Source organism: Rhipicephalus sanguineus, chromosome 2 (genome assembly GCF_013339695.2).
Source record: "Rhipicephalus sanguineus isolate Rsan-2018 chromosome 2, BIME_Rsan_1.4, whole genome shotgun sequence".
NCBI lineage: Eukaryota > Metazoa > Arthropoda > Arachnida > Ixodida > Ixodidae > Rhipicephalus > Rhipicephalus sanguineus.
The window spans coordinates 88,013,038-88,085,126 of NC_051177.1; the positions used below are offsets into that span (position 1 = coordinate 88,013,038).

Genomic DNA, 72,089 nt, shown 5'->3' on the forward strand with positions numbered 1-72,089 from the left:
TTTGATATAGTGACTTCATAGATTGTATAACATGGCATAATGTATCTTCATTCTATAACACTTGTGTATAATTCATGCTGCGACATGTGCCTGAACTATACCGAAGGGAAGTTGGGCCCTCGTCAGGCGTATTGAAACACCTTTAGTCCAATTTCCTCGGTATGTAGTGTTCGCTGTATTGTACAAGCTCTTTTGAATTGAATTGAATGTCAGGGCTGGCAGCTGCTTCGTAAATAAGAGAAAGACGCTTGTCTCAAGTAATTTCATTTTCGTATCTGAGTGCTCGCAAATTTAGTTGTTTTAACCCAGCTGTCGCGATAGCAGCTCTGGTGACAGGTGCTATGACTACATCCTTCTAAAATTTCTCACAAGAGCATTTTTTTCTTTCCGCAACATATGTGTTTGGTTTAGGCTATAGAATCCCAGTGCACGAGCAGTAGGATTCTCAGGTATAGAATCCTCAGGTATAGAATCCCAGGTGCACGTGCAGCACGTGCCCAGAGGTTGTGTCGCATTGTATGAAAATCCCTGTGAGAGGCCGGGCCAGACCGTTTCATTTGCATGCACCAGGAAAGCGACTTAATGAGGGACACACATGTCTCTGAAGCGTCCAAACCACAGCGTCATGGTCCTAGAGAGCGCAGGACGAGGAAAGAAATAGTACAGCAAAGAATAACCGGTTCGCATCCCTTTCTTTCTCTCGTGCACGTGCCACCCTCAATCACCGGGTCTGAATGCATAGTACAAAGACTGCCAGCGTCTGGCTGCTGAAGAAACTCACGCGCCAGTCACGGTTCGCGTTGCGCTGTGCTCGCTTCTTCCTCATGTGCCATGACTCGGTCCACGCATGGGTTTCCGTTTTCTTATATTTAGTTGTTTGTTTATTTTGTGTCAGAGGAAGCAGTGCGAGAATGCAGCGCACCGCAAGCTTTGAAAAACGGGCAGGTTTTGTCCGCGTCCAAACCTGTGGCCGCGAAATTTACCGCGCAAAAGTAGCCACAATTCAGTCTTGTTGTGGTTGCGCGATGCATGTGCAGCTAATGCTGTTGGACACCTATGCAGAGCTATCCACGCGAACTGATTCTGCAGGGGTGAAGAATTTGTAATATTTAAAGGACGGGTGGAGTATTAGGCCTGATAAATTGGAGAAACACCTTGCAGCTCGCCTCAGGCTATTAAATGCGAAGCATTTCTTAGCGAACCTCAGGCACTTTGGGCGTTTCTATCTACGTATCTATCTATCTATCTATCTATCTATCTATCTATCTATCTATCTATCTATCTATCTATCTACCTAGCCGCCTACGTCTGGGCACTCTCCTGGTCGTCTCCATAACTTGTAATACACCAAAATTGGCATAGCAGGGGATCAGTGTATGGCGAACACGATTCGCTGGTCATGACGTGAATAACGCAAAATACCTGTCGCGTACGTCATGAAACCCTTTTTCTCAGCAACGTGTGGCACATACCTGCTTACCAGAGTTCATGTTATGCGGGTATGTGCCACAGGTGATACAAAGCCTCAACCGGCACAGTAACCGCGAACACACACATTGACACGCAAGGAAAGTGATAACAATAATAATAATTGTTGGGGATTTATGTCTCAAAACCACGATGTGATTATGTGAGACGCCGTAGCGAAGGGTTCCGCAATTTTGACCATCTGGTATTCTTTAACGTGCACCGAGATCGTACAGCACACGGGCATCTAGCATTTTGCTTCCATCGAAATGCGACCGCCGCGGCCGGAATCGAACCCGCGACCTTCACGTCAGCAGCCGAGCACCGTAACCGCTACACCACCGCGGCGGACGCGAGGAAAGTGAAGAAGCTGAAGACCAAACGCCCCTGGAAGGCGCTCAACTACTATGCACTCGTCGATTACGCAGAAATCAGAGTCAATGCTTCGTACAATAAATCTGAGCAGGGAACCAGGCCTCTCATCATTACCGGTCACTTCAACATGGATTTATCAAGACCCAACAACGCCTCTTTATATTGCGCGAAAGACGGCACGAATGTGGACAGGGCATCGAAAGACCTCGCTGCCACGTCCATGACAGGAGGCGTCATAGATCATTTCATCGTAAGAGGAATCCAGGATTTCCACCAGGTGCACTACACCTGGCACTTCACTACAGTTAGACCCCTCATAGCTGCGATCACGAACGAATCCGATAACAAGTCTGTTCCAGCCTCTGGAGCTCATTGATCACGGTGATGATGACCTTGCTCAATAACTGTCAAGACCCCTCCTACACATACGCACAGGTTTGTGAAACGTGCGTGCGTTCTCCGTCATTCATAACGGATTAGTATAAGCATAACAACTGTAACGCAACTGTAACAACTGCAACGTATGTGCAGTGCGCCTGCGCGTGCCACTCGGCTGCTTACCACATATCCAGGGAAACTTTCCTAAATAAAACTTAGTTGCGAGTAACGCCTGTCCTGTGCGTCTGTGTCTCTTCTTTGTCCTGTTCGGATTCGCTCTATCCAGCATTGAAGAATATAAGCACTACATATCAGCTTACCGCGTCTGGTGTTGGGAACACCCATGTTGCTGTTGGCATCGTTACGCAACTGTAAACAACTGGTTATATAATACATATGCGACTCTTCAACATATGAATTTATGTATACCACTTCCACATTTCTATAGCGTCATTTCGTAACGTTTCGCTCAATGTGAAAAAAAAACGCCAGAGTCACCATCCCGCGCATGCTTCGCATAACATCGATTCCCACGGTACGTGGGATCTGCCGAATTTTTTGCATTTAAATCAAAAACAGTAGTTGAATTGAATAATAGATTTACTGAATATTCTTGCTTCTGTGATGAGGGACAGCACCAAATGCTTCGCAAAATTTTAAGAGAAACTTAGTTAAATAGCAAAATGCACATGGCATGGCATATATTAAAGAAGTAATATTGAAATACACCTTTACGCCCATACGACGATGCAAACTATCTAAGAAGAGAGAGAGAAAGAGAAGCAAGGAGAGGAAGGAAGGCTGAGCAGACGTACGTACGGTTTGCTGTCCTGCACTCGAGGAAAGCATAAAGGGGCTAAAAGAGAAATAGAATGGGAGAGAGGTGTGTATATTTTAACATTCTACCATTAGTTGCTAAGCGATAAAAGAGCTGCTACTGCTATATGGACGGATTCTGGGCTGAAGGTAGTGCGTTCGGTCAGTCCAGTTGAACGACCGAGTCCAGAACATATAACAACCCACCTGCTGCATCTGCTAGACACCGGCTGGTGAATAAGAGGTCGCGGGTTCGATACTTGGCCGTGGTGACTGCATTTCGATGTGGATGGTAAGCCAACGCGCTTGTGTGCTTAGATAAACGTTCGCGTTCAATGATCTGAAATGTTCAAAGTTAATCCAGAGCCCCTCCATAACCGCATCCCGGAAAGCCTCAGTGTTGCATTCGGACGTGAGCCTTCACTAATCACTTATCAATAAGCGTGTGAATTTTTTATTATTCATTGTGAGCTCGTGCGGCAGTGCGTCACAACCCGTTTTGGATTATTGTGTCTCATCAAACGTATCATGCCTCCTCTCTCGGTAAGGGTTACTTTCTTCATGTTTTATTACAGCTATTTATTAATTCACGCTGAAATAAATTTTCTAATCAGCGCCTCATTAAATACTGTTGTAGTAACAGCTGGGTCACACTCTACTTGCATTTGAATGAACTTACATTTATATAACCCTTTCAGTAAATTTCAGCATTCGACATATAGCAGTTCACAAAAGTTTTATGTCATGCAAGTCCTTTGTTGGTAAAGTTTCAGTAGCCTTATAATTTTTCCGGTGGGTTTTAATAGCAGAGCTGTTTAAGCCGAACGTTAGTCCGTCCGTCGTGGACAATAAAAATCGCGGAGCGATGACGTCACCTCGCGTTGCCTAGCAACCCCTGGCGCATCTGTGCACAACTTCGAGCTCGCTTCGCTATCTCGCTATCTAGCCCTTGCGTGGCAAGGCCGGCTACTTGGCCCAAAAGAGCCGGGCGTAGCTTGCGCTAGTGGCTCAAGGCTAGAGACGCAGCAGAGCTCATCGGCACTTGTCTGGTCCTGGCCCGAAGCTGAGGACTACTGGCTACCACCCGGAAACGCTGCACCCGTCTCCGATGCGGGGGCATCTACCGAGACTGAAGGATGGCTTAGAATGATAGAGTGGGACTAGGCGAATCTGGGCATCGCCTCGCAACACTCGCCTCGCATCGCCTCGCAAACTTAGCAATGCCTAGCAAAACTTAGTAAAACTTAGAATATCCTCGCAACACTTAGCAAAACTTACTATAACCTCGCAAAACTTAGCAAAAACTTAGCAAAACCTCGAAAGGCCAGGACCAGCTAGGTGCCTGTCAGCTCCGCTGTGCCTCTAGCCTTGCGCCACTGGTGCAAGCAACGCCCAGTTTTTTTTTTTTTTTATTGCGAAGATCTTGATAGTGTTTCTATACACGCTGTATAATGGTACGCTGATTATAAGGCTGGCGTTAATGAATAATTAGTAACTTCTTAGGCATGGAAAAAGCTTTCGTCCTTGTTATTATTCGTGAACTTTTGTCATTGATTTACCTGAAATGAATAGGTATAAATTAAGTACTGCTCATTTCAGTTTATCAGTGATATAAGGTAAGTGGAGTAGTGCTGTGATAAAAGCTAGTATGCATATCGCCGCATTGGAAGCACTTTCACGGAAGAATATTAATTAACATGGCTAAGCGAAAGAAGCCATGCATTGGTCGGCGGTGTTACTTAATTCACTCGTCACTGTAAGCTTTACGAGAAAAGTTGGAAATAAAGGACAATGTCGAATATAAAGCATCCCATTAAGTTCGGTGTTATCTCGATACCGCAATGGGAAGATTTCCAGTTGCTTCTTAACCATCCATATCTTTCAACCAGATGGATCAAATACTTACTGTTTTTAAGCATCACAAATAAGAAAATGAAGACAATAATATTATCATCCCACGATATCAAAAGGTGTTGTTACCATGCAGTGTCACCATGCAAAAGAAAAGATTTTTTAAACCGACTTAAGCATGCCACTTTGTCAGTTGTTTTACTCGTCAAATCTTGGCGCGTTCAATAAATTAGCAATCGTTCAAACAACCGTTGTTTGACTTTCACTCGGATGGTGCAAAGGGTAGGAGCTAGCTATTCTGTTGCGTCTATAGAACCATAAAAGAAAACATTTGTCTACATCACTGTACAGTTAAATTACTTGTGCTTCGCATGATAACGCAATCATGATTTCCAAACAGCGCAATAGCAGTACAAATGAAACTTTTGAAGAAGAATCGGCTACTTACGGACTCGGGACAGCGGACGGCCGGATGTTCCTATCTAATCGCTTTGCGGGATAACGCGGGTCTCCAGTGAAATGAGGTGATGCCACTGTTCTGTATTAAAGCTAAACCTCATATAGTGGTTGGCTGTTGGTACGTTCCTGATGCCTTCATGTGCTAGAGTTCATAGAAGTGTTTCCCAAAAGAAATTTCTGTGAGCGCGTTGGCATCCGCCCTAGTCGAAAACCGGCTGGCAAATGAGCGCCAGCCTTTTGATGCCATTTGATTTGCGTCGTTGGAAGCGCAGCTTCTGAGACAAAAGACGCATTTCATATGACGAGGAAGTGAACGACAAAAGGCAATCTGGGGAATGCTGGCAGGCCATAATAATTAGTAGCGGTGAAGTCCGAGCGAAACGCCTGGCATTTATTCTATTTCGAGCGGCAAATGCTCGGGGAGTTCTGGCTTTCCGTCCGCTGCGCGCAGAAAACGGTAAACGAAAGGTTAACAAACCTCTTCTTCTGGGTAGGTCCAGGCGGTGATATGAAAGTTACAGCTCATACAGCTCATGTTCTAACCTACGGGATGTGTTATTAAAATACAGAGTTATAATTCCGGAACGAGGTCACATTAGAGGTGCGTCGACGTGACATTTTAGGCGTGATGTTAAAAAATTGACAAAAAACACGCACACGCACACAAAAAGAGCCGATCACGCAAGAATGGTGCAGTAGGACACAAGCACGCCTGCACAGAAAGAACTTTATGAGGGCGACACAGCGCACCTCACTTCCGCCTTGCTGCTAGGGGCGGAACAATTAGAGACCACGGCAGGGAAAAAAATATATTATCCTAGAGGGTGTGCATACCGGAAGCAGCTTCTACCGTGACATCTGTCTTGCCTGCTATGTGGTTTCTGCTTTTGTTGTTCCGCTGTGTCGTTTCTCGGGAACTTTAAAACGACTCAAGATTTCCATGTTCTAATTGTGTTAGTTTTTAGCAAATCAATCGTCTAACCATGCACTACATCAAATTCAGAAAGATGTGAACAAGAGAAGGATTTCAAGATAGACTAGAGAGCTAATTTCCGCTTTCCAGCCACGCAGGGGCGGTGTTTAAGCATTATAGAGTAACTAAACAGAAAATACAAAGAAATGCGCAGGATCTCTAACGTGTCTTTTGTTTTGGTTACAAAGACAAAAGCCCGGTATACAAAGACTTATTTTTGTGCTCTAAATGTATGTTTAAATGTTGATGACTTGTGTATTCTCAAACTGCGATTATGTCTGAATTTCAGGACCTCGGTGTGCAATAAGCGAAATAATTTTTCCTAATGCGTTCTCTGACTTTCATTGTCTATTACATCGTATGAACTCGCGAATAACAAGATATATTGAACTGTTCGGTTTCTTTTATTCTCGTGCATTGCAGGGCGAGGGACCCTAAGTTGGTAATTTCGATGCCATGAGGTTGCATAGTTCATTTGGCAGTTGCCTGCTTCAAAGCTCAAACATACAAGCCAAACCAAAGGCCCGCTTGCCGGCACAGTCATGCCAGCGTTTACGCCGTGCGCGTGCGCATACTGTGCGGGACAGTTCGCACGTCGGAACTCGGACGCTACCGCGAATGTTTGTTCCAGTCAGGTCTTGCTCGTTTCGCGGAGAAGCAGACGCGGCTACACGGAAGTAGTACGTCTGGCGCGACGTATGTTGCGTGCACGACCAAACTGGAGTGCGCACTCGCTCTTGTGTGCTCTTGTATGGCCATTCCGCATGGACAAAGCGGCTTTTTTTTTCCTGACCCAGCTCAACCAACAGAAGCAAATTCAGAATGAGCAGTTTTGATGTGCTATCAATAGCTCACTGACAGGCTAGGCACCAAGCCAAGGTGTCTTTGCCTGTCAGGTCAGGAGCGAGTGCGCGCTGGCGGGCTTCTCTTGAGCATGTCAAACCACACTTGCCCACCAGGCAATGCAGGGTGCAAGGCACGTCAACGTGAGCTTGCGCACGCTTGCAAGCGTACGCGTGGTTGTCGTGAGGGGCACACGCTGCAGTCGCAAACGGAAAGTGACGACTACGACAAGAACGTGATCGTGCAAAGGTGCAGAAATAAAAGCGTGAAGGAAAAAAATAAGCAACCGGGACAATCCAGGTACTGCATGAGGCAACAACAACAACAAAAAGAAGCGCTGGAAAGCCTCGGCGGCGCAGCTTTGAGCAGGGAGGCGGCATCACTGCGAAATAAGCAGAGAGTAAGGTAGCAGTGGCGGATGAAGCAGCCGGTCCGACGATGGATCCTGGCTACTGTTGCAATACGGGGTAGTTGGTAAGGCATCCTTGAATACCGCTGTAGACGTGTACGAATGCGTATGCAGTGAAGCGCATGAACATAGCCTTGTCACTGTGTTCATACACGTTCATTGGTCATTGTCTGTATGCATTGTTGCAGTATTATGCCTGGTGCTCGTGGGCCGATGGTTCAGCGACTAAAGCGTGTGTACTTCTCCATGAAATCCAGCGTAGCGCCAACCATGGCCTCTCTGCTGTCGGGGCACGTTCCTGGAGTTCAGTCGCGCACAGAGTGCATCCTACCACGTCTTCTAGCCGCTCGTCTCCTTCCGGAATGGCTCAGCATCAACGGGCATTCGACGCTCGCATCGCTGTAGCCCCTGCTCGTCTCTGACATTCCATACGGAACAATGGTGATGTGCAAACCTTGTTGCTTTATTGATGTGTTTTGGGGACTGTAACGCTTACTGATGTTTGGATTTATATTTGGAGGTGTTAATTATGCATACTCTGTCCGTATGGCGCAACGTACACTTCAACACATGACACGTGCCGTTCCAAGTCCGCCGCCTTGGTCTTGAGCGACACTGCCCCAACACTTCCATATCATGCTGACACATGAACACAGATGCTAGTGGGCATGGAGATGCAGCCGCAATTTCTGTGTTGTTGCATTTGGAATGCGGTACCGGCTAGTAAGCAATGTTATTTCCGAGAGTGTAGCGCGCATGTTTATACACATACGTCTTTCTTTGAAACATCCGCATACATGTTGCCCTGCAGTTTACCTCTTATGTCTCTGTGCTTGCAATACATGTTAAATGTAAGCTTGCAAAGTTCACTTTTCATTAATCTTTTTCCTTGTAAGTTTAGAAGGAACTATCAGCATTGTAACTTATCACAGCTCGAGGAGTGAATTGAACAATTGCCACCACTACTTTGCATTCTTGTAAGCTAGGATATACTCTTCCTGTGTCCTGAGCTGGAGCTCCCCTACTTGCGTCTTACTCTGCAACAGTGTCGGACGACAGTGTGCACAACGATGCTCTGAAATGGACTGCTTGTCACATAACACCTCAAAACACTAGTGCATACGAAACCATGTCATTCCATTAGAAGGCGTCGCCAGCGAACAATTCTCCTCCAACCATAGGCAGAAATCTCACCCTTCAGCTATAAACTAGGTTTCATCTCCTATATACTTGTTGAACAAATAGACCTATAACGCCCATATCTCACGTTTGTGTATGGAATACGTCGTCTCACTTGCGGTAAAAGCTGTGTAAAGTATCCTTTCTTGAACACTAATTTACAACGTTCTTTGAGAAAATGTACGCAATATGAAAGTGCACTCTAAGGGGGAAAAAGAGTCATTTGACTCTTCTTTAAGAGTTCTGGCTTGCCACGTATGTGACTCTCTTAAAGAGGCATGTCAGTTCTTTTTGTATATCATTATACTCTCTTCGGAGAATCGTGTGACCCACAGGAGAGTTAACGTGCCTCTTTAAAGAAAGTCATATACGTGACAATCAGGACTCGCCGAGAAAAGTCACACATACTTTTTCCTTTTCTTAGAGTGTGCGACGATATCACAAGGGCAAGGACACACACAGAGAGAAATCTGAATTTTTCAATTTTTGTTTTGCAGTCCTTTTTTACTTACGAAATAGCAAAGATAAAGTTTAACTACTTAATTAATGACAAGCAAATAAAAATGTTGCATGCTTCCTGGTTCACTAAATCCACACACCCAAACAATTTTCCTGCACATCATTTGAAGACGCAAAACCCACAACACGCGATTTCGTTTTTTTGCTTTCCGAGCACACAACTTGAAGGACACGATGCTAGCGCCTTCTGCCATTCTGGCAGAAACATAACCCTAAAATCACAAATTATAGCCGCTATAAATTAAGTCCAACATAGCCCTTTTATTTACAGGAACCACACGTTAATCTCTCTTGCCATTCTTTTCAGTAATCATTGCACCATTATCTTCAAAGGACTCTGGCGAAGGTTTCAAGTAAGAGCCTTTTTGAATGTAGGCCTTGATGTAGAAATTGACAAATAAACACAGCATAAGAAGTGTCTGCAGTCCTCCCGTGATTATGATGTACTTCGGAAATCCACAGTCGACGAAAAGCGGTATACAAATGTGGAAGAGAGCAATTACAAACTGTACGATTTGCATAGTTGTCAAGTACTTCTTCCACCACAGGTGCTTGCGAATCCTGGGACCCAGGGTAGCGAGGAAGTAGTAGAAATACATGACCACGTGTACAAACGCGTTCATGGCCAAGCCGAGGGCCGGCTGGCCTTCGGGTGCAAACAGGGCGTAATACCACACGTTCACCGTCACCATGGTGTGGTGAATTACGTGCAAGTGCGTAATCTGGCTGAACTTCTTTCGAAGTACGCAGAATACCGTGTCCAGGAGGTCAGCGTAGCGAACGGCGATGAAGAACCAGCCGTACTTGTAGTACTGTACGAGCTCCTCGTCGGTCTCGCCCGTGATCCCCTGGCACCAGAGGTTGTACCGGCCCCCGGGAAGGTAGGTCATCTTCAGGTGCAAGTACAGGAACACGGCAGCGACGACCACCATGAAGAGGTTGTAGAGGCGGACGACGTTTATGATGTCGAACGGCTTACGGTCTCTCATCCAACGTGGTCCGGCAACCTTGACGAAGTACAGGTAACAAACCACGAGGGGGAAAACGAAGAGCGGGTTCAACACCAGAGGGTAGTCTCGCGTCCTGGGGTCACCCATCTCAACGATGCTGTTTGCGAGAGTGATGGGGTTCAGTGTGAACACCATGGTCTTCGCTGACGTAGGTTGTACTTGAGTGCAAGGAAGCGTGGGCCTGTAAAAAATTTGAGTTCTTCAGTTATACAAAACAGCATATTCCGTAAGGGTAAGTTTCCGAGCCATTACGCGTGTTGAGTAAGTTGTCTTGTATTCATTAGTGCGGCATATAAAAGCGTCATGGGGTATAATGGCGGGACTTTTCTAATGACAATGCACGTTTTTAATTGTCGGAGCTTCTAGGGCGTTCAGGGACACTGCTCAGAATTACCACTGGTCATAAATGCTGTAAAAATAGTATTTTAAAGATTGCGGAGCTTCAGGTTGAGCAAATCCTGCATAAAAATTATTGTCATGAACACTGCCATGTAAAGAGCTTTGCTGTTACTATGCGCAAAGTCAATGGATGTTTCATGGAACTTCGAGCATCACTCATTAAATATGTAGTCTCTAATGGAGTAAATATTTATTGCATACGAGCACTTGAGTTCTGGTGAGTGTGAGTGACAAGGAAGCGTCTGAAAACAAAGGTTATATTTAATATTGTTCCTCTGATGGACAAAGGTAACTTAGCCAATAGATTTTAGTGCGATTCGGCCACGCTAACAAATACACCTTTGACATCTTCTGTGTAAACTGTATCATGACTGGTGCGGATATCAACTGGCATAACACTTCCATTGCTTACATTTATGAAAGGTACGCCCACGCCATGGGCAGCGCTGGACTATCTCTGATGATGCACGTGACTAGTTAGCAAAGCTTTCAGCGTAAGTAAAGTATAAGGAGCGTGTCTGAAACTAACCTAAGGGCTCTTTAACGTGCTCTCTGTGTGCTGAATGGTCACCAGGAACGCATGAGGGATTTAAAATATTGCTGATATGCAGTAATTCATGAAGTCTACGATATACAAGGGGCGCAAAGATCATAAATCAAGCGGGAAACATAAACTATATGTCTACAATTGTGCTGTCGATGCCTCGACAGCACAAGACGAATCGAGACGAATCTGTCGCGATATTAACGTTGGTCCTTCAACAGGTGCTCTCGAAGAATTCACCGATAACTTTGGTGTAAACCACTCAATATTGTTCTTTACATTAACCGGAGCTATTCGACTGGCTTTAACTTTCACAGAAATAATGTGAACTCGCTAAAGTGCGTTAACGGAATGCAAGTACGTTCTTAATTCTCAACCAGTGAAAGTTTTCTATGTTTTCTTGAGTCGTCTTCAGTAAATTATGTTAATAACAAGACAATTTAACTGCCGCATGCGGTGCTCGCGTTGTGTCTACAAATGAAGCCGCTAGTTTAGTCTATAAAGGTACAGTTCAAAAGGTCGTCAAGTGAGTACGTGGTCACCTGGTTAGTACTCTTCTGCACACCGCCAGCACTTGGAATGTAGGTCTGAGTAAACGTCCGCAAAATAACAAGATTAATTTCCTAAGATCTAAAACTCACCTACTCCGACGTCGTTCTGCTTGACAAATACTCACTCCGGTCGCGCTTGGGGCGAACTGCCTATGCTGGCTTGAGCTCATGCGAGATGTGAGTGACACTGCCTGGTTATGTCAGCAGCAGCAGCAGCAGCAGCAGCAGCCGCAGCGGCAGCGCACTCTTGAGGCAACTTCTCTCGCAGTATCTTTTTCATGGGTGGACTCATACCTAAATTAGGACTCGGCCCGCAGGTGAACGCTGTCGTGACGAAATGCATTCATTTGTGTCACCGCCGCCATAACGGCGAATAGAAGAGTCACTCATCTCAGAGCCGGTTAAACGAGTACTGAATGACAGAAGCTGCGTGATGGAAGGCATTAGGAAACGAAACGCGCGATCTTCCTTTGCTACCTCGAGGATTAAGGAGCTACAAAATAAAAACAAAGAAAGAAAAGAGACTTCCGCTTTCTTTCTGGGGCGGTATATACCGCAGACTCGGGTACACCCACGAGGGAGCGAGTTCTGAAGGCGTAGCAAAAAGATTGCTTCAGGAGCGAATTCTGGAGGACGAACGAGAGAGGTGAATGATCTCAAGAGTTGAGACCAGGAAGTGCTGCAGGAACGGCAAAGGCAAGATTGTCGGAGTCTTTGACAGAGCAGCAAACAAAAAATAGGTACAGGTACGATTAGGCTATCATTAGGAGCTCCATAGCATAGAGATACTGTGCCACAATTTTCTTATTTGTGAGGTTTCTGTAAACTCGATGCTCCCCCGATTGCGTAATCACACAGAGGCTGCGTTGCGTGCAAACGCTCGACCATAAGAGTCATCATGCCTTAAATGAAAGAAACATTAAAACTTTTTGTAGCTGGTGAGTTGACATTTTGTATAACGGTGGCAACTATTAGTCCGAGCGCGATGGTTCAAGGCACATCTCCTGGGAGCTGCAGCTTCAAACAGGAAGGGAATTCCAACCTGCTATTACCGGCGGTTTATGCACTGCTTTCTACGTAGGCGTGTATCGTCACATTTACGTTAATGTCTGGCGGTAACCTTACGTTAGGTCAAGTTTATTTATCTTCAACAGAGAAGGAAGGACTAGCTGCATAAAAGCTACTTCGTACAGACGTACAACAGCTTGATGGTGTCATCATCACAATATTCAGTTATCATTGATCACCTAGCTAATTAAAAAGGATTGTTGGGGTTGAAGATTGCTTGGTCGCTAGTCAAAGGAGGTTAATATAGCGTAAAAAGGTTTCCGGGCCATTTCCGTACGCGCGCGGAAGTCGAAGCAATCATTACACGGGGGCCGAGGCATGGAGTCTGCTTCGTGGTGACAGGAGGTACGTAATATGAATTACATCAACGATGTTGTTTTCCATCGATGCTCACGAGCAGTCTCTTTGCTGTATTGAAAGGAGTTGATATGTACAGGAAAGGAGAAACAATCAGTAGTGAATGCAATTTCTCATTTTTTATTTAATGTCCTTATTTACAGGATGACGGTGACATAGAAAGGGAGGTTAGTCTGTTTTGCTGTTTGTAGTAGTTGTGTGTCCGTTGTCAGTGACTTTCAATTCCGGCAGCACGGGTTTCGAGGAACTACTTTGATTCACGTACGCCTTAATGTAGAAGTTCACAAACATGCACAGCAATAAGAAAGTTTGCAGGTTGCCGATGATGACGATGGACCTAGGGAATCCACAGTCCACGAACAGAGGTATGGAGATGTGCACCATGACTATGACGAACTGCACAATCTGCATCGTGGTCAGGTACTTCTTCCACCACAGGTGCTTACGGACCTGCGGGCCCAGGGTGGCGAGGAAGTAGTAGAAGTACATGACGATGTGGACGAACACGTTTATGGCCAAACCTAGCGCCGGCTGTCCTTCGGGCGCGAACAAAGTGTAGAACCACACGTTCACCGTCACCAGGGTGTGATGGATGACGTGCAGGTGGGTTATCTGGTTGAACTTCTTGCGCAACACGCAGAACACGGTGTCCAGGAGATCGGCGTATCGCACGGCGACGAAGAACCAGCCGTACTTGTAGTAGCGTGTCAGCTCGTCATCCGTGTAGCCGGTGATACCTTGACACCACAGGCTGTAGCGGCCACCGGGAAGGTACGTGAGCTTGAGGTGCAGGAAAAGGAATATGGCGCTCACGGCGACCATGAATAGGTTGTACGCGCGCACCAGGTTGATGATGTCGAAGGGCTTCTTGTCCTTCATCCAGCGTGGACCGGCGATCTTGACGAAGTACAAATAGAAGATCACGAGCGGGAACACGAAGAGAGGGTTCACGACGAGTGGGTAATCTCTGGTCCTGGGATCGCCCATCTGTACGAGTTTGTTGGATAGCGCGAAAGGGTTCAGTGTGAACTCCATCTCGTCGCTGACGTGGACTGTCCTCGAGGATGATGAAGTGAAAAGCTGAAAAAAGTAGAAACGAAGAAATTCTAAGCATCGCAGTTGGCGTCATTGTCGCTTTGGGTTATTATGCACGATGTAGTGAATAAAACAAAACAACGAGGACGAAGATGAAAGAGAGAAGAGGTGGTAAAGGCAGGGAGCTTAACCAGAAGTAAAACTCCGGTGTGCTACACTACAATAGGTTGGAAGATAAAACACTAAAGAGACAGAGAAAGAGAGAAACGGAGAATGCTGACACACAATTACAGTAGAGGGAGTAGGCAGAGTTAAAATAAAGGAAATGTGAGGATGTAAACTAGATTTGAATCAACCGGTTTGCTACCCTACACTAGTGCAAGGGGGAAGGGGAAAAACGTCCCTACTGCAGTCTGCAGCTGATTTGCATGCCACTGGGCAATAACTGTTATCTGTTACAAGAACCAACGCCAATACATGCTACTGTCGCTCTTGCGGGTACATTGCCCTTAAAAACTCCAAAAGTAGATGACTTATTCTAATACTAGAAAAGTGCACGGCTAAAGTATTTCAATTGCAATAAAGAAAATGCAGTTGCAGAGATGTGTATTTTTATTCTTGCTATACAAGGCAGGAAAAAATGCCTTCTTTAAAAATTGTGTCAATTTTGGGACAAGCTGCTTAAAAGAAGAATCATGCCCTGGTGTGTAAATGGTCGCTAAAGTATTAAACTGCGCTGTTGTATGAGTAGATGGCACAGAAATAATGACAACCATGTGCTTGTATGAGAACCTTGCGGGTGGAAATAAAATGTTCTTTCTCGTATGCTTGTTATAATGATTTTACAAAACGCCCAAGAAAGTGTATTCCATTTGTTATATCACTGATAATCGCCGGTTACAACGCCTCCTAGTGATACGTAAACGTTTAAGACTGCTCTACGTACAGCAAGCCAGACAACTACAAACATTAAACCTTTCCTCGCGTTCACGCGGAAGGCAATGACGTCATATCCCATCGCCATCGATGGACACAATGTCTGCTACGCCAGGACGCACAGGTTTTAGGGGGTCATGATCGATCGAAATCTCTGCTGGAGTCCCCATGTGGCCACTCTAAAGAAGCGCCTAACGGCCATCGCACCACTTTTCAAGTTCCTCAGAGCAAAAACGTGGGGCACATCAGTGTACGCGATGTTGCAGTTATACAAAACGCTGTTTCTGGGGTACCTGCGGTATAGCTTGCCAGTTCTGACGAACGCTTGCAGAAGCAGTATACGCACAATCGAAAACGCCCAAGGCCAGGCACTTGGAGTTTGTCTTGAATTACCACGCTCCGCATCAACAGCCGCAACCGTCGCAATTGCCAAAGATCATCCGGCCACAGTGCACATTACATTGGAGGCGCTTAGAGCTCACATTAGGCACCTTGCTCGCGCCCCTGCCCACCACCTCGCTTCGCGTCCAGAAGATCGACCGAGTGCCTCCTTCTGTAAGAGATTATTGGCTCACCGAGAGTGCCCTCCAACAGCCTACATGCCTCAGGAACGGATTTTAACACCCCCTTGGCGCTTGGACCGACCAAAACTACGCTTGACAGTGCCGGGAATTCGCAAGAAGGAGGAGCTGTCGTCGCCAGCTTTGAAGCAGATGACTCTATCCATGCTGCACGAAGAATACAAAGATCATGTCAAACTTTACACGGATGGCTCGACAACTGTTGGAGGATCCGCAGGAACTGTGATCTACCCAGCAAGAGCCGAAAACATCCAGTTTCGAACGTCACACAAGACAACATCGACAGCCGTGGAGCTCGCGGCACTCCGCAGGATTGATCGAGAAGCACCACAAAAATGGAGCATTTTTACTGATTCGAAGCCAGCTCTGCAATGTCTTCGAACTGCTCCACGTCGTGGTGCTCAAGACCAATTGGTGCTGGAAGAAAGACAACTGTACCATCATATAATAGACGAAGGGCATGCTGTAACCTTTCAGTGGTTGCCAGGCCACTGCGGCATCATCGGTAACGAGCATGCCGACGATGCAGCTAAGAATGCTCACGAAAATGGCGTGATGGAACCTATCCCACTATCAAGAAGTGGCGCAGCAGCAAAGATTAATACGCTTGCGCATGATGTCGCAAGGTCCATGTGGAACCCGCCCGGTTTTCTCCACACCCGTCTTCACCGCCTGGATCCATGCCTACGGCTCACTATTCCACCTGGCCTATCCCGATCCGAGAAGATCCTTCTCTGCCGCATGTGGCTTGGGGTGTCTTTTACGAACGCCTTTACTTGCCGCATCGGAATGACAGACAGCGCTGTATGTGACCACTGCGGCACTGACGAAACCACTGAACATATTTTATGTCAGTGCCCTCAGTAAAGCTCTGAGAGACAGTCCCTCTCAGCAGTGTTTGCTCGCCTCGACGACCAGCCGCTTTCTGAGCAGTCAATCTTGGAATGTCGGAAAGATCGAGCTTCACGCCAGAAAGCAACGACGGCGCTGATGAAGTTTCTGGGAGGAGCGACCCGCCTCGTTGGACGATTGTGACACTCCTGTGTGTTTGTGTGTGTGTGTGTGTGTGTGTGTGTTTGTGTGTGTGTGTGTGTGTGTGTGTGTGTGTGTGCGCGCGTGCGTGTGTGTGTGTGCGCGCGTGTGTGTGTGTGTGTGTGTGTGTGCGCGCGCGCGTGCGCTTCCCTCCCTCCCTGTCCCATTCCTCTCTTACTTTTCTGTCTCCCCTTACCCCTTCCCCAGTGCAGGGTAGCCAACCAGATATGTTTTCTGGTTAACCTCCCTGCCTTTCCGCATTACACTTCTCTCTCTCTCTCTCGTTGCAGTTACATTTCCCGTGCATTGTGCGTTACGATGAAGGAATAAAAAAAACTATTTTCTGCTAACTACTTGTCCGTGTTTTCCCACCATTCCGTGGACAAAAAGGAAGTCCTTCAGCGGCGTCATTTTCAGGGGGCACTCATGCACTCAAAGTGCATATTACCCTTCTTATGCAAACAATGGCATCGTTGTGATAATCATGTATCGGCCAACAGAAACATGAATGAACACTGAATTCAGACTATCAGACGGATTTCTGAAACTCGTGTGCAATAAAATCGCCATAAAGGGTAAAAATATCTATTCACTGTCTTTTGAATGTGTCTTCCTAAACGGGCCTTAATAGTTCTAGACGTAAAAAGTGACAGGTTACAAGAGCTACACTTTGCTGATTTTTAGTCGAACTTACAGGAATGCATTTCTCGCTCAAGGCATTTTACAATATGTACCCTGAGAGGAAAGTCATTACCATGGCGGAAAATTCCGTAAACATTGTTATGGGGAGTATTTGTTACGGGGGAATATTGTTACGGGGTGTGGTTGGTTGTTTAACTGAGGCCTATGCTAACGATGACAATTTCCTATACAACAATACAACCACCAGCGTAGGAATAAACGCTACGTTCTTGCGTAATTTTTCCCGCAGCATCTGCTGATTTGGTGCGAATATATTTAAGTAAGCATGCTCTGATGACAGCGTAAGTTCTGCTTTTAGCCTTCGTAAGCTCCTGTGAGCAATAGACAGTTGTGAAGTTCATCTCACAGCTAGACCCATTCAAAAGCTGTGCGAAAGTCGAGAGTGCTCAGCATTAGTCGATGAGCCGTCAAGGTAGCTTAATGGCTAGCCTATAGTTTTGCCGTGGTCGAAATCGTGGGTTCGATGCCGCCCGTGGCAGCCGCATTTCGATGTGAGCACAACTTGTAGACCCGTGTGCTTCGTAAAAAGTGCCGGCTTGTCAAGATTAATCCTAAATCCGCCACTGTGCCATGCCTCATAATCAGATCAATATATTACCATTTTTTAATCATTGGTTTATTGCGAAAACTAGATATTTGATTCGAAAAAGCGTTGCCATTGAGACTCTCAATTACCGGCAATGAAACGAAGTGGAAACATATATGCCGACAGAGTTTTGAATATTTGCGTTTACTACGGCATAGTACGAATATTGGGGCCATGATATTACGCCTTGCAAGAGTAATCACCGTAAACCGTGGCGAAGCGATCGAACCATAGAAGCTGCACTCATTTCAGGTCGATTTAATAATTTTCCGATTCGCTTACTTCTATAACACTCCGCAAGCGAATGTAGCGATGAAAATTGGCAGCGACAAGCTAAATCACTTTTTTACTTTAAAGTTACGTGTTGCCGAAGGACTGACTGGTACTCGGGAAACTGATGTAACGGCATAAATATGCTTCAAGATTTAGTCTAAAACGGAATACGAAATGGCCATAAAACGGAATACAAAATTGAATTCACCTAAGCGTGGTTCTCTTACCTTGCTACAGGTGGCCCCGCCGTTCTTCGTTCTTCGGCTATACGGGTTCGAAAAAGCTTGAATGCTGACAAAATGCGGTCGAACGAGTGACTACCTCCCAGACTAGAACAGAGTAGAAAAGAAAAGAAAATGGCCCACACACGCGTCACATTTGGGCGGTGACGTTCTCTTGCACTTGAGGGCAAGACCACGCACCTTGGGGCGCGAGAACAATAAAATCGACGTGCGCTCAGCACTCGGCAACGTCACAACTACAAACAAGGTCACTGTTTTTGTTTCTCTTGCTTTTTGCCGTGATTACTAGCTCCATGCTTTTTGCGAGCAGGAAGTTCTCGTTGCCGCCAACACGCAATGCGCACGCAGCACTGCTCTGTGATCTTATCCTGAGCTTGTGAGCACAGGAGAGAGCACCACTCTTTTTTTTCTTGTCACTGTCTTTGTTTCCTTTTTCTTCTTTTGGTGGCGTCGTTGATTGCCGTAGGTAATTATGCTGAGACCTTCGCCCACGAAGAGGGATGAAAGGAGTGAGGCAAGAGCGTGTTATGCATTTTTAAGTGGCAGAGTTGCACCTTAGGAATCCATAAAAAGGTTAATAGTGTGTTACGCTTTAGCTTTTTTTTTTTACTATGTAGCATTGTGTGCTCACTTTCCCACACACTACTATTGACTTTTGTGCTATCTTTGATTTATTTCTCGCGAGAAGTTGCGCGAGAAGAAGAAAGGTGAAAAGTTGAAACATTCAAGGACCGCGAGAATATGAAGTAAGTGATAAGAGACATCAGAGGAAAACAAGAAGGTGTTTAAGTATGGAAGCCTAGCACATATTGGGCAACAATCTTGAGGATTGTACGGAGTGTTGTTTTCCAGCGGAGTCTAAATGTGGTTCCTTGTACATACAACTAGCTGCAGGTCACAGTTTCAACGACTAGAAGTGGAGATAAATAAATGAGCCTTCGATTTCATTGCATTGTACATTCAATGTGTAATGTGTAATCACAATAAGAAAGAGCATGCCTTTTTCTTTGCATCTTAAAATGCGTTATTTACAGCGCTTCCAGCGCTAGCATGGCTCTGACTAGGTGTACCTTATAAGTGCGGAGCACTTTAGGGGCCCGGGCTCTCGTATGCTGTCGTAAGCTAACGTCGCTTGGAGCAACGCCGGCAAAACCACGTATATATATAAAAAAAGATGAAGTAAGCGAGAACTAGAAAAAACGCCAGGCCTGCGCTGAAATCGCAGCACAGTCACAGCGTGTCATACATATCGTTTCAATCAGGGACCGCATGACGCGCTCGTGTGTGTCATGGCGGGCTGCGCACAGTACAAGCAACAACATCGCACGTATGTATACGGTTTTCTGCGCCGCACTTTGTACACGCGTACTTTGTACTCGCTTTTTGCTTTACCTTTGCTTGACACTTTCCTTTCCTCACACGCAGGGTGGAGGCAGAGAAAAGACAGTCTTAAGAGAGCGCATAATTTCTCGATCTGAAATGGAGCAGCCAGGGTGACGTTAAGGTGTCGTTCTCGCCTTAACATCATGCATTGGACGGAGAGAAAATGAATTCTCGTTTTGCCGAAACGGTCTTCCGGGCCGGGTCAAGACCCGGTTCGCCCTTAGGGGAAATGGTTCCTTAGTTCCAGGGATACTCTGGCTTGGTGCGCCCCCTTGGCCCGGCCAACTGATAGTTCAGATAGTCAGAAGGAACATTGACCTCCCATGCTTTGGTGGTCATATAAAGTTCCGCTGAGTTGAGGAGCTCATATTATGCTCCTACGGGGCGACCTTGTTTAGAGCAACGAGGATGGAGTCACTCTGTGCCGCTTACAAATTCTTACGTGCGAGGAATAATCTTGCACAGGCTCTACCCTGCGTAGTGCTCTTTCGCTCTTACTTTTTCTCTCTCTCTCTTTTCACTGATGTAGGGCTCTAGACCCCTGAACTCCAGAAAATAACAGTGACAGTCTCTAGATCGCCTTAAATATTTCATGTTATGCACCAGCGTAATAGTGTTTCAAATAACCTGTCTTGTTTTGTTTCTAATGTCCTGTGACGTCATGATGCAGAATGTGGTCACGCAGAAGGGGGACATATGGCGTCGTTTTGACACTGGCTTCGGTTCGGTTCACGCACTGCTTAATTCAAACAGTCCCGTGAACTGGTATTTCGGCATACACACTTAACTAGGGCAATTACTGCCGACGTCATACAACATAAAAACACATTACATAAAAATAAGGCCACATGTACACTCCTCCTCCTGCACTTGCGTGCAAACCCTTTTGTTCTGAACTGTTGCAGTCTCTCTTGTTGTTATTTATGTTTGTGCATGAGGGCACTGAACTGGCCTGGTTTGTGCATAACGAAGCGGAACAAACGGCGTAACAAGAAAACGTTGTAAAGACGTTGTACGTTGTATATGTTGTCTTTACTAGGTCCCGTTGTTTCTCTCTTTGTTCCGCTTCATTCATGTTTGTGGTCGGCGTACACTTTTTGTACTCAGACAGACAGACAGAGGAACTTTATTGTGTCCTGGGACGAGGGTTCCTAAAAACTCGCGGAGGGCATCGCCCGCGAAGGGGTTCGGGAGCCAAAGGCTCCAGACATTTCGCCAAAGTGCTCAGCGTGCGATCAGCTAGCAACTTTTTCTCATTTAATGTGGCGGTGCCCCCGCTTGCGCGTTTGCACAAGAAAGCATCACGTTCAACAAGACAGAATTCTTAAAATGCATCGCAAGTCCGGACCTTGCGAATCAACTTTTTGTACTACCATAATTAATTCTAACCAAACGAGTTTTCTTCAAGATTCCTAACTTTATCTCTAGTAGTCTTCGGTTAACACGAACACTAAACGAAATTTCTGTATAACACACCTCAGCAGGCGCTGTTCTCCTGCTGTTGTTCTTTCTATACACTCCCAAGTAGGTTGGGGTTTTACGTTCCAAAACCACGATATGAGTTACGAGGGACGCGGTAGTGGAGGGATCAAGTCATTTTGACCGAACCAGTGTTCTTTAGCGTGCACCTAAATCGAAGTACACGGGCCTCAAGCATTTCGCCTCCATCGGAATGCGGCCGCCGCGGTCGGGATTCGATCCCGCGACCTTCGGATGAGCAGTCGAGCACCATAACCATTAAACCGCCGTAGTGGGTATACTCTCCCAAGTGATTGCGCTTATGTTGTGAAACTTTGCTAGTGAATCTAAGTTTCTTCGTTAGATTTTTAGTTGCTATAGCCAAAGAAAAATACGTTTAAAAGCATATTGACGGCATTTCTCTGTGGCAATTTAGTTAATAATTTGGCAGAACATACTCCTATCTTTCAGGAACATGCATGTGCCACAAATGCACGAGCGTTGAGGAAAATCTATGTTAATTGTGTGCTATGGGGAACATATATATGTGGTAGTTGAAAAACATTTCTATATTGACGCTATAGTATGTGTAGTGTCATTGAAAGCTTCAATAACGCGCTGACACAGCTTAATAACAAATAACAATAAATAAGTCGCAATTTCCTTCAAGAACAAAGCCTGTACGAAATTGTAGGAAAGTGTTTATGCTACCAACCGTTCCTATTATGGTTGAGTTAAGTACAGCGTCAGTCATTTTTGTAGGAAGCTACGAGTACCCGCGTACAAGGACCAAATACGTCATCCAATTATCCTACACTAAGCATATGTGACATAGAATAACGCGGAGTATATAGATATGATAGCTTGAAAATATTTCTGCAAAATAATAACTTGCTCTCGGTTTTGTTTGGCTCAGTACCTTCACTACTGTTTCGAATTACAACTCACATTTCTTTCACGTACACCACCGTGCTATCTCGTGCTAAACAGGGGCGACGTGACTACACAATGCGCTTGTGATTACTACTGAATGAATCCATACGTAAAACAACATAATAAACTGCTTTCAACACTAATCTCACTGGATTGTGACTGGTGGACTCCGCGACTAAAATAATAACAATTATCGTGATAGTAACTATATCAGCAACAACTATACAAACACAAGTTCCCACTTTTCACGAAGGTTGCACAAGGAAGTGCAATACGTCTTTATTACACTTTCAATTTGAACAGAAGCGTGAGAAAAAAAATTAGGAGCTTGCTGCACAATTTCGGTCCTGTATAAGCAGATCATTCAACTGAATAAATAATGAAGCAATGAACAACAATACATTCGAAATGAAATCGCTGCATTTTGATGATATTGGTGTATTGATGTTTTTAGGAATGACCGCAAGAATCTCGGATTCTGACATCAGAAAATGTTTGTGCGGGATATGTGCCAACTTCGCATGATATTACAGACGAGAACTATACTGAGTGTTTTAAACGTCTATGAAACACACCAGCGTGCGTAAGGTGGCTGAATTCATCAGCGCTTATTACCTGCACTTCGACCTCGGTGCGGGTTACTATTACTAGGTGAGTGCTGAAAGACGCCGTCGATGAAGTGTCTCGCCTCGCCGTACTCCTTAGTGTTTCGTTTTCGTGAGCTCACAGCCACTGCCATAAAGGCACTCACAGCAACATTAGCCTTTGTACTTCTTAAATGTGTGCTCGGTTCACGGAATTATTATTTTTTACGTATCCGTTAAAACGTATCCACACATATACAAGACGGCCGGTTGTGTGCATGTAAAAGCCGAAGTTTTCAGTAGTTTGACCTCTTAATGCCTGCGTTTGCTTAGGCTTTACGAAAGAACCAAAGCCTTACCTTTCGGTCTCTTTTGAATTCAAACGTTAAATTGGGTAGTTTAGAACGCTTACGTCAAGTTCATAGCAAAGTCCGCCATTAAACAATCACTCTCACGTGGGCTATTCGAAGGTTTGTACTTGCTACAGTGCCTGAAATCGCGCTTAAACAAATGTTGCATCACCTACGCAAATCATTAATTGACGACGTTGACTTCTCACGTACAACTGTCCTCTGTTCGTATTTACCCACCGCGTTTTATTGTTCCTTGCGAAGTCCGTCGGAGCCCTTTGTAGTAAAATGCACGTGAACGCTGCCGGACTCGTTATCTTTGCGAATAACGTAGGCTTTCACGTAAAAATTGATGAACAAGCACAGTATCAGGAATGTCTGCACGTTAGCTATGGCGATCAGGTGTCTGGGAAAGCCACAGTCGAACAAACAGTGGTATCGACATGTGTGTGATGGACATCACAAACTGTGCAATCTGGAGCCTCGTCAGGTACTTCTTCCACCAGAGGTATTTCCTCACAGCCGGTCCCATAGTTGCCAGCAGATAGTAGGTGTACATGATGATATGCACAAACACGTTGAGGCCGAGGCCGAACGCCGGCTGTCCCTCGGGTGCGTACAGTGCCCAGTACCAGATGTTGATCGTCACGATGGTGTGGTGAATGACGTGCAGGTGAGTGATGTGGGTGAACTTCTTGCGCAGCACGAAGAACAGCGTGTCCAAGTGATCGGCGTAGCGCGCCGCGATGAAGAACCAGCCGTACTTGTAGTAGCGCGCCATCTCTTCGTCCATGTAGCCGGTGATGCCCTGGCACCACAAGCTGTAGCGGCCTCCGGGAAGGTACGTGAACTTGAGTAGCAGGTAGAGGAACCACGCGGAAACGACGACCATGAACGCGTTGTGGAATCGAATGAGGTTGATTATCCTGTAGGGTTCCCTGTTCGCCATCCATCGGGGCCCAGCAACCTTCACGAAGTACAAGTAGCCAGCGAGGAAAGGGAAACACGAACAAGGGGTTCAGAACGAGAGGATAGTTCTTCGTTCGTGGGTCTCCTTTCTCGTACACTTCCCACAGGAATCTCACGGGGGCCAAGGCAAGTGTCAGCATTGTGGAACCGCCAGGAGAAGCACACGGCAGGCGTCTGCGAAAATGAGCAGGCGGGAGGGGAAATTCACTTGTGGGAAGGAATCTAAACAGTAGGCAGGCATTGCGTCCAAACTACGTAAGAAATTGAAGCTTAATTATCGCAGAAGAGGAAACGTGGCAGTAAACTCAATAAATTTTTCTTGAAGCTAAATCTACCTGTTCCTTTACTTGTATGATAAGCTCGAGGGAATGTTAGGTCCTTAGCAGCTTAAACATGGTGTGTCACATGAGACGACGGTCTATAGAATTTTTAATGTGAGAGAAGAATACCGATCACTGAATGAACTGTGTGACTGAAAAAAAGACAATGACACTAAACAGGCAGCGGAGCACGACCCTGTAGCTTTCAAGTAAATGGTACAGTATTGAAATACTGAATGAGATATTGTCTGGCAAGTAGCTTGCATGTCTACGTCGTTGCTCTTCATATACGTGTGTCGGCCGCACGTTGTTCGAGTCTGTATTTTTGACCTTCCGCTATTTCCTTCCGTGAACGTCGTTCTGCATTGAGGCGAGTTGAATATGGGCAAGCGCGATGCCTAATTCAAACGGAATGATAAAATAGGTCTACGTTGGCAAATGGCTGGGCGATTGGTAGTTGTACTGATGTTCTATTGGTAGTTTCTGGTTGGAAGCTTGATTTAGCCGATGAACAAAAAAATTGATTTGGACGGTTGTGCGACTCCACGTATTCTGACTAAGTTGTAAAATCCACTTAAAGCCATAATTTAAAATTATATCGCTTTAACGCAAGAGTATACCACTTCTCTGAGTCACACAAAATTGGCAAAATAGCACAGGCCCAATGTTTCGTACTTACCTGACGTGGACGTGCTGCTGCCTGAAGCTGAGATTTCGGGTTGCTGCTCCTGACGAGCGTCGACTGCGCAGTGAGCCTGCGCATTCGTTCACGAGCTTTTCTTTGAGGCGCGCTAAAGCTGGATATCCTCATATTCAAGGCGACTTACCAAAGTACGATGTTTGTGTGCCTATAACTACCTGTAGAGGGCTCACAGCCAAAAACAATCTTCCTTGTATCCGCTGCTCCTGATTGGAGCAGATGAAGGTCCATTCTTCCTTACGGACCAAACAGGTAAAAGAGCGGAAACACAAGCGTCAAGAATGTTCACTGGCAGGCGCTTCACGACAGCTTATAGTTCGTTCCCTCGAATGTTGAGCATTAGGCGAGAAAACAATGCCCTAAGTGCGTACGAACGCACAGCCTTATTTTATGCGTCGATTGTTATCATAACAATTGCACGTGCAACACAACTGCTCATTATAAACAGAATACGAACAAACAAACGAACGAACGAGCAAACAAGATTTAGCGCAAATATCTGTTATTTTCCCTTGACGTTCGCAGGCTTCATTTACATGGGGAAAATTTCGTATTCCTATTGTTGAGGCCAAAATGCCGGCAAGAGTTGCGAGAGCTGCTACAGTCTATCTGAAGGGCCTATTACGCGATGCTGATGCCTAAGAATTAAATCGCCTCTGGATTGTCATTCTCACCTTAGAAAAGGAGAAGCCTTTGTTTTCTGAGCTGAGCCATACGTAACGTCATAAAACGTGACCGAGAGATGAGTTCACGCTCTAACGTAACCTCAGTCACTTACTTAGACAGCCGTTATGTAACTATGTCCTACGGAACGTGCCTGCTCTGAATTAGCACTAATCCTTTGCTAGTTCTTCCAGAGGTCGTCCATTTGCTATTTAGTCACGGTTTTTGCTCTCGTACACATAGGAAAGGGAGTGGATATTTACACATCCACATGCATTTTTTTACTTGGTTTCTCTTGTATATTTTTTGAAAGCCTGATTATCATGTTAGAGCCTTTTGAGATTCCCCCTGCTGACGTAGAAAGCACTTTTTCGAGGAAATAGTTTCATGTTAGCTGCCTATCCACTTCTACATTCGTGTCACGCTCCCTCTGTTCCTAATGAAGAACACAACATGTCTAAAACACTCCTGTGACGTAAGAGGAGATTCCCAGATCCACAAAATCGTGAAGCAGTATAGTGGGCCGCTGGTAATACAATGGCGTTGACGCCATCCTATCTGGCATTGTGTAATCACGGGAAGAGCTTCAAGTGCGCGGGTCAGATTCTCACACGCATGCTTGCATAGGCGTATCTAGCAAGGGGGGGGGGGGGGGGCAAGGAGGGCGCTAGGACCTCCCCCCCTCATTTCGATAATGGTCACGGTCGGCTGCACGCTGGTAGAGCAACAACTGAGGCATCCTTCGACACAGCAATCACGTAATTATGTAACGAAATTTGTCCTACGCTTCTGCTGTGAAGATTGTCCTGCACGTTTCACGACCACGCACTGTTGGCTCTCTGCGGTGCAAGCCGCTTATGCGATAGTTTCGCGCCTTGTGCTCCAACATTGCAGAGCAGGCTACCGCTGAGCAGGGGATCTATAACGTTAGATCAGTCTGTCATGCTTTTATTCTGCTCTATCTGGCATGGAATTTAATATCATCGGCGACGTAAATACGGGCGGAAACCAGTAAACGTTTCATGGAGCGATGAAACCTATTCCTGTTTCAGGAAATTCATTTCCTTTTAGCGAAAAAGAATAGCATAAAAGCTGCTCTTTGTGCAAGCCGCTGTGAGTCGATGAGCATGTTGAGTGTTTCAGTTTGGCCGAACTGGAAACGATAAAAGAGGTTTCAGCTGTAGTATCCCATCCACCTGTTTTACCCTTGCTTATAATACGCGTATGGTAGCTTGCAGCGCTCGCGGCGGCTTGAAACAAGGCGACGAACATGGCAGTGGACTCGAGAACATTGGGAAGCCCAGCTTTCAAGCTCGTCCCGCAACTTTATTTACCGGACCAGGGAGATTGTCAAGGTCCACGATTTTCTGGACTAAGGGGACTGAATTAACAACCACGCTGGTTGGTCTTGATTCATCTTTATTTGACATTTACAGCACAAAATAAAACACGGACGAAAAATAAGCACGCAAGCGCCGCTTAATTCTCTCTCCCTCTTTTTCAGCAAGGATGAGTTCAAAGAGTTGTATACGCGCACAAACAGCTCGACATTGTTGTACTACAGCTGCAAACATTTATAATACGCATCTGAATCTATCTCGCCAGCTGCTATAAGTGCCCGCTGCCAATACGATCATAGGGTAGGCTTCTTGAATTGCGTTCAGAAGGAGACACTGTCCGCATATTTCATAAACTCTTCATGTAGTGTTCAGCATATGAATTCGCTGCTTACTTTGCGCACGTCATTTCAACGCCATGAGATTTCACTGATTTGTGACGTCGCGCAACAAGCAGGTAATTTTATGGCACACCGAAAATGTTTGATCAATGCCGAAGAACTGATTGGCAACAATATGCCGTATGCAAAAATAAGTAGTCTATTCTCTTATCTTTTTGCGTAGTTGCGCAGAAATGGTAATTAAGAGATGGTTCATTTTTGCGCCATTTGTTGCATCGCGTTAGAAGCAGGTGCTGTGTACATGACCCAGAAAACTTCAATCGATCGTAAACAACTAATGACCAAAAGAAAACGAAACAATGCGAGGTAGCTTAACGCGACAATCGCCAATTTTTTTTTTAAAGAAAATGCATGGTTACACCGTTTGCATTGGTGTATTCCCTTGGAGTTGCCGGAGGGCCCTCCAAGAAATGTTGCAAACCGAAATACAATGCTTTTAAACAATCTACAATTCGCTTAATACCACAAATTCTTAATTTTTTGAACAATACTTGTGGTTGACAAGTTATTAATAATCGTAATGTAATAATAGTAATCATAATAATAATAATCACGCGCCAGAAGCACCATATTGACTAGGAGGAAACAAGGCAAAATATAGGAAACATACGCAAACCTGAATATGTGGAAGAAAGTGCACTATTTTTTTAGGAAAAATAAAAGGTGTAGTTATTGCTACATATAATAAAATCAACTATTAGTGAGCAGCTTTTAGACATTAACCAAATTTCATTGCACGATACAAATCTATACTACCCGGAAGGCCGCCATCGACATAATTGTATTCATGCATAAAGTTGTGTGGTTAAAAATCTGTTGCTTGTAATACTATTACCTTCGCAGCGTGTGCTGTATAAAAACTGTCCTTTCTCGATAATGATATTAAACAGTGCTAAGCAAATTCCCTCTGTGATATATATATATATATATATATATATATATATATATATATATATATATATATATACATATATATATATATATATATATATATATATATATATATATATATATATATATATATATATATATATATATATATATATATATATATATATATATATCTATATATATATATATATATATATATATATATATATATGTAAGAAAACAAGTGGGTACACGTACGAGAAAGCAATACTTTATGTTGTGCTTTCTCGTACTTGTACCCGCTTGTTTTCTTGTCCATCCCTTCCCCCACTGTAGGCTAGCATACCGCTCCTTCTAGCCTGGTTAACGGAGTACTGACACGAATTTTAAAAATTTTCGGATTGTTGCTCTAAATAAAAATACTGGTGTCAAGAAACTTAAAACAGGTATTGTAAGGCCTGGGAATGCATCGAATATACTTTAATTACCGCTACCTTAAAAAGACACTTTCGGTATCGATATCGAGGGGGCGGCTTTTCAGTGACGTTTCACAGCAGTGTGGCGCCACGGGGATACAGAAACTCGCGACGTACTGGCGGAAAATCTGTCATCTGCTTGTGGTGCACATGAACAACGGTGAGTGAATTGTCGTACAGTGACCCTGATAGTGATTTCTGCGATTTAGGCTTCATGCAGGACGCAGAGCTCGGAAACTCGCGGGACTGTGTCGACTTGTCGGGATAATGTCCATTGCAGTGGGGCTGGCTTGCAGATGCTCAACGACGAAAACTTCAAGGTCAAATTAAAATATTTTATACGTGTTCTCCGACTCCGGTGTGTGGAGAGCGTTGACACTGCATACCAAGGAAACTAAAATGTCACTTTTGCGATGTCTCCAAATCGTGTCAGTTTTCCTTTCTCTCCTGTTCCTTCCTTCCTTCCTTCCTTCCTTCCTTCCTTCCTTCCTTCCTTCCTTCCTTCCTTGAGCGTTTCTATATATCCAGCCGCGTACTTCTGGCCGCTCATGCGGTCGCCTCCTTAACTTGCTATTGACCAAGATGGACATGGAAGTGCATAAGGGTATGACGAACATAACTGTCTGGTCATGATATAATTAACGTGAAAATCCTGTCGCGTACATCATGAAACCCTTTCCTCCAGTCACGTGTGGCACATACCCGTATATCCACAGGCCGCGGTTGCGGGCATGCGCCACAGCCCTCAGGTGATTCACAGTTTATATCTACCAACGAACGGCGAGAACAGACATTGGTAATTTAAACGCGAGAGCGTTAACAAAATCCAGCATCGGCAACGTTGATCTGACGACTGTAAAGAATAAAAATCAGGGGCCGAATTCACAAAACTTGTCTTCCGTAAGTGCGTTTTCCCATTCGTCATCCGGCTTCGCTAATGATATGTCCCGCATTATGATTGGCTGAAATATTCTTTTATAAAAATATTTAGTATTAGATGTTTTTATGAATATGGGCCCGTGATGCCAGCAGGAACCGAACCCAAGCATTCTGCGTGGCAGTCAAGTATTCTACCACAGAGCCACGGCAGATATTGAAACTGCTTTGCAAAAAAAAAAAAAAAATGCTGTGGAGGAGTCATATCGGTGCAACGTTAATTGTGGTCGCCGTGATTGCTATCTAATGTTATAAAAAGATAATCAACATTACATATGTACTCCTATGATGCAGGCGTTATGTCGGGTTAACGTCAGTTGTGGTTCAATGTTGACTCCGCTTTTATAACAGCTTAAGAAACATTACATATGTCATCCTATGACTTAGCAAGCTATATTCAAGCGTTGCTCGACCTCGGAGGAATACGCTAACGGATGATATTCATGTTATCGCAACGTAGCATGCACTTTGTTGCAATAAACCTGACGTTTGTGCTCTAACATGAGGGCTGACGTTACATCAAACCAAAAGTTACCCTTTAAGCGCCAGTGTAGTCGACGTGCCTGGTAAGCCCACGATGTGCACACTACTACTCCATTTACGAAAACACGTCGATCCACCCCGTAACGCTTGGCTCAAAGCCCAAAAATGCGGCATAGACAGCTACTCGCTGACTGCTTCGCATGCAACCGATTCTCACAATGTATGGTATCTGCCGAATTTTTTGTTGTATAAAAACTATATTCATTTGAGAACAATGGCTCTCGTATATGGAGGTAAAAAAATCGGCAGACCCCACGTCTCGTGGAGAGTCGATGTCATGTGAAGGTGTAAGCGAGTAGCCGCTTACGCCGGTTATTATTATTATTATTATTATTATTATTATTATTATTATTATTATTATTATTATTATTATTATTATTATTATTATTATTATTATTATTATTATGCTTTGAGCCAAAGGACGCGAGTTGGATCCACGTCTTGGAGCACTTCATATCGGAGGCTTACCAGGCACGTCGACTGCACTGGCGCCCAAAGGGTAGCTTATGGTCCGACGTAACATTTATCGAAACGAAGTACGTCCAGCATTCGTTTGCGCATTTCTGCGGTGACGACCAACGGTTGACGACTGCTTCGTGAGTCATAGAAGTACATATTTAAAGTTTATTACATCGTTATCAAGGTGGATTGGCAACACTTAAACCACGATCGACGTCGCCCCGACATGACGCCTGTACAGGGTCTTTTTCCGAGGCACTGCCTGGACACTGTGGTAGAATATACTCGACTGGCACGCAGAATGCCTGGGTTCGAATGCCAGCCCAAACCGTGCAGTTTATACTTTGCGTCCATTTGATTTTTCGCTCACCGGCAACGCTGCCGACGCCACCGCCGAATTTTCTGCGAGAGGGTTTCCTTAGCGCTATCGCGCCAAGATTTCCAAAGTCTGTTCTCGCCGTTCCTGAGTTGATACAGACTGTGAATCACCAGTGGCTCATACCCACATCCCGTGGGACGGAGCAATCGGGCATGTGCCACACGGGACTGAGGGAAAGGGTTTCATGACGCACAGGACAGCCTTGTCACGTTATTGATGTCACTACCTGTTAATCGTGTTCGTCGTACGCTCATATACTTCTATATTAGGATAGATAGATAGATAGATAGATAGATAGATAGATAGATAGATAGATAGATAGATAGATAGATAGATAGATAGATAGATAGATAGATAGATAGATAGATAGATAGATAGATAGATAGATAGATAGATAGATAGATAGATAGATAGATAGATAGATAGATAGATAGATAGATAGATAGATAGATAGATAGATAGATAGATAGATAGATAGATAGATCTTTATTGAAAAGCAGAATGATTAGCCACTGCATATTCGCTTACTTTATATTTTGCAGGAAGTGGGAAGGAGGAGAAAGAGACTCTATAAGAGAATGTGGGCAGAAAGATTTGTATAGAAGTGAAGATAAAATGCTGGTAGATTTACCAGCGCAAAAAAGACAGCACATTTAGGAAGGACACACACACATAGCGCTGCGCTATGTGTGTGTGTCCCTCCTAAATGTGCTGTCTTTTTTGCGCTGGTAAATCTATCTTAACCATGAACCAACTCGGCCAAGCAGCCGTTTTAGCAAATTTTAATAAAATGCTGCTCTTGTAATAGCTGTCCTAGGTCAAGAAGGTAGGGAGTGTCAGCAGCTGATGTGGAATATATATAATATATATATATATATATATATATATATATATATATATATATATATATATATATATATATATATATATATATATATATATTATATATATATATATATATAAAGGAAGTGTTAATTTCAAGGGCGTGTTTTCCTTGTTATACACAATAACAATGAGAAGTAACAATGATGCCAAGGAAAGTATAGGGGGTGTTTTTTTAGTAATAAATGTAAGGTGATTGTGAAGAAAGAAAAGTGGACGAAAAGATAGCTTGCCGCGGGCAGGGACCGAACCTGCGACCTTCGAATAACGCGTTCGAATAACGGATTAATCCTTCGAATAACGGATTATTGGTCAGCTGCCAGCTCGTAATAAGTTCACGTGCTACGTGACGCCAACAAGGCAGAAAAAGAGTGTTCCACACTCGCCGTCATGGCTACTGGCGGCGCTGACTGACGCTCCCACGTTTAAATGTACACATATACCCTATAAAGTGGACGGGGGGATGGCCGCCGCGGTAGCTCAGTTGGTAGAGCATCGGACGCGTTATTCGAATGTCGCAGGTTCGGTCCCTGCCCGCGGCAAGCTATCTTTTCGTCCACTTTTCTTTCTTCACAATTACCTCACATTTATTACTAAAAAAACACCCCCTATATATATATATATATATATATATATATATATATATATATATATATATATATATATATATATATATATATATATATATATATATATATATATATATATAAAGGAACACTTATATGCACGCGACACACACTTTCTTGATTGAAGGATCAAGATTTGATTAGAAAACCAATAGATTCGATGTGCGGAAACAAGAAGTTTTGTGGTTTACGGCGTTTCGATGGGCAAGGCTAGGGACCCAGCAGAGCTTCTCTAGATTGTCCTGACATTGTTCTCGCCTGTGTTTATATTCTAGGTATTCGAACAAGATAGGGGGAAAAGCCGTGCGTTTTTTGTGCCTCGTGAAGCTAACATATAATAAATACAGTTGAAGCATAGCAGAAGCTATTTGGGCCTTTAGGTGAAGGGTACGAAGACTAAGACAGAACTGTGACTTAATACATCGGTGTACTGAATAGAGACGCCATTAACAATCCGCTTCTGCGGTAGAAATATAGGTGCTCGTCTTCTTCACAGCTTTCATTCTTTTAAGCGCAGCATTAACGCTCACACTATGATGCAGTTGTTAAGTCAGTCATTTCTGCGTGGGCCTTTGTCACTTAAACGACGGAAACACACAGCTGGCAGAGAAGTGAAATAATGGTATGTTGCATTACGGGAACAATTTAGTTTCACCGCAAGAACGTTCCTTCAAAGCTTGTGTTTGGAGACAGCTGCATATACAGCACTTCCTCAGCTGGGTGTAGTACACAAAGTACTTTAAATTGTCGGCTTTTTGTTGTAAGTAGGTATCAGGGGTCATGCTTGCTTAAAGCAAGAGTTATTTCTTGAAAGTAGAGCACCGTCTCGAGTAACTGTGCATATGTGTCAGACGCCTGCGCGCATAGAATTGTCGCCGTCATTCTTCCCTCTACGAACGTCATACACCGAATTCGTTCTCGTGGCAACGCTACGTTAACTCCTCCCACTATGCCTATGAGTTAGGGCTTTTGTTTTGCCATAGCTTGTAAGCTGTGGAGGGCACAAATAAATAAGTAAATAAATAAATAAATACACACGCGCGCACACACACACACACGCGCGCGCGCGCACGCGCGCACACACACACACAAACACACACACACACACACACACACACACACGCACACACACACACACACACACACACACACACACAATGAAATAACGTTTTCCATTGTTCAGTCAGGTCGCTTCCAGTGAAATTGTGCCTACGTCGTGTCATAAATAGTTGCAATATGGGCCACCAAACAAGAACAGTGTTCTTCGTAACCACAAATAAGCTTGGAAGCTTGTCTTAAGACGATTTGCAGAGCGTGTGAGATCTCGACATCATCATTAAAGGTAGCGCAAACCACACGGACACAGAAGAGGAGCGCGCGTACACACCGCAAAATCTCGACATATTTGGTATTTCTAAAAGACATTGTCAGAGTTGTCGCCACTTCTCGAACACGAACGCTTACAGCTCACACTTCTTGGTCTCTATCTGTGACTTCCATTGACTTGTCGCGCCCTCTTTCGACTGGTCAAAGAGCCAAGCGAAAGAGGAAGAGGAAAATGAATCCCGGCGGATGGCGTGCGCAACGAGCGTGACATGGCTGGTAGAGCTGTTTCAGGTCAATTCTGGCAGGGCCCATCGCGGTGGTATGGTGGTTATGGTGCTCGACTTCTGACCCGAAGGTCGCGGGTTCAAATCCCGGCCGCGGCGGCCGCATTTCGATGAAGGCAAAATGCTAGACGCCGGTGTATTTAGATCTAGGTGCACGTTAAAAAAACCCCGAAGCCCTCCACTACAGCGTCTCTCATAATCATATCGCAGTTTTGGGGCGCAAAGCTCCAATAATTATTAATGTTATTTCGACAGTGCCGGGACAAGCGGGCAGCTTTTAAAACGTGCTGGCTTTCCGACAATGCATTATTACACCGAAAGTGGCGGACAGCACATCGATGCAATGAATACTACAGGGGAAATGGCGCATTGTTCTTGATTTTGGGCATTTCTGCGCACGACAGTCATACCTATAACAAGAAAGCGCCACAATACTCCCAGCTTATCACTATTATAACGATATACATGCCTTCCCATTACTGGCAATTGCGCATTACAGGCTATTCTGCTCGGTATTCTTCAAACGGGTCCATTGCCCCGTCACCCCATGTTACTGCGCTAAACACTTATGTGCGCGAAACTACAGTGATCTACTACAAGGCTTTAAAACTTGTACGTATATTGGAGACGAATGGGGGATGGTTCCCTGGTTCCCGTGCGAGGGAACCTAAAGCTGGCGCACAGCCGAAAGGTGCCCAGCAACGCTTCGAAGAAACTGTTTAATGAGAATGCGCAAAGTTGCGCGACTGAGACACCGACAGAAGGGAGACGCGATTAGACACATGAAGCGCAAAACATATTGCGCTTCCTGTGTTCAGTCGTGACTCCCTACTGTCCCTGTCTCAGTCGTGCAACCTCGTGCATTCTAATGACAAACCAACAGGCCCCAATTGCAATCTTAGTGTTTAATGAGATTTGATTAGGAAACAGGGAAACCTCTCACGCACAGATCGGTGAAGGGGTGACTCAACGGGACTGTAGACACGGTTCTTTTATTACTGTTCTCGCGTGTATTTATTTTTTGGGGAGGGAGAAGGAGAAGTTGGATGTAGACAGAGCTGGCGCGATGTGATAGAGGTGCGCTCGATGAGCCAAAAACAATGAGATTCAGCATGCGTAAGTAAAGGTGCGAAGCAGATGCGCGGCTATGAGGCCACTCAGAAAAGAAGCGAGCCACGTGTTGCTTGCACAGTACATAGAACTGGAAGTACCAAAGTTTAATAACCGACATTGAAGGTTACAGCACAGCGGCTGTGTTGTGTCCCCTCTCCTGCCCGCGTTCAATTCGCGCTGCGCAAAGTCACGTCGATATTCAATCACCAACTCGCCCAAGCTATCACTCCATAAAGTCGCACAATTAGACCTGCCGGTGCCTATATCGGCAGAGACAAACAGACGATGACAAGGGCACGTGGAGCGAAAGGCAACGTGCAGCCACTTATTCATACATATATATATGCATCACTTTCTTCTCTCATGCCGCCGCTTTGCCTGCCTCCACAGATTGTTTCTTGAAATTCTGACTGGTAAGCCGGGCTTAACACTCACTACATCAAACCTGTCGTCTTTTAGAACAAATGCCCTTTGTGCAAGCCGCAGCGCTATTCTGACTGCGCTACACAAATTCCTTGAAGCATCCCGAAGACTACGCTGTAAGTGCGTCCGACCACAGGAAACTTTTTTTTACCAATTCTTTTTATTTGTTTCTCTTCGAACATTCACTCTACAATATTATTTACATCCAGTTTCATACTATCTCTTTTTTATGTTCTGTAGCCTTTAGTATCGCTTTGATTCTTCTTCATGCATTTTCCTTATAATATGAAACGGAGCCAATACCCCTCGTAGGTATGAGGCAGTTTTCCTATTAAACAAAACAAAACATGTCCAGTCTTGTTGCTCTTTAGAGCAGCAACCTAGAGCATAAACTTTTTAGTTTGTTTGTTATTCGTTATCCAACGCACACTTTTATTAGCCATAACATTGACATACTACAGAGGTGTGTTAGTTCCCAGTTAGTGTGTTAAAGTGGAGGCAGGTGTGTAGGTGGTAAGTACGTGACCATTCGCATGAAACCTGCGAGCACGCACCTGGAAACAGTATTTTATGAGAGTCCCCGGTTGTCGCCTTTTTCACAAAGTTCCCAGCACACTTTTTCGTTCATCTTCAGAACTGAATGTGAACATTGGGCCCGGTCTCCAGAGCACTGCTAAATCGAAACACCGCAGGATAACTGCAAAAAACGCGCCCACACAGCACAGCGATCGAGCTTGAGAGCTATACTGTATATCACAGTCTCAGCGTTGTGCCAAGCAGCACCTATGGCCACCAGGAACGATTCCTGTACACTTTTTTTTAGAAAAGGTTTCGGCACATCTTACCATCTTGCTTACCCCTTTTCCGCGCTTGTGCGTACACCTGTAACTCTAATTTCGCTAAAGCAGTACCAACTTATTGACTTTTCTTGCCGTTCGAGCTGTTTGCTGACGTCTCAGTTCGAGCGTCTCCGCTTGCCGCTCCATCGTACTTTGCCGCCGCCTTTGCCCTTCTCAGCGCTGTGTTTTCCTTTTCCCGCATGTACGACTTGATGTAGAAGTTGACAAACAAGGTCAGCACCAGTACGGTCTGCGCGTTCGCTACATGAATAAGGTGACGCGGGAAGCCGCAGTCCACGAACAGGGGAATCGACATGTGCACCAGGAATATGACGAACTGCACAATCTGCAACGTGGTCAGATACTTTTTCCACCACAGATACTTTTGCACCGACGGTCCCAGTGTGGCCAGGAAGTAGTAGGTGTACATGACCACGTGGACGAACGCGTTTATGGCAAGGCCCAATGCGGGTTGACCTTCCGGGGCGTACAGCACCCAGAACCAGCAGTTTACCGCCACGATGGTGTGGTGAATGACGTGGAGGTGCGTGATCTGGTTGAACTTCTTGCGCAGCACGAAGAAGACGGTGTCCAAAAGGTCGGCGTACCTCACGGCTATGTACCACCACCCGTTGCGGTATTGTTGTTCCAGTCGCTCGTCCATGTAGCCGGTGATGCCCTGGCACCATAGGCTGTAGCGGCCAGTGGGCAGGTACGTCTCGTACAGCACAATGTAGCAGAACTTGGCATTGAGTACGACCATTGCGAGGTTGTAGAAGCGGATGAGATTGGTTATCTCGAATGGAGGCCGGTCTTTCATCCAACGTGGACCGAGAATCTTGACGAAGTATAGGTAGAAGAGGATGAGTGGAAAGACGAACATGGGGTTCATGACTAGAGGATAGTCGCGAGTTCTGGGGTCGCCCCATTCTTGGACTTGAGTTACGAGGGTGATGGGGTTCCAGCTCATGGTCTTGTTAACGTTGATGGTGAATGTTCCTGTGTTAGAATTCATGGCTGGTAGATAGGCTTCTGCTGAGCTTCTGGAAGATGAATTATAGACAAATTTTATTCGTTGTCGTTGTTTTAGCTCAATGTGTTGCTCATCACGTTCATGAAATAATTGAAACCTGCGTCTTTCTATTATTTTGAACTGAGTATATTCTAGTGGCATGTGTATCTTCAATAAGCCTAACAGTTAGCCAATAAAATAACGTAAGCAACAATATTGAGCCTTCAGCGTGTGTCGAGCATTTTCTACAAAACATTTGCTTTTTTTTCGAACAGGCAGGACGGCTTGTCTAAAGTATTGCATGTATGAAAATGTTGATCTTCGGGACTAGGAATTGAAATAGTATTTAACGCGTAATTGGAATTTCTTTATAGTTTTTTTAAGAACCCGCTTCACAAAAATTGGCGCTATTTTCGCTAGCTCGCGGGTATTACGTGCTGTCAGTCAGCCTTAACATCGGTAAAAGCGTAAGAAGAAACTCACCTTTCAGAACAGTGCGGTCTCAAGACACGAATTCCGTCCACCAGAAAGACTTCTGGCCACTGACTCTCGGTAACGTTCTATTATCCTAGGTCAAGACGACAACTGCTACGAGAGGTCTCACTTTCGCGGCCGCATGTTCGAATAGATCCTGCTACACCCACGAGTTTCTTTCTTACCGCTCCAGCTTGAAGACAACTGCCCTTACACTTACTCTTTAAAGTGAATTGTTGGTTTTTTTTCCCCTGTTTGCTGCGTCAGCGAGACACCCCTGTCTTCAAGCCCAAGCGAAAACCGGAGGTGACGTTTCGCGCCTTCTTTTTCTTATAGTAAATTACGCTTTTGTCGCATTTATTTTTCTTTTTGGTTTCGCTCGAGAATTGTTCTACACACATAACACACAACGACTCTTAGAAAGGGGAAAAAAGCGTACGCGTAAATGCAAACTTGGTGCTGCCTAATTGAGGCCACGTTGTCAAGGCAACGAGCCATTGTCTTTTCGTCTAACCCGTGTCTGGAATTAAACGTATGAGGGAAAACTGCTTGCGTGCGGGCTCCGCGTAGTTGTGACGCGGGAAGGATTTTCGTCCGCAACGCCTTGAGCCGTGGAATGAGTTTGGAAGTGTCTCTACACGGTATAGGTATACTTGTGGGTGTGGTTTGAACCGTTTGAGCGTAAGTCAGTTGGAAAAACAAAAGAAGCCACGTGTTCTGTTTTTAGTACAGCTGCGCGAGGGTGCTTTCATGCTGTAAATGAGGAATGATGATTAGGAGGAAAGAAACGAAACGAGGGATAACATTCCCAGGGTCTTCTCCAGAAGAAGACCGCTAGAGACGTGGCCGTAAGAGAACGTCAACGAGAACGTCAACATAGAGCTGTGACGTAGTACTTCGCAAGTGGCTAATTAATCGAACTGATGACGTTTCTCAAACGTCATCTTTACGAAATTTAGAAAAAAATATAAAGAAAGAACAGAGCTAATATAATATTAATTGTTGGGGTTTTATGTCCCCAAACCAGGATATGATTATGAGATACGCCCGTAGTGGAGGGCTCCGGAAATTTCGACCAGCTGGGTTTTTTTAACGTGCGCCTCAATCTAAGCACGCGGACCCCTAGCATTACGCCTCGATCGAAATGAGGCCGCCGCGGCCGCGATTCGATCCCGCGACCTTGAGGTCAGCAGTCAAGCGCCACAACCACGAGACCACCGTGGTGGGTTGAAAGAACAGAGCTACAAGTTACGCCTGAAGTTAAAGTATTCCCTAGTGAGCAAGAGGGTAGATATCCTGTTTATGAAAGAAGGATGCATCAGACTTCCTCTTATATTTAGTGTAAAGAACGGATATACTTTATGGGTCCACGTTAAAGCGAACATCTGTCGAAATTTGTCCCAGAATTGCTCTCGATGTTAGGTGTACACGCACCCCCGCCCTCCCCGCCATTTCCTCAACACGCACACAAACGTGCGAATGCACAGAACGCACGCACTGTCACGCACAGACACAAGTTTTCAGAGTTTTGCCTAACGCGGGCATCGTCACCAACCAGTTTTTTATATTTTCACTCAGGGCCTGTGAACTAAGATACTATCTTGCTCTAATTACGACTCGTTTTTGTTCTACCGACATGCCACACTGATAAGTACGTACCACGCGTTTTATATTATTCACTGCAACACAAGGAGAGTGCTCAAGTGACATCAACTTGCCTGCCCTCACGTCTTTTCCCTGGAGGAAAGTGCACATAGGCATTTTGTGGGCAAGAGAAAACAAGTATGATATTGTATCGTGTGCCTTGTTGAAACAGCGACAAATGTTCCATTTTCTTTCCTGTGTTTCATTTCCTTCTAAACACTATATACGCAAGAAATAAATACAGAAGCGCATTTCGAAACAAGCAAATATGTGAATATATAGCTCTAGGTACCACCCCGCTACGGGCCCTTGCGTTAGATAAACCTGTGCTTAATTGTGTCGATTTCTAGCTGTAAAACACACTCCTTTGATAGACAATGTATTTTTACTTGTCATTATTTCACGCCAAGTACACGTGAAAGCTCTCACCGCTCTCTCGCCCTTCTTTTCTCCTCGAAGCAAAGAAAAAAAAAATCACAGCATATCCACGGAGTCAATGATGATGAATGGGCGAAGCTGCTGAGGTTCATCGGTAATCCGTGAATCTTCCGTGAATTCTGGCCAGTACATCATCACTAGTAACACAAAGACACACTTGCTGCAGTATCTGACCCGCAAAAGTTGCCACATTAAACTTCTCTGGCGTGCGTGGAGAACGCTCTCTTTCCTTCGCCAAACGCCAATGGCTTATCGTGCCCCTACTAAGATGGCGGGTGCAGCCGCCATCTTTTGGTGGGCACGGCTTCACTATTGCGCAATAATCGCCACTCCAGCAATTTTTTTTAACCTCCTTGGCGTGGCTCCGCTAGGTACCGCCGCCATCACGCCTGCGCAGCGCACAAGCAGACGACGCGCAAGCACGAGAGCGCATAGAAACGCAAACTTTACCACCGCAGCGAGGAGCAGCGATGTCGCACCTTTATTGCGGCGTGAAGTGGTGCGATTCCTCGGGGAATGAAGGCGAACACTTCTTCAGAATCCCTGCTGACCACAGGTATTGATACGTTCACTATTATATATTTCCCAAGATGTTCGCAAAGTTTTGATTTGGCTGTCGTTGACCGTTATGATTTTAAACTGCTGAAAACAGCGAATTTTCTTGCTGCCATTCTTTGCTGCAGCTATCTGTTTGAGAAATGGTTACGATAATAAGTTAAAATTAGTGGGCGGGCTGCAGTTTGTGGCTCGACGCGGCATCACCTCCCAAAAGCGGAGCTGTTCGCTAGTTATGGTTGCTCACGTTAGTATATATGTGCGTGCCTCAGTGCCTGACGTTACCTCTACTATCTCATGAAAGCTAAAGAATTCGGATTACCGTGTCATGCAATCGTGTCTTCAGGGTGTTTTGTTACGTGTTACTTTAACTTATGCGTGCTAGTAACATTAACGGAGTGGGATAGTTGTTGTGCTCGCTGCAGCTGTTTCTTTAAGAGCTTTAATGCGTGCGTATGCATCACGTCCGTGTAGTTTTTGGGTGGTGCTCGCAGCCGACGAAAGTATCGCTTGCAAAGTTATTGCGGAGGCCCCAGTAGCGAACTCGGGACACTGCCCTCAGATTCGAATGTGTGCTGCGGTGTTGCACAAGTGAAAACCACCGCGTTCCTCATCTGTGTGTCTGTTTACACACCGACCGCCTGCTCGGATTTTTGTCGCCGTAAATTGTCCTCATTCCTTCCCTTCGGCGTACCTTGCCGTGCTGCTCGACGGGGGACCTTGAACCAAGCGTGATACCCACCTGCCCCTTTTCGCTCTCGGGAAGCTCCCGGAAACAGTTTCGCTTATCTCTTCATTACTCCCTCGTGATGCTTCCAACGGGCGAAGGCATGGCCAAGCTCGGTTTTGGATGTTCATGAAACAGGCCGCGCTTATCACGCGGGGCCACTTTTTTTTTTCCTCTCTAATCTGGACCCATCCCCACCGCCACCCTTTCACTTTTCTGTATTTTTTTTTTCAATGCGCTGTTTGCGCTTAGCGTTTACACACCATAATTCCTTATAAGCTTACAATATCGTTTCGACTCGCAAAAGCAGTGGAAAAACAAGAACTCGATCGAGTTGTGTTTCATATATCAAGTTTTAATTCAGAGAATATTGTCGGGATATATGTAATTATCTGTAATTATAATTTAGTGGAGATTAAAAACAAGCACATTTATTAAGCTTAGTGCCATGCCTTTAAAAGCTTGCAAGTGTATTTACTCTACCAGCTGTTTTTTCACTGTAGGGTGACTAAGTTCGAGTACTTTAATTGCAGACAACCAGTTTACCGCAAGCGAGTTGCTGTCCCTGCTGCTGAGACTGCCCCCCTAGTGTGGAAGGTAGGTGTACCGAACAAGGATCTGTTTCACCTTTCTGCTTGGAATGAAAGGGTACAGAATATTTGGTTGGTGGTGCCACTGTAATACTGCACGAATAGCTTGCAAAAAATAAAAACAAAGAGCGGTACTATTTTGTATTCTACACCTGCACACTTGAGCAGATTGTTCTCTGAAATTAGAACAGTAGGTAGAAATGCCACAGCTGTTTTTCAATTACCAGTGCTATGAGAACAATTGCTGTGCGTTAACCTTAATGCAGGAAATGTACTCTAGGGGAAAAAAAATGTTGTTAGCTTGCACTCATAGAGTAGCATTTTGCATGCTTTCCAGTAAGAATGTCTGAGTGCACTGTTTACATGGTATGGATGAACTGATAGCATGCTGCACAGACGCAAAATGAAGAAACAGGGAGATAGAGCAGCGAAAATGGCTTTTGGCATCTCACAGTATAAATAGTTTGTACTCTGTCCTGTTTCCGTCCTTACTCCTCTAGTGTTTGTGGAGCTCGGTATGAGTTCACAACAAACCAACCTCCCTGCAAGAAAACTTTGTTGCGTGGTATAGATATCTTTTCTTTTTCTGCATCAATGCATAGACTCAGTGCTTTCTTTGTTGAGCTCATTCCATAGAGATGAAAACACTGAGTAGTTTTCCTCAGGCACATGTGAAAATTGCTCCATAAGTCTGTTGCTCAGTATTCACACGTGCAATGCAAAGTGAGGGTAATAAAATACCTGCTCGCCAGCCTTTCATAGCATATTTATTTCTTTTTCAACAGCCGCTTCGCCAAGCACACCCACAAGAAGGCCCACACCACCGTCACAGGTTTCACCAAGTGATGGTAAGTGCAAAAAGTGAGAGAGAGAATTATTGCAAAGTACACATCCTGCATCTGCATAAGGAAGTATGGACCAGTAGTCTTGATGTTTTCCTAGTAGATATGGACACCTAAGCCTGTGTAATATTGTCACAACCTATAATGTTGACAAAACCATACATATAGTTCAGGGCCTGCAACCCGTGATTTAGTTCACGCAATTATTTATATTTCAAATATAAGGTGGGTGCAGTTGGACCTACATTGTTCACACTGAAAATTGTGCTGTCCGATCTGTTGTGATGAGAGTAGCTCTGCGAGATAGGCCAGCATAATATGATGCACAATCAAGGTGTGCATTCATGTAAATGTGGCTTATGCAGCCCAGATAGCTATTTATGAGATGAATAATTCAAAATCCTCCACTTTGTAAATGTCATTGCCTCTGTTCAGCATTTCATGAAATGTTCATTTTTGCAATGCTTTGTGATATTTCCTTAATCATGGATGATTCATTGAAGATAAAATGCTTGGAATGTATAAATCAATTATGATTCCTGTCTCAGTCGCAGAATACACATTGCTTCCAATGAAAAATGGCATGGCAGCACATAGTGGTCCGTATATTAGTAGCCCTGCGATTGCCCCCTGATAGCTTAATCGTGATTTTTTTTTCTCTACAAGACTGATGAAAGCCTATACCTTCGCATTCTTCCATGTCTTTTTTTTTTTTTTTCAGCTGAGCCTGGTCCGAGCGGCCTCCAATTTTCCAAGGAGGGAAGCAGCGCGGAGCAGATGCAAGAAACGCCAAAAAAGTGGGCGAAGAAAACGCAGCTCTGTGCACACCCTTCGCTCCAAAAAGAAGCTGCTAACACTTCACTCACGAAGTGAAAGGTACCGCAAGGCAGTCGGTCAGATGAAAAAAAGGGACGAGGCGAGGCGAGTAACGCAGCAGGAGGTTTTAAACAAGCTTGAACCGGATTTGTCAAAGGACCTTTATTGAACTGCTTAAAGCACGAATCAGGCTTGGTACATTCCCAAAATAAAAAAAAACATTGGTCCAAATGGATGAAACAATTCACTCTCAATTCACGCTTCCTCAGAGAAATGCTTCACTTGCCACATGTGCGGACACTCAGATGCTGGCTGGCAGACATCCCAATGACACCTGGTATAATTCCAGGTGCCATGGATGCAATATAATCAATCATTAAAGCTTGGCTTCTGCAAGACAAAGCATGCTGTCTTTTATTCGATTAAATAGCCTTGAAAAGACATTTGATGTACGATCAATCAAAAGATATAGTGATTGGCTACACATATGATGGAAACACAAGGACTTCTCGTGTGGCAAATGCAGCCATTCTAATGGCTGTGTCTGGCATATCGAGAATTTGGATGCAGCCAGTAGCCTTTGCAGTGTCCCGCAATGCAACGTCAGCTCTTGCAATGCACAAGCTGCTATTAGATGTAATTATGCAGCTTGAAAAAAAAGGTCTTTTGGTAGAAGTGATCATCTATGATCAAGGGTCAAACAATGTCAGCCTGTCAAGAATGCTGATCCATTCTCTTCATGAACCATGTTTTACTGTCAACAACTGCAAACTATACTTCATGTATGACATCCCACACCTGATGAAATGCACGCGGAATAATTTGAGAAAACACAAGCTCACGATTGGCTTCGAGGTTGTTGACTGGGCGTACATTGAAACCTTTTACAAAAATACTCGCAAATCACGCCTCTAACACACCAACTGAACATCTAAAAAAGAAAGATTGCCAAGGAAGCTCAAAGAGCAACATATCTACAAGATGCCCTTTGCTGACACACGTCCGCTGGATAAAAAGTGCGCTTTTTCATCCAGCGGCCGTGGCTGACATAAGAGTGAAGTATGCCACGCAAGTATTCAGTGAATCTGTCTCTGAGGCACTCCTCACTCTCATTGCCATTCAAGAGCTTCCTCTTGATGCTAAATTTACAGCTCTGTTCACAGAAAGAATGGATAAGATTTTTGACAGCCAGAACAGTTCGACCCTAAAAAATCAGGACGATAAGTTGCGGTATGCAATGATTGATGGGTCGGAACACCGTGCTTCCCTTGAGTCATGCATCAGTTGGATTGCCCAATGGCACTTTGGTAGTCCTCGGGACAAGCAGCCGCGCACTGTCAAAGGTTGGCAGATTACAATCAAAGCCTTGTTGTTGCTATGGACTGATTTAAAAGAGGACTTTGATTTCACTCATCTTTTCACACGTTGATTGCAGCAAGATCCCCTAGAAAACTTTTTTGGAATCATTTGTCAAAAACATGGCTGCAATGAGACACCAAATGTGTACCAATTCGTGGCGGCTCTAAAACATATTTGGATTGGCAAGCTCTTCAAGCTTTCTCAAGGAAACTGTGAGGTGACAACAGTTGCTTTCCTCAGCAACTTGGAGAGTGCATCTGCATTGTTGTCAACTAGCAGCACACCAACCACAAGCCACAGCACGCAGCAGGCCTCTGATTCATCTGATCTGCAGGCATCTTCACAAGATGCGACCGACATGGTGTATGAAAATGTTGTGTACCATGTCGCTGGTACTCTTGTGAACAGCTTTCTTGAACTGAGGACTCGTGAGTGCATATGTGAGAGAACACTCCTTGAAGTGGATGGTGGCTCTCTCCATGGACGACACCAATTCTTTGCACTACTCAAGGAAAGTGGTGTACCCGAGAAACTCCTCGGTTCCATTGCAGTAACCTCTGAATCATGTCTGAATTACATAAAGGAATTAGATTCGGCCTTCAGACATGAAATCAACTATTGCGCACATTTTTCCAATGTGTGCAAAAATCTGGTGGAAAGGATGCCAATCCGGCAAGCTATTTTCTGTTCAGTTGGCTGCACTGAGAAATTTCCTAAAATATTCTGCCGCACAAGGCTACATTGGCACATTACATTTGTAAACAAAAACACACAAGAAACAAAGTCAAGGCACAGTGCTGCTGCCAGCAAAAACGTAAAGTAGCGGGCTAAATTTATCCTGTGCCTTTCTAGAACATGATTATGTAAATTGGATTTCTAGTGCAGCCTTCTGCACCCATTTCCTATCCATTTTTTAGATGTGTTGCACTATTTTTTTATGTGTATATGTACGTATTTTTATGTGTATATGTATATTTTATGTAGGTATATATTTATATATGTGTATTTATAATTCTGCTGTGGTTGTATGTAATGCATTGACTACTTTTGCTCCTGCTGCGTTGCTTTTCTATTATACAAGTTTAACCGACTAACTTTTTTTTGAAGCCTTGTGTGCCCCTATCAGCATGAGTATTACAACCAGAGGTTCTGGATTGCTTTAGTATTGGGAAATGCCAACACTTCCCAAAATGCACTGGAAAACCCTGCTTTCTTTCTGTTTGCTTGACATGGTTTGGAAGGCAATCAAACATCCAGCCTCCCAAAAAATGCCAAAATTTATATAATACTGACAACTCGTTTTACACTGAAGCAGTCTTTACAAACAGTAACAGTGTGATTAACTCACAATGAACGTTGCAAAAATAGGTTGATTAATAAAAAATGTGGAGGTTTTATGTCCAAAAACCATGATACAAATATGAGGCATGCAGTAGTGGAGCACTTCAGATATTTTGAGCACCTGGCGTTTTTTTAACGTGCACCTAAATCTAGGCAGATTTGGCCTCAAGCATATTGCATCCATTGATATGCAGCAGGGATTCAATCCCACTACGTTTGGGCCAGCAGTTGAGCACCGTAACCACTAGACCACTGCGACGGGCCACGAAGTTTGAAGCATGCATGAATTCAGGTGCTCACCAAGTCCAAAAGATTTTCAGCACCCAGGGGCTCTGTCACTTTTCAATTACAAACCTCTGGTCATGACTGTTGTGCCACTGCAAAGAACTGATGGTGTCAGCTATTCACAGGCATAAAAGATACATTGATGAAGTGCTCAGCTCTGTGAGGATTCCAGAGGGGTTTGTGCAGAAGCTGCGACTCGGTTGACATGCATGTTAGTTTGAAATAGAAGCATGCATCCATACTCACTGACACTATTCACAACGTACTGTTTGTGTAGAGCAACTGTGTTTCTTGTTTAACTAAACTCTGCAAACTCCGACATTCCACTTCCTGAACCAACGAATGACAAGCGATGCAGTTCTAGTTAGTGACACATTATGATGAAACTGTGCAGCGTTCCCCATCTGCAATTTAAGTACTGCTCAGAAAATCTTCTGACATTGTGATGGATCCAACATGATACCTGGTAGAAAAATAATAGGGAAGCTGCGTTCAACTTCGCACTTTACTCTACTTATTTCTTTGATAAGATGCTTATCTTCGTGTATATTTCATGTTACCTTGAGTATTGCGCACCACTTCCAACTTAACTAATGACCTGTGATCATTCCTGTTGTTCACCAGTCACAACCACAATGTTTCCACAAATTTCAAAGGTCACCTCTGCAACTGAGTCCGGACAATTCTTCGTTGCGTTTTTCTCCCTTTATTACTTGAAAATTAAAGCATCGCGTGTCTTGTTCACATCACGTGAGCTTGCCTGCAACACATTTACCTGGAGGAAAACATGATCAGGGATAGCTGAGCCAAATGGTAGATTTGTCTCACTGCTTTTACAAAATAATATGCTGTAGTACTGCAGCATATTATGACATTGATATACTTATGCTCCATGGGTTCGTCTACATGAGCCAAAGGCTATGACTGTTAGGTGCACTTTCTGTGTACATATATGCAAAAGTATGTGTGTGTGTGTGTATGTGCAAAAGACAATGACACAACGCAGGGCAATAAAAAAAAGTACAGGAAAGGGTGTTTTTCCTATACCCCTTGTTTTCTTCGGCTTGCGTTGCGTCATTATCTTTTGCACAGTATGAACCAACCATTCGAACAACTTGTTTTGTTATGATATATTTCAATGCGCGGGATTGTTTCGCTTCATGCTGTTAGTCATAGTCTATACAACTAGTATGTGTACACTTATTTACGCTGGTGTAGCACTTCTTTATATGCTTACCCTGCTTATGTGATTGTATTATGCGTTTTCGTATCCTATTTATATTGTACGCGTGCTCGATGTACGCATTCCTGTATTCAGGTTTTACCACAGCAGTATTTCGAATCTTTTTCGTTTTCTTTTGTTATTATTACCAATATTATAGCCCAAATATTGCCTAAATGTGCAGCAATTTACGTTTCCCTCAATAAAATGTCATGTGAAGAAAGTTATATGCGCTTTTTGCTTCTCGAGCGAGCGCCGAAAGCGGCTGCTATGCAGCTGCGACGGCGCCGCTCGCCACCATTCGCCATGCTACCACAGAGGCTACAACGAAGCAGAAAAACAACTACACACATTACGTACGTACATCGGCAATAAAGAGAGAAGACAGTGCAGTAGCAATTAGTGCGCAAACGCTCGAACCGACGTCGCGGCCGCGGAGCCGGCGGCACCACGAGCGAGGAAGCGACCGCATACGGGCGCGGCCATATTGGATTTTTTTCTTTCGGATTGGCTCGCCTCCAGCAGAAATCCAAAATCCAGTCAATTACTGCCCATCCCAGGAACCGCCACCGTCGCCGGAAGCGGAAAAATCACAGCATATCCACGGAGTGAATGATGATGAGTGGGCGAAGCTGCGGAGGTTCATCGGTAAACCGTGAATCTTCCGTGAATTCTGCCCAGTACATCATCACCGACGTGAGATCGGGCGCGTTTATACTAAAGGTTCGATGAGTTATGACGACTTGCAGCTCACTTTAATTTTACATGTACGCTGTGAATTTTCATTGTTTAGAAAACCATTGCTTTAGAAAACATGTGGCGTCTTTCGTTAAGCAGCTGGCGTCTTTTCGTTTTGCTTTAGAAACATCTGGCGTTCTTTCGTTTTGCTTTTACAAAACATCTGGCGTCTTTCGTAGGTTTATTTCATCAATCAACGGCGTTTTGAACAAAATTTTTATTGTTTAATCACGCACAGGAGAAATCTCACCAGGCACTACCTTGGAGGTAAACAATGGCTGCTAATGGGAATGAGAGACAGAAGAAGTCGGCTTTTAGCTAACACTTACACTTCTACTTCTACTAACGTTTCCTACTGGAACATGCCAATGGCTGCTAATGGGGAATGAGAGACAGAAGAATTCGGCTTTTAGTTAACGCGCACGCTGTGAATTTTTTATTGTTCAACAACGCACAGGAAAAATCTCCCACCGGCACCACCTTGGAGGTCAAAGCGTAAGACTGGTTACGCACTACGACTACGACTACGAGGGACGAACGGGTGCCGCCTTAAGGAGCTTCGCCCCTAAAACGTCCCCATTGGCCCTATGGGTATGTCACTCCACTGCTACGACTACTACGACTACGACTACGAGGGACGAACGGGTGCCGCCTTAAGGAGCTTCGCCCCTAAAAAAAAATAGAACGCTGATCAGGCTCACACTGACCAAATTAGCAATTTACGGGGTGCAATACAAACAAACAAACAAACAAACAAACAAACTCGCGAGCAGTACGAGAAACACTGTGAGATTAAATAAAATGCAGCTACTATCTGCCAAGGAGTTGAGAAAAATGGTTCAAGGGAATGCCGTTAGAGCCAAGATGTTACGACAAGTGGACTTGCCTTCGTCAAGGCGGCCACTTCCTGACAAGTCTACTAACCGAAACGTCGGCCCCAGCGACATCCCCGGTTCAACAATTTTTCATCACTTCATGCCTCCATCTTCCACTGTATTTGTTGTCTTATTTGGATTATATACTTAGGTGCGGTCAGATAATGCGGATCATTTTTTCTGTGCTACCTATTGGATTTATACTATTTTCGTTGGAGCCCACGATGTAAACACCGATACTAGACTGTAGTAATAATGAGAGGCAACCCAAAATATGCCACGTGAATCTTTATAAGGGGATTGAGGGAACCGTTTCTTTTTTTTTTTTTTTTGTTACAGCTTATCATATGAAACCAACGAGCGGATGAAACAACTCACCTCCGGTGGGAATCGAAGGTTGTGGGCTCGGTCCCTACTTTTTCGTCCATTTTACTTCACCTTATCTCATAATTATTAGACTTCAAAGAAAAGCTACAAATAATGCCCCCCTTCATTCCTTGGCTTCATATGATTGGGTCAAACAAAAGAAAGGGCCACTTGATTCGTGACGAGGATGCTAAGATGCTCATCACGTTAGCACACCGCGGTATGCTATAACTTTCTAATATCCTCCGTGTACACAAGCGCGTTCAAATGCCTGGCGAGTTTTCCACAGCCCAAATTTCTTTCTGAAGAACTTCCCTTTTCCCTGCAGCTCCGACGTCCACCCGCACTTCAGTGACGCGAAGCTTCGCTTCTCTGTTGGCTTTCGTTGCGAATTGTCTTAACGAAGGCATACACAACATTAATTGCAGTGACAGCACACGGCATGAGGCATTCCGAAGGAAGCATCAACCATTTGTTATGCCACTGCCACTTTCTGACGAATTGCGACGACTGGACGATCGGCCGATCTCCGTGAAGGTGCTGCTAGCACACCGTATACCCATGGCTCGTCGACTCACAAGGTAGTGAAGGCACCTTTGTGCTTCTCGAAGACGACTGGCTTGCGCGAGCGCCTCTGACTGATGGTGCAATCCTGCATGTGGCAGAGCACTGATCGCTCATTTCGTTCTTTCCTCGTCTCCTCTCTCTTATCTTTCCCATTTCCCAAGCGTAGGGTAGCCAAACGAGCATTTTTCTGGTTAAACTTTCTGCCTTTCCTTCCTTCCTTCCTTCCTTCCTTCCTTCATTCATTCATTCATTCATTCATTCATTCATTCATTCATTCATTCATTCATTCATTCATTCATTCATTCATATGTACAAGCCAACCCGTTGACCGGTGTGCCCACGCGTTTGAGGAGCGGGTCGAGAACTTCTATTAAATTTAGAATCTGCACCCTTGAAACAGAGCGTCCGAGCACGACGCCGTTTTTTTTTTTTTTTTTTTTTTTGCCCACGGAGACGAAACCGTTGGAAGGCAGAGGTATACAGCTTCGCTGCATAAACTTGACTGATACCTCCGCCGTAGTAATTGGTATAACACGCAAGTGAAACGTGTCTTCGTAGATGTAGTTGACTCTTTATTGTGACCTGGGATATCAAATGCTCGTGCAATGTAGGTTGATGTTTGATAGCTATAGCACCGTTTGACGCGGATGTACTCACGTTGACGCCTAGTGTTTGCACATCTACTTCCCGACGACTAACGTCCATGATCATGAATTAACCCTTGTGGTAGCTGAAGTTGCTAACATACAGACGTATATACCTGGACACAGCATATGGTGAATCCCGCACAAAAAGATGACATCAAGCACATAATGAACACTGGTGCTAGATATGCACTCCTTCAAAGCGTCGTCAATTAAGGAGAGAAGCGTGAATATGTGCGCTCCTAAATGATGGGGTAACCTACGCCTGTGATCATGTATACATTACCACACTGCGTTTAAGGAACGTGGGAGACCGTGGCTCTTAGTTTAAGCCGTGAACGCGGGAAGCCGTTCCGCTTGCCGCTGGCCCGTCTAATAATAATATCTGGGGTTTAACGTCCCAAAACCATGATATGATTATGAGAGACGCCGTAGTGGAGTGCGGAGAGCTGGGCTTGTTGGTTGTACATGATTAGAAAAACAGCGCAAAACCACAGGACACACAGGAAGGGGACGCACACAGCGCTGAACTCTCAACAAATTTATTGTGAAAAACCAAATGAATCGCCTATAAATACACATGAACCACTCGCATAATAGTGCGTCACTGGATATAGCGCAGATAAGCCGCGAATAGCACAACCAAGTCAGATCACGTCAAACGCCACCGTAGATACTCCATTTCCTTGGGCAATAATGCGATTGACGGGGTGCTGACACAGTTTTCACCCAACTGCGCAATCTTATACGCTTCAACAACTTCACGTGTTAGGCGATCCCTGTGCTTGCTGACAACAATACATTTCTCAAAAATAGGTGAGCACGTGCACGACCTACAGTGGATGGCTAACCAGCCATCTTGTCCACGTTTTACATTGTTGTCATGCTCTCTCATTCTATCGTTAGCACAACGACCTGTCTGTCCTACATAATATTGATACGGGGTTGTATGAGTATATAAAATATGTATTTACAGAGAGGAATCAGTAAAAGAGTCAAGATGGCTGACCGCCACACTCGCGCGCCAGTCAGGCTCTTCAGCCCTTCGTCTTCCTTCACTTCCTCTCCGTAACAGGACCCCCGGGCGTTGTAGCGCCGTCTAGGCGCAGGTCCGGCGATGAATTGCGAGAGAAGTAGGGCTTCATCCGCGAAACATGCACAATGTCAACAGGTGGCGTACTTGACGAATCGAAGTGCAACGGCGCAATCTCGTAATTCACGTCGCTAACTTGACGCAAGACTTGGTAGGGTCCTGTGTAGCGGGACAGGAGTTTCTCGGAGAGCCCTACACGGCGACATGGTGACCAAAGGAGCACCCAATCACCTGCGGCAAACTTCATATTGCGATGCCGGTGGTCATAGCGGGCTTTCTGCATCTCCTGCGACGTGGCGAGACGAGATCGGGCGACTTGACGAGCCATGTGAGCCCGGTCAATAGCGTCGTGAGCGTACATGGTAACAGATGGCGCGGAAGGCAAGACGGTGTCAAACGGCAATATGGGGTGGCGACCATACAAAAGATAAAAAGGTGAAAATCCCGTGGTGTCATGTCTAGAGGAATTACATGCAAAAGTCACATAGGCCAACGTGGCGTCCCAGTCGCGATGATCTTGAGAGACGTACATGGAAAGCATCTCTGTGAGTGTGCGGTTAAGACGTTCAGTAAGTCCATTAGTCTGTGGATGGTAGGCGGTAGACAGCTTGTGCTCTGTGGCACAAGATCTAAGTAGGTCGTCGACAACTCTGGACAAGAAAGAGCGGCCGCGGTCCGTCAGCAGCTGTCGGGGTGCACCGTGGAGGGGGATGACGTCGTGAAGAAGAAAATCCGCGACGTCAGTGGCGCAACTAGTTGGCATGGCCTTCGTGATGGCGTAACGTGTCGCATAATCTGTAGCGACCGCGATCCACTTATTTCCCAAAGTCGTCGTCGGAAAAGGGCCAAGCAGGTCAAGGCCGACGCGATGGAATGGTTCCGAGGGAACTTCAATTGGTTGTAGAAATCCAGCAGGCGGCAGAGAAGGCCTTTTCCGGCGTTGGCATAGGTCGCAAGTAGCAACATAACGACGCACGGAGCGGTATAGCCCAGGCCAGAAGAACCGACGTCGCACGCGGTCGTATGTGCGCGAAACTCCGAGATGTCCCGCCGTCGGTGCGTCGTGAAGTTGTTCAAGTATGACGAGCCGTAGATGGCGAGGAACGACAAGCAGGAGCTCAGGGCCTTCAATGCTGACGTTGCGGCGGTAGAGGATGCCGTTATGTAACACGAACATACGGAATGCGGCGTCGGTGCTGCCAGACTGGATGGCATCGATGATGGTGCGCAATGACTCATCCCGACGTTGTTCGGTGCGCATGTCGCTCACGTCAGTAAAAGCCATTACGCAGCTGTCCGGATCATGCGCAGCGGGGTCAGGAGGATCCACCGGATGACGAGAAAGACAGTCTGCATCCTTGTGCAAACGTCCAGACTTGTAGGTGACTGTGAACGAAAATTCCTGGAGCCGCAAAGCCCAGCGACCAAGACGTCCGGTCGGGTCCTTCAGAGAAGTGAGCCAGCAGAGAGCGTGGTGGTCCGTAACGACGGAGAACATGCGGCCAAATAGGTATGGCCGGAACTTAGCGACAGCCCAGACCAAAGCCAAGCACTCTCTTTCGGTGATGGAATAATTTCTCTCGGGGGAAGAGAGCAGGCGACTGGCGTAAGCTATCACGCACTGTTGACTGTGCTGCCGTTGAGCGAGAACTGCTCCGATACCGTGCCCGCTGGCCTCGGTGCGAACTTCTGTTGGAGCAGATGGATCAAAGTGGGCAAGTACGGGGGGAGTAGTCAAGAAGCCAATGAGAGCGGTGAACGCTTGAGCCTGCTCAGGGCCCCATGAGAATGTGGTGTTTTTCTTCAGCAGATCTGTTAGTGGCCTAGCAATGTCGGCGAAGTTCTTCACAAAACGACGAAAGTAAGAGCATAGGCCGATGAAGCTCCGCACGTCAGAAGTAGAGCGGGGCACAGGAAAGCTGCGAACAGCGCGGATCTTTTCAGGATCTGGTTGGACGCCGTCAGCGTTTACAAGATGACCCAGCACGGTAATCTCCCGGCGGCCAAACTGGCATTTCTTGGAATTCAGTTGAAGTCCGGCTGTTCTGAAGACTGCGAGAATTGCAGCGAGACGCGTCAGGTGGCTGTCGAAGGTGGAAGAAAAGACAATCACATCGTCAAGGTAACAAAGACAAGTAGACCACTTGTAACCTCGCAACAGAGAGTCCATCATCCGTTCGAATGTCGCAGGAGCATTGCATAGGCCAAAGGGCATGACCTTGAACTGGTATAAGCCATCAGGTGTTACGAAGGCAGTCTTCTCGCGGTCCATTGCATCGACAGAAATCTGCCAGTAGCCGGACCGAAGATCAATAGACGAGAAGTATGTAGCTCCGTGCAGACAGTCCAACGCGTCATCGATGCGTGGTAGCGGGTATACGTCTTTGCGGGTGATCTTGTTTAAGTGGCGATAGTCAACGCAGAAGCGCCAGCTACCATCTTTTTTCTTTACAAGGACGACAGGGGAGGCCCAAGGACTGTCTGACGGTTCGATGACACCTTTGCTAAGCATTTTCTCGACTTCCGTTTGGATCACTCTGCGCTCAGTGTGGGAGACACGATAGGGGCGCCGACGAATAGGACTTGCGTCACCGGTGTTTATACGGTGCTGAACGACGGACGTTTGCCCTAGAGGTCTGTCGTCAAGATCAAAAATGTCACTGTACGACGCGAGGAGGCGACGGATGTCATTGGCCTGTGCAGGGTTGAGGTCCGGGGCAATCATCTTCGAGAAATCAGCCGGCAAAGAAGATGAGCTGTGAGTCGCAGTAGGCGCAAGTAAATCAGTCTCGGCGCTGAGAGCTGCAATTTCAAATTCGTCAGCATCAGATATGTTGGCCAAGAACATGCCACGAGGAAGTACTTGAGGGCACAAGCTGAAATTTAGAAGTGGTAGCGAGGTATGGTTGTCGGTGACAGTGACGAGTGTATGCGGAACGGCAACGTTCCGGCTCAAAAGAATGTCAACGAGGGGATAGAGGACATATTCACCGTCGGGAACCTGCGGCTCTGCTGTCAGAACGACGTAGGTGGCTGCCTGAGGTGAGAGACGCACGTCTTGAAGAGAGCACAGTCGCGGCGGGGTAGTGTTGGAAGCAGCGACGAGCTGAGGCAGTTCTAGCTGAAGGACGCCGGTAGCGCAATCGATGAGAGCAGAGTGATTTGACAAAAAGTCCAGTCCAAGGATAACGTCGTAAGGGCAGCGGTCAATCACGGCGAAGATGACTGAAGTAGGTTGGTCGACTATACTTAAGCGGGCAGTACACATACCAAGAACGATTGGCGTGCCGCCATCGGCCACACGGAGCACTTGTGTAGCTGCTGGTGTGAGGACTTTCTTTAAACGTGTGCGTAGCCGTGAACTCATTACAGATAGGTTCGCTCCCGTGTCGACAAGTGCTTGAACAGGTACACCGTCTACTTTAACGTCGATGACACTTCGTCTGGTGGGTACAGAGAGAGGATTTACTGCCGTAGTCGTCAATGCAGCACCACTTCCGGGGGCTGCATTTCTTAGTTTTCCGAAATGGTGCGGCCGAAGGCCACGGGGACGATAGGCGTCGTGGCTGTGGCGAACGGGACGATGGGCGACGTGTTTGCGGCGAACGAGATTGGTGTCCACGTGGCGAAGGCGAGCGGCTGTACCAAGTGTTCCTAGCGGCATTGTCAGCGGCGTTGGACTCGGGAGCGGGTGAAAAATGGTGGGCATTACTGTCAAAACGGGTCATATTGGTCGTTGCACGAGGGGCCGAGGACCATGTGCTGCGGCAGTAGCGGGCAATATGTGCAGCGCGGTGGCAGGTGAAACATATTGGGCGGTCATCTGCAGTTCGCCACTCAGCCGGGTTGCGAGAACGTGGAGAGAATCGTCGGTTTGAGGAGGACGTGGCAGAAAGGCGTTCGCTGACTCTGGGCGTGGCGACAGAACACACAGATTGCACTCCGATATTTTCCAGCTCCTGACGAACGATGGCTTGAACGAGAGGAACGGTAACAGGGGTGGCATCGGCGCTGCGCGAATAGAATGCTGAGGGCGCCATCGCTTCCAGTTCACGACGAACAATTCGTGTCAGGTCTTCCGGCGGCGAAGGATGTTGCGGTGTTGACTGCTCTTCACACGTCGACGTGGCAGCGGTGTTTGGAAGTCTGGCGAACGGTTGCAGAATGCGGCGGCTTTTTGCTTGCTCGAACTGACGACACTCTTTGATGATCGCATCCACGGTCGAACAGCCCTTGCACATCAGGAGGTTGAATGCATCGTCGGCGATCCCCTTCAGCACATGCCCGACCTTTTCACTTTCCGTCATGTCACTGTCGGCCTTTCGGCAGAGAGCGAGCACGTCCTGAATATAGGAGAGGTACGATTCCGTGGAGGATTGAGCACGGCAGGCCAGTTCCTTTTTGGCGGCGATCTTACGGCCGGCGGGTTTGCCAAATACCTCTCGCAACTTTTCTTTGCATTGGTCCCAGCTAGTGAGTTCTTCTTCGTTGTTTTCGTACCACACCTTCGCAGCGCCCCTCAAGTAAAATAACACGTTGGCCAGCTGAAGTGTGGGATCCCATCTGTTCGGTACACTCACGCGTTCAAACATGGCCAACCAGTCTTCAACGTCGACGCCGTCGGTCCCACAGAACGTACCGGGATCCTTAGGTGGTACAAAAACAAGTGGTGGTGATGGCGACGTTGATGGAGACAGCGACGTTGATGCAGGAGGCTCAACGTTAGCCATGGTTGGGAGGGCGATGCGACGTCCGCTGCGGAGCTCCGTTGCCTGCTGCAGTACCCAGCACGTCCACCAATATGATACGGGGTTGTATGAGTATATAAAATATGTATTTACAGAGAGGAATCAGTAAAAGAGTCAAGATGGCTGACCGCCACACTCGCGCGCCAGTCAGGCTCTTCAGCCCTTCGTCTTCCTTCACTTCCTCTCCGTAACAATATCTACCACATGTGAGAGGAATCTGGTACACAACATTTTCAATACAATCGATATACCTAGTTCTGTGCTTCTTCTGACAACCTTCTTCCCGGTTCATTGAATTGCATGGCCTCGTCAAACGGCAAATACTGTTTATTTTGCGGGAGCTGAAAACACCACCTTAATGTTTGCTTTTTGCGCGATTCTCTTCAAGTTATGCGATGTTCTGCGTATATATGGAATGACAGCGACTTTTTCTTTTTTGCCCTTTTCTGGTTCATGATTTTTTTTTATTACATGCTCGAAATTTTTTGCGCATGCTCTCTGCGACAGCAACGATTACATGTTCAGGATAGCCTGCGGCTACCAGTCGCTTCACCTGTTGTCCTAACGCTTCTGAGAGATTATGAGGACATGTCCGTTCGAGCGCATTGATCAAGCTAAGGTTAACAATACCCCGTTTTACCAGCTTTGAGTGTGCCGAGCTGAAAGGGAGAAGGGGTTTTTTACCCCGAGATTGGTACATCCAACAGATGTGATCCCTGTTGATGTGAAACAAAACATCCAGGAAACGAAGTCTCCCCTCATCAGCGAATTCCCTGATGAGGGGAGACTTCGTTTCCTGGATGTTTTGTTTCACATCAACAGAGATCACATCCCTGTCAGACTTCGTTTCCTTCGTTTCCGTTTCCAAAGCACCGCAGTGATGGTCCTGGGGTAGAGTGTCCGCTTCGTATTCTGCAGGTACTTGGTTCGAAACCTGGTGGGTGCCCTTTGTCTCTGCGTGCCCTCTTATCCCTCACCAACCTCGTTCATCATTTTCAAACTACAGTGCCCGCAAGTTGCGATGCCTGCGATGCTTTGACTTCCACTTCAATAACAGCAAACAGCAGTAATAAAATGTACAAGACATACCGATCGTGCTATTTTGCTTGAAGAATTAGATAAGCAGGCGACAAATGTAATCTCTGTGTTGGGGTCGTCAGCGCAATGAGCGGTGGATTTTCTAGCATTTCTAAGCGGGGCTTTAGCCTTGTGTATGCACTTTACAAAAGCACCTTGTGGTCATGTAGGCTTCTATAAAAGGTACCGGTGATAAGCTGATGTTATGAACATAGGATTACTGGACACGTGGTTTTTCAACTGATCACGCGATAAAAAATGACAGCGAGTTGTTCTTGACTGCAGCGTATATATTCGTACATACTCGTGCTAGGCCTTAGTGCACTGATTGTTACCTGGTTATACACCCCAGATCTGTTCTCGAACGTTTACAAATCGGCACTGCATGCAAGAATTATACTCAACGCGTTACAACCGTACTTGCCCAAGATGTGGCGGCCTGCCTTTGGGGTCACGGTAGAATACAGCGCTGCCTGCCTACCTACCCTCCAATGCATTTTTCATTACCTTAGGGCAGTGGGAAGGCGTCCTTCATCACTGCGCTTACATGGTCTGCTAGGCACTCAACCCACGAAAATGGACCATAGCTGACGACGTTACAGCAGTTCCGGACAACGGAACATTTCCTCATCTATGTCAACAAACATAATTGCATCGTCACTGATATCTAGTGGGACATGCATTAGACCACAAGCATGCCCAACATATACCTTTTTTCCCTTCTACCTCTCGCAGTCTCTTACACTATGGAGAAGAATGCTGAAGGAATGCTTCATCGACCATTTTTCGTGCCAATGGTGCTATTATCTCGTCATTATGAAAATAATTGCACTGCGAATAGCGTTTTAATGTTTCTTTCGTGTTAATAGGATGGCCATTGTCGTTTGTGACGTCATACTGAAGGAAACAACAAGCCCCGCGACAACGTCGGTGCTATGAAGAAGCGAATGCTACGAACTTACAAAATTTGCATTGCATGCCTTGCGTTAAGAGCTATAAGGAAGCCCCGAATCACTCGTGACAGAAACAGCGATTCTTGGCGGTTTTCATGACAATTAGTGCGTAATATTTGAAGGCAATCAAAACAAAACAAATGACTACATATCTTTCTTGTGTTCACGGTTCACGGCGTCGCCATTGATTGCCGTAACTTTCGGCGCCTCCTTCTGGCGCTCCGGTTCAATATAGGACTTTTTATAGAAGTTCAGAAAGAGCGCCAGCACAAGCAGCGTCTGCGCTACACCCAGGAATATGAGGTACCTGGGAAAGCCGCAGTCGACGAAGAGCGGTATCGACATGTGCACAACTATTATCACAAACTGCACTATCTGAAGCGTGGTCAGGTACTTCTTCCACCAAAGGTACTTGCGCATCGAGGGCCCCATGTTGGCCAGCAGGTAGTAAGTGTACATGACCACATGCACAAACGAATTGAGCGCCAGGCTGAACGCCACTTGACCCTCCGGCGCGAAGAGGACCCAGAACCAGACGTTCAACGTCACCATGACGTGATGGATGACGTGAAGGTGCGTGATCTGGTTGAACTTCTTGCGGAGCTACGAAGAACACGGTGTCCAGGAAGTCCACGTATCGGAGCACTACGTAAATCCAACCGGTCTTGTACAGTTCCTGGAAGCCTCCATCGACGCGACCGGTGATTCCCTGGCACCAGAAGCTGTAGCTCCCACCGGGTAGGTACGCGGATAACATAAGCGTAGCGCAGAGTTTGGCATTGGCCAGGACCATGAGGAGGTTGTGCAGCCGCACGATACCGTCAATGCGGAAGGGTTGCCGGTCTTTCATCCAGCGCGGACCAGAGACCTTGACGAAGTATATGTACAAAGCGACGAGAGGAAACACGAACAGGGGGTTCATCACTACAGGGTAGTGACGGGTGCGGGGGTCACCCAGCTCCTGCAAGTTGGCCAGGAAGTAGATGGGATTGTCGGCGAAGGACTTGTAGATGGAGTTTTCGACAGCGCTGCTGTTCTGGAAGGTGTGACTGGCAGCCGCCATCTTGTCTTTCGGTTGCCTCTGCGTGGTTGAGAGTGCAGAAAAATAAACAAAAGCAATGATTAACAATCATGTATTGTTTGATCACATTGTGTGTGGTGTGTATAGTACATGCATGCATATACGTGAAAATGGTCAGTCGAAACCCTTTTGACTACGTATTGGGATAGCGCGCCCCAGTGTACCTTCCTTCCCATCTGTGTCCAATTAATCGAACGAAGTTAAGTAAGCTTCAAAATAGGATATGCACATTAAGTATGGTATAGCGTACTAAGAGAGACAATGGAAGAAAATTGGATACGCATTACTCCTCTTTCATGAATACTGAAGGCGCTAGTTTGCGGAAAAGGAAGAATCGGGAAGTCGAAACTGTAGTTGTGTAAACGAAATAAAAGTTGAGCTCGAAAATTTGACCATTTTCTTTCTCGTGAGGTTACCGATAGTGACAAAACTCCAGGCCATTTCGTCATCCGTCGGGTTTGTCTGTCGCGGCCCAGTTGGCAAATTTACAAGCTGAGTTAGCCTATATAAGACGAATCACAATGCTATAAGACCTTTATATTCCAGTTTATAATTGACTCTAGGAAAGGAATTACATATGTAGTCTTGTTTTAAAAAAATACTGCCAGATAAAATCAGTGAGCGTACAACAACATAAGAAAAAGATATCGAAAGAAAATAATGAGCACGCATGTGAACTGGTATGAATGAATCCTTTAATGGCCTACATTACCAGACGACATATTAAAAGAAGGCGGCGCGAACCGCAGTCAAAGTCGAAGAAGGCAATTTAGCTACGCATTTGTGAGCAGCTAACTAGCTGCTAACTAACCGTGTCGTTGGGACCAGTGTCGGCAAGGTGAGGACACAGTAGCCGTCATACTGCGGCAATAATAATAATAATAATAATAAGTTTATTTGCCATCTTTGTGAAATACAGATGGGGGGATTGTAGAAAAAAAGCTGTCCCCGGACAGCTTGACTAGCCTACAACCCTTTGTATTTGGCAGTAAGGCAATATCACACATAAACACACATACATATGTACATACACTCTTACATAATTATACAAACACAAAGCCACACACACGCGCATATATACAGGGGCATAGTAGTGCTTTAACATATTTCAACTCACACTTTCAATTTGTATAACCTCGCACCCGCTGCTTACTCGTGCCCATTCGACGCTGCACCTTAGTCAGGATTGCACGTATTAGAGGTCAGACACCGGTGGACGATTCCCTGGAGCGATGCCGCACTGACGGGATCTGGAATTTCGACCGACGACCTGGTGTATACTTAAACGATCTATCTTCCAGGGTCAGGCCAACTAGCGATTTCCATTATACTTCCACTCTGAAAGGAATGTGATTACCACCGCTGGGAATGGAACACCCATCCTCCTGCCCATTGGCGCAGCGCCAATGGCAAGCCAATCACATACGTATAATGCGTACTCAGTGTCCTTTTAGAATCGCCAAAGAGCGCTTAACGCCGTCGAAAGCCGCCAAAGCTTAAATAGGGTTATCTATAAGGAAATTGGTAGGTCTAGATTGAGTTCGGCTTACGGACGAGATGGATAAATGGGGATGCCAAGAAGAGTCCGCGTTCTGCGCTGGACTTAGGCGGACTCATTTCACTCCTCAAAGGAATGATGGGTGGTACACTTGCGCGTCGTCCCGTGTACTTGTTTTCGTTGTGTGCCGTTTTCTCGCGCCCCTCAGTCATCATGAACACCTGAGCAACTCGCTTCCACAACTTGCTGCCTCGTATTAATTGACAGTCGCCATCCCGGTACTGCCACTCTGCACTTACCCGCATGCAAAGCACGCTCGACATTGACTGATGTCTTCGATAGAAGCCGCGTGCATTATATCGTCTAGTGGGGCACTGCTCCCCGAAAGGAGCATGCATCACGTCTAACTTGTCGCCAAATTTTCGTTGTGAGCGAACGGCGAAAAAGTCGTGTGACAAGGAATAAGAGGAACGAAATAATAAATGCCTCGAGTGCGTGGGAAGAGGAAAATAAAAAAGAAGGAACGCCAATGAGCAGGCTACTGTGACACTCGTTCCCAGCCTGTCTGAATGATAACAGTTAGCGCGCAGCTTTTTGAAAAACAAAACAAAAGAAACGGAAAAGAACGCTTAGTATCCGAGTGCCATGATAACGAATATTTCGTTTCGCTTTCCTTTCCTACTTGTGGTTGATAACGACTTGAAAATACGTGGCAATGAAGAGTTCCACTTTCCTGCACTTGGTAAATAATGAAACCGTGAAAGGCTCGACAAAATACGTTAATAAGGAAGGGGGCAGTTTCGAGTTCATTTTCGATAACGGATCCCTTCTTCTAAGCTGAGTCGTCTGCTTAAAACAGGTTCAATCCCAGCAGAAGTAGTCATGTTGCCAATCAGGTTACAGTTGCCAAACTTCGTTTCACTACATCTGGATAGAGGTTAGAAGGAAGAAAGAGTATGCTACTCGAATGTAAATGTTTTATTGCGCTGAATTCATTACGTAAACGCGCTGGGGCCATGGTGAGGAAAATACTTGAAATGCATGTCGCATTACTGAGTGCTGAGCAGTAGTATCATTGCTGCGGGAGCGTAAGTGCTGTATACAATGTGGACAATGTATGCACCATGCACAGATGACAAAAAACAGTCGACAGAAATCAACGCGAATGGGCCGCAAGTATTTCGCGGATTCAACCTGTACGTGTAACGAATGACTACTTACAAATTCGGCTTTTCATGCTCGCTTCAGGCAGTGTGTACATAAGGACGCTCACCTGTTCTTACGTGCAGCTTTAGTGAGAGAGATACCGTGTATTTAATTCGGAATGTACGAGGCGTATTCAGAAAAAGGTATGGGCGGCTTGGCCGTAAAGAAAAATATTTTCTTCTGTAAAAGTGGAAAAGACGCGTCGGACAACAATTTGCAGTGACGGATATATACATACAGGGTCGTGTTTTTTTGTTTTTTTTTAGACAATACATATTTTTAAATAAAAGTTATACGAGAGTCACGCTTCAGTCGTTTTCGCACGCGTACTCTATCTCGAGGCGGAAATACTTTGCGGCAAAAAAATGACATTGACGAGAGTAATTGAGCAAAAATCGTTAATTAACTTACCATTACTTCAACTTCAACTTTTTATTAATTTTAATTTTCAAAGTAATTGCGCCTCGACATAGAGTACGTGTGCGAAAATGACTGGAGCGTGACTGCCTTAGCACTTTTATTTAAAAAATTTATTGTCTAAAAAAACACTCTGTATATCGGTTTATGTATGAAGTGTCTTAGCACATGTGGCCCTCGCCACCGCCGATGCCTCTTTCACAAGTGTCGCGATACTCGGCGGCGGCACTACCCACCAATCGTTGTGCCCCTTGGTCATAGTGACTGTAGAGGTCGCGCTAGCGCTGTTATCAGCAGTTGCCCTTTGGTCTCGCTGTGGGACAGACGCGTGTCGTTCGCTCGGAGGAAGAAGAGCAGGAATTGAAGGAGCAAGAGTGAGCAGGAGCGCTGATGTGCGCGAAAGTCGACACGGAGCCGCTGCTGCAGAACGTGCAAGCGCAACAGCGGCAGGTGCTTCCACCACTGCTTGACTGCCTTCCATCTTCACAGTAGTGGAAAGGCTCGAATCTTTTTAAATGCGAAGCATTTCTTAGCGAACTTCTGCGACTTTGAGCGTATCTATCTATCTATCTATCTATCTATCTATCTATCTATCTATCTATCTATCTATCTATCTATCTATCTATCTATCTATCTATCTATCTATCTATCTATCTATCTATCTATCTATCTATCTATCTATCTATCTATCTATCTATCTATCTATCTAGCCACCTACGACTTAGTGCTCTCCTGCTCGTTTCTTTAATCGAATGTACACCAAAATTGGTATGGCATAACATGACTGTATGACCAACATGAATGACGAGTCATAACATGAAAATCATGATATGCATGTCATGAACGACATGATATACATGCCACAGTCTTGGTGCTCTTACAGCCGTTTCGTTAACTTGATATATACCAAAACTGATACGGCGTGACAAGAGTGTATGACTAACATAACTGACAGGTCCTAACGTGCAAATCATGACACGCATGTCATGTACAGCATGATATACATGCCACGCTCATGGTGCGCTCGTGGCCGTTTCGCTAGCTTGATATATACCAACATCGGTACTGCGCGACGTTACTGTGTAACGAACATAAGTAACATGAGTTAACATGAAAATCATGACACGCATGTCATGTACAGCATGACTTACGTGCCACGCTCATGGTGCGCTGGCGGCCGTTTCGCTAGCTTGATATATAACAAAATTGGTATCTTGCGACATGACTGTATGACGAACATAAATAGCACGAGTTAACATTAAAACCATGACACGCATGTCATGTAAAGCATCACTTATGTGCCACGTTAATGGTGCGCTGGCGGCCGTTTTGCTGGCTTGATCTACCCCAAAATTGGTATTGCGTGATGTTACTGTGTAACGAACATAAATAACACGAGTTAACATAAAAATCATGACACGCATGTCATGTACAGCATGACTTACGTGCCACGCTCATGGTGCGCTGGCGGCAGTTTCGCTAGCTTGATCTACCCCGGAATTGGTATTGCGCGACGTGACTGTGTGACGAACATAAATAACCTGAGTGGCACGCATTTTCCTCAGTGACAGACAAGACGATGTATGCAGCTCTTTGCTGGCTGCTTCGCATTACATCGATTCCCAGAATGCGTTTGATCTGGCGGCTTTTTTTTTGTTTTAGTTTTTGCAGTTTCAGTTTCGCAATAACATTCTTAATTTTTCTACATAACTGCATTCATTTCTGCGCACTTTTCGTTACGCTGCACCAAAATTTTTCAATCCATCTGCGTAGAAATTCGCCTCTTTGAAATTGAACCAGTTGATAGCTGGGGCCTTGCCTTTTTTTTACGTTTCGGTGAATAATAATGATTTCACTGCATTGACTGTTCCTTTTGGTTGATGCGCTGTAGTACATCAACATCTCGTGTCCTTTAAAAACATGGGAGAGCAAGAATAACATAAAGCTGAGCTAGTTGGTAAGTATTCATTCTAAAAAGACAGGGCGTGCAAACACGGACACAAGAAAGAAGTCAGGACACCACAAACGCCGGCGTTTGTGGTGTCCTGAATTGCCCGTGTTTGCACGCCCTGTCTTTTTAGAATGGGAGAGCAAGTTGCTTCTGTTTTGTTGATAGCGGTCAAAAACGGTCGTGAAAGTGACACTCTGAGGTTTTATTTTATGAATATTTGAGGTTTTATGTTAAAATTAAGCAACCAGTGGTGCGTCCGACAAAGTGAAATATGCAAGTTTGAACGCTAATCGTAAGTCGTCGATCAAATCATGGTTCTCGTTTCACATGTTGAGGGCCTCAATCGGTCTGGATACTGGTCTTACCACTCCTCCATGCATCATGCATATTTGAGTTGCCACTTTTGAAGCCTTGACGACATTGTACGACCTTTCAGTCACTCATTACTACAATTTCATAAACTAGACAACTTTCGACGAATTTCGGCAGCTGATGAAACTCTTGACACGCAAAAATCGAATGACAACAGCACGCACATGGCAATTAGACGAAGTGACGAATTCCGCGGAAATTGTCGTCTGCATTCTCCGACAAGCTATCAACTACTGGGCCCCAACCATAGCCTTAGTGCCAGCCCAAGAAACCACCAGTACGTGGCCCTGCATGTGTGCAAGTTTGTTTTGATTCTACAATAATTCCTCACTTTGTGAATATGCCTTGTAAACTCATGCATCCATTAGCGAAGATATCCACCTTGATTGACATTACTGTCGAGGAGAATGTCTTAGACTAACAACTTAAGGTAGCAAATGCAAATACTGATGTGACGTTGGACGAGCCAGTTTTCGTAATTGTGCGTCCCTTCTTGCTTCCGAACCATATGGTACAAATTTTTTTTGACGAGTACCGTGGTGATTATCGCGACTCAACGAAGAATCGTTAACAAGGCATGCAAATTGTACTAGCTGGACACGGTTCACGTTAGCACTCACTCGCGTGGTCAATTTATTTCTTCGTCTCTTGTGTTGGGGCCGTATTTTATTCACTACCAGTAACAAGGCACCTTGCTGAATTGGTAACTGCGTTATAACTCTGAGAACGAGCGAGAAATTACGTAAATACGTGCAACAAGGGTAGTACCACCTCTTCGGATTCCTCGAATATGATCTGTATGGTAATATATGGATATATGGATATGACAGTCAGAACGCGTGGCTAAATACGGCTTGTGAGTAGAAGTTAGCTCACGACCATATGCGTGAGTAGTAGCTGTAATACTGTCGTTGACAGACACGCAACCCTTACCTTTGCCGCTTGTACAAGTGCGTCGATTGAGCTCTTCGGAGTATTTGGCTAGAGTTTGGTCAATACGATAGGAGCCGACCGGGAGGTGACTAGCCCACTCTGCGCATTGACGCCGGGAGGGACTGGTCTCGCGATCGCGACTGACAAGACGGGCTAGCCCGAGCGGGCGTAATGACGACCAGCCTGCGGAAACGCCGGATAGACGTTGGCTCGGCGTCACGTGGGAGAGGGAGCCGGCTGGCATTTGAATGCCATCGGAAAGCACGAATAACAGGCATGCTTCCTCCCAACTGATCCAAGTGAATCGTTGTAGAACCATCGCACGAGGCCCGTTCCCACGAATCGCGACATCCTCTGCAGTCTTCGTAGTCGCTTTTGTTCCGTATGCTAATGTTCTCGCGTGATTCGAGTGGCGATTTCTATCTTCGCCTTTCCTTTGTGGCGAAAATTAGGTTTCCTGGGAAACTCCTCCCGCTGAGCATCTTCGAATCCGACATTGTTCGAGAGTAATGAACAAGGACTCAACGCGGAGTCGTAGTGGTAGCCGTATAGTCTTTGTTTGAAATGGCTCGTGCCTGTTCTGAGCGATTGGGAAACGATCGCGTACAGCAAATATAGATAATATTCGGGCACGCAATTGAAGAAGAAATGCAAACTGAGGTGAGCAGGCTGACTTTAATATTCAAAGGAAAATTTGTTTTAGATCATGATTTGACAAAAGCAAAAAAAAAAACGGAAATGTCTCGCCTGTCCATCGGTCTTCCACAAAAAAAAAAAGAAAAAAAGGAAAGAGAACGTGACTTAACGAGAATTAACGTATCTTGCTTGCTTGTCTCTGCGAGCGCCTTTTAAAAAATCAGACCCGTCTTAGCTCCAAACTGCACTACCTTCGTGATGGTTCCACCCTGTCGGGGGTTTCCTGTCATACATACATACATACATACATACATACATACATACATACATACATACATACATACATACATACATACATACATACATACATACATACATACATACATACATACATACATACATACATACATACACGATGCTTGCTTCTGTGCAGCGATAAAGGCGTTTGGTATCTCTTGCGTCAAACGCGCAAAGTGCAGCGACTATAAATTCAAGAGGTAAAGCATTTGAAATTTAACGACATCGAGCTTCCTCGCTGGTAATGCTTCTGGTCCTGCTGCCGTCAAAAACAGCTCACGAAGAATCCTAGCGGCCTTGAATATTTCTCTTTAAAAAACGACGTTGTAAACGTTTGCGTGGTGCTGCTACAGTACCTCTTGCCACTTAGAGCGGCGCATACTATGCATAAATTTCATCCGCCTCATACGCATTTAAGGTGCCATTTACAGATTTATTACCGTATTTACTCGAATGTAACGCGATTTTTTTTTTCCAGATTTTCGCCACCTACAGTTGACCCCCGCGTTACACTCGAATACCAAAAATGCTCTTTTTTCTTCCTGGACGCAACGAAAAGCATAGGGTGGCAAAAAATGTGGAGCTCACGCAGACTTATTTGTGGAGCTCACGCAGGCAAAAAATGTGGAGCTCACGCAGACATATTTTGCGCTTGGGGCTCACTCGGACTCAGACTCAGCAAAATTTTTCTCAGGCGGACTCATTCGGACTCAGGCTTACGAAATTTTTTTTTCAACCGGACTCACTCGGATTCAAGTTCATCATAACATTACTCACTGGGACTCACTCAGACTCACGGCTCGATCTGAGCATGAGTGAGTAATAGTGAGTCAACTCATGAGTCGTATATTTAGCTTTTTTGACCATGGTGTCAATGCTATTTAACAGCAATGTCTTATAATCGGTGCTCTACTTGGCACCTTTTGATCTCGTACCTCGAAATACGAGTTATCAGTGGTTGCAATCCATTAACGATATTTTTATTGAAAGAGATCACAGAGATATTTTTATCAAGAACTTCCCGTGAAAGGGAATCGGGGTGGAGGTCAAGGCACCTCGCCCGCCATAACTCACGCCTCTGATCAAAATTGGGGGACACTTAAGCTTCGCCTTTAAGAGTTGAACGCGATAGCGATATCCTGCCCCTAGTGCGCACTTCGAACGCTACGAGTGTTTAACAGAATGCGCACACTGAGGTGTGTGCCTTATGTAATGGGTAGCATGCTTTAAACCAGGAGCAATTATGCACGAGAAACTTTTTCGAAGTTGCGATGCACCCACTACGTGGTCTTAAGGGAATACGCGCAGTAATGTGTGTGCCTTTTGTAATGGGTGGCTGTCTTTACACCACCAAGTCGTTATGATATTGACATAGTGTGACGCCCGATGGCAATGTACGCTTGTACCACGCAATATTACTGCGATATTACATCTCGTACTGTGACACCTATATACAGGACGCGTATTTTTGGGAAGCATGAAAGTTACTTTCAGTGCAGCTGTAAGCAGGGGCGTGGCTGTGTGGTAGAACACCTGCTTTCCACGCAGACATCCTGGGTTCGATTCTCACTCGGCCCCAACATTTTTATTATTTATTTGCAGCTTTTTCGATTTTTCGGTCGCGGACAAGATGATGATTTTTCGCTCACAACCAACGGCGCCGACGCCGACGGCGGAATTTCTGCGATACGAGCTCTTTAACGCTATCGCGTTAATAAATATTGAGCTGGCGTATGAACGCAGTGCGTTGGAGTATGTGTGAGTAGACGTGAGTATGAAAGCGAGTCTACATAAGGCTGATAGTAATGTTAAAGTTGGGTAGTTATGACCATAGGTCGGTGCAATAATGTGGAGCTCACGCAGACTCAATCAAGAAACATATTTTGCGCTTAGGGCTCACTCAGACTCAGGCTCATAAAAATTTTCCTCAATGGAACTCACTCGGACTCTCACCAAAAGTTATTTCAGCCGGACTCACTCACACTCAAACTCACCAAATTATTACTCTAAGTACAAGCCACAAAGTATGGCTGTTTCTTGCGCGAGGAAATAACGAGAGAAGGGGTCCAGGGGAGCGCAAACTTTCTACTGTTTATTCAAGAGACAGTGCAACCAAATATATAGGCACAGACATGCGCAGCAAACTACGCACACAGCGAGCGCATACCACCCTAATCACAACCTGTGATCTATGAACTTGCGCTCTGCCTGCGAAAGAGACAATGAAGTGTCACTGATACACATGGAACCTCGTGCTTTGATATGATATGCCTCCAACAACTCTCGAGCCGTGGTGTCCCCGCTTCTACCCAGAATCTGCAGTTCACATAAGTGTGAGCCGTGCTTGAATAAAATTCAGATTCTGGGTAGAAGCGGGGACACCACGGCTCGAGAGTTGTTGGAGGCATATCATATCAAAGCACGGGGTTCCATGTGTATCAGTGACACTTCATTGTCTCTTTCGCAGGCAGAGCGCAAGTTCATAGATCACAGGTTGTGATTAGGGTGGTATGCGCTCGCTGTGTGCGTAGTTTGCTGCGCATGTCTGGGCCTATATATTTGGTTGCACTGTCTCTTGAATAAAAAGTCGAAAGTTTGCGCTCCCCTGGACCCCTTCTCTCGTTATTTCCTCGCGCAAGAAACAGCCATACTTTGTGGCTTGTACTTAGACATGAACCGACTAGCCCAGCAACGTGTACTTCTAAATTATTACTCACCCGTACTCACTCAGACTCAGAGTCACTGCTCGATCTGGGTCTGGGTGAGTCGTCTCATGAGTGAGTTTGCCCCCCTATGAAGAAAAGTCACCCCTCTCGCTACAATCGTGGTCGCATACAATCGAGTAAATACGGTACATGCTTTCTTATTTCCGAACTACAGAGTTGAGAATTTGGTACCCGATTTATTTTTCTTTATTTGTGCAATATGCAGCAATTTTTTTACAGTAACCTCTTACAGTACAAATCGAAAATGCGACAACAAGAATCATTAGATTCTAAAATGTCATCTTATTTGCAACACACCTAAAAGATTCGGTACAGACGTCTCTGGGTCTGTCCCCTCTTTTGGGAGAAATAAAGTTTTGATCATCATTGCTGAGAAAAATCGTGCCTACATCTGAACGTATATCGCCAAAAAAAACCTGTGTTTTAGCTTGCGAGCTCCTATGATGCTGAATACTTGCTAAGATATATATCCAAATTCATGCTAAATACTCGCTAAGTAGATCTAAGTTAAGAGTCATAATAGTCTAATAGTAGCGCAAAAAAAAAAAAGACGAGGACAAGAAAGTGAACACCACAAGCGCTTACTCACAACTGAAAGCTTTATTGCTTGAGCAGAAAATATATCTTAACTTGACGCTCGACTAGATATATTAGATTTATTTTCTGTTCAAGCAATAAAGCTTTCAGTTGCGAGTAAGCGCTTGTGGTGTTCACTTTCTTGTCCTCGTCTTTTTTTTTTGCGCTACTATTACACCAGTATGAATCAGTACCAACAAGCTCGCCTTTCCATTTTGCTGAAGTTAAGAGACCCAAGCTTTAGCTTGGGGACATAGCTTCCTCTGCGGCCTCCTAGTTAAGCATTAGCTCGAGAACTTGTGTATGATATGCTAGTCTTGTAACATAGCTCGAAAAACCTGAACACAATCAATGCACAGAAATGGAACATAGACCCGAGAAACAGTGTACTTCGTGTGCATCAGGCAGGGGCGTAGCCAAGGGGGGGGGGGTTGGGGGGGGTTCAAACCCCCCCCCCCCCCGAAATTTTTCAGTTTGCTTGCGTATATAGGCACGCACACATACAAACGCACGCACGAACATACATAAAGTATGGTTGAACCCCCCCCCCCCCCCGAAAAAAATTTCTGGCTACGCCCCTGGCATCAGGGTAAACGATCTGTCATTGCCAAGCAACCAACAAAATGACGCGATTCAAGAACGTTGTTGTCGACTTCGTGGTTTAAGAATTATAGAACACAGTCTCTATAAATTTTAAGAACAAATTTCGCGCTCGTTGGTTCTTACTCAGTTGTTAGTCAGCGCCTGTGATTTGTGTTCCTTCGTCTGTCCTCGTGAAGTATGCGCTGTTTTCGCCTTAGGAGAACTCTATGACGTCGATATGTGCGCCGTGTAACCTTCATTACCTTCCTCATCTAGCTAACTTTTTCGTTGTCCTGGCACCTGGGCAATAATAAAGCGACATATTTATTGTCCAGGCTAATGATGACGCACATTTTTCTTTCCTTATGATTGTGTTCCCGCCATAACCGTAAGCTCTAAATGTGGCAGCTTCGTAACTTAGGCGACCACGTATTCCTTATTGCGGTCCTTTCATTATGCCAACAGATTTCCTCACGGTATACACACATACGGCGAGTCATGAACATCTTGCGCACCGTCAACGTATTTATTGACGACTGCGTCACGTGGAGGCTTTGAATGCAATATCTTGTGTATTCGCGTTCCACTGTATCGTGACCCGGTGTGTTT

The 72,089-nt window shown here is 45.4% G+C and overlaps 3 protein-coding genes and 2 pseudogenes across 3 annotated transcripts; all 5 read right to left on the minus strand.

The window, feature by feature from the left end:
- Window positions 1–9,550: 9,550 nt before the first annotated feature.
- On the minus strand, window positions 9,551–10,424 carry LOC119381219 (elongation of very long chain fatty acids protein AAEL008004-like). The gene has a single exon (XM_037649166.2). The coding sequence runs from the start codon at window positions 10,412–10,414 to the stop codon at window positions 9,551–9,553; it is 864 nt and encodes a 287-aa protein (XP_037505094.1). The 5' UTR covers window positions 10,415–10,424.
- A 2,896-nt stretch (window positions 10,425–13,320) lies between these two features.
- LOC119383328 (elongation of very long chain fatty acids protein AAEL008004) lies at window positions 13,321–18,799 on the minus strand. The gene is made up of 2 exons (XM_037651407.2): window positions 18,571–18,799; window positions 13,321–14,278 (listed from the first exon to the last, which is right to left on the minus strand). Exon 2 carries the CDS (start codon window positions 14,231–14,233, stop codon window positions 13,367–13,369), a length of 867 nt encoding a protein of 288 aa, XP_037507335.1. The 5' UTR covers window positions 14,234–14,278; window positions 18,571–18,799; the 3' UTR covers window positions 13,321–13,366.
- Window positions 18,800–23,305: 4,506 nt separating this feature from the next.
- LOC119381220 (elongation of very long chain fatty acids protein AAEL008004-like) lies at window positions 23,306–24,402 on the minus strand (annotated as a pseudogene).
- An 11,316-nt stretch (window positions 24,403–35,718) lies between these two features.
- LOC119383329 (elongation of very long chain fatty acids protein AAEL008004) lies at window positions 35,719–38,622 on the minus strand. Its single transcript, XM_037651408.2, has 2 exons — window positions 38,335–38,622; window positions 35,719–37,882 (listed from the first exon to the last, which is right to left on the minus strand). The coding sequence occupies exon 2, from the start codon at window positions 37,852–37,854 to the stop codon at window positions 36,916–36,918; it is 939 nt and encodes a 312-aa protein (XP_037507336.1). The 5' UTR covers window positions 37,855–37,882; window positions 38,335–38,622; the 3' UTR covers window positions 35,719–36,915.
- Window positions 38,623–58,044: 19,422 nt separating this feature from the next.
- LOC119383330 (elongation of very long chain fatty acids protein AAEL008004-like) lies at window positions 58,045–60,268 on the minus strand (annotated as a pseudogene).
- Window positions 60,269–72,089: the final 11,821 nt, after the last annotated feature.

What these genes read in the sequence shown, in the direction of transcription:
- LOC119381219 (XM_037649166.2), bottom strand. Translation starts at nt 10,414, where the DNA reads ATGGTGTTCACACTGAACCCCATCACTCTCGCAAACAGCATCGTTGAG.
- LOC119383329 (XM_037651408.2), bottom strand. Translation starts at nt 37,854, where the DNA reads ATGAATTCTAACACAGGAACATTCACCATCAACGTTAACAAGACCATG.
- LOC119383328 (XM_037651407.2), bottom strand. Translation starts at nt 14,233, where the DNA reads ATGGAGTTCACACTGAACCCTTTCGCGCTATCCAACAAACTCGTACAG.